Genomic DNA, 53,509 nt, shown 5'->3' on the forward strand with positions numbered 1-53,509 from the left:
TTTCGTGGAAGACATGATCCGGGTCTGCCGCACCTTTCATCGCTGCCCCCCTTTTCTCATACTATTCTCAGTCTCTCTCTAAAAAGCATCCTTCATCATCTCTGAGGAAATAACAAATTAATCCATGGAAATGGAGGAACAGTATGGAATGGCGGATCTGAGGCAGTTCATGAACGGGAGGCCCCATTTTCCGGTAACCCTACAAGCGGGAGACCACCTCTTCTCCGGTGAACGGAATCTGACACAAGCAGCAGCAGCAGCCACCCAGCAGCACTACGAGATGGTGAGGGTGGCAGCCGCTGCTGGTCAGGTTAGTGATCACATGGTATCTCTTGGGCTTCATCATGATCAGTTTGGTTCATCATGTGATTATAATAATCCTACTCCTACAACTACAACTACTACTACTAGTAGTCTTACGGCTACGTGCACTGCAAGTTTGAATGGGTTAGAGATGGAATGTGGTGGTAATGGAAGGTGGCCGAGGCAAGAGACTCTCACTCTTCTTGAGATCAGATCCAGACTTGATCCCAAGTTCAAGGAGGCTAATCATCAGAAGGGTCCTCTCTGGGATGAAATCTCTAGGTATATATATGCATATATATATATATATCCTAATTTGGCTTCAGTTCCTAGAAGATTTAAGTAATACCCATTAATTTGGCTTAATTTGTGTTAGGAAATTATCAGTTGTCAGTGGGTTTTCTTGCTGATTTTCTGGAATGTACTTGAGCCCAATTTGATGGTTGTTTTTACTGGTTTTGTGCTAGAAAAATGACACAACTTTGAAGTTCACTGGAATACTCTGGTCTCAAATTTTTCTCTACTTCCATCTTTTTGGTTTTGTGCTAGATAAATCTTTGATATATAAATTGTATAGTTACACTGCATGACTTGGTTTTAATTTATTTGAAAAATGAGTATCCAAAATATTTTAAGCAAGCTTCAAATTCTTATTGGCTAGCTAAAAGACATGGCTGTCTATTTGCATGCTTAAGTACTCATTTACTAGTTTCATGTAATTAAAGAACATAAACAACCATTCAAGAAAATTCGTGAGAACGATTATATACTAGTAGTACTAGCAAAGATCATTATCATATGAACTTTTTTGGCTTATACACATGACAAAAATTATCTTCATTTTTTAGCTCAAACTAGGATATTTTTTGTATTAATTCTCTTATTCTTTTTCTTTTTTTTTAAATCATTTTATTTCTACTTACAGGATGATGTCCGAGGAACATGGGTATCAGAGGAGTGGGAAGAAATGCAGAGAGAAGTTTGAGAACTTATACAAGTATTACAAGAAGACTAAGGAAGGGAAGGTTGGGAGACAAGATGGTAAGCACTACAGATTCTTCCGGCAGCTCGAAGCGCTCTACGGCAAAACCAGCAATCCAGCAGCCTCAGAAACCACCCATCTTGCTGGAAACAGTTTTCAATTTCATAATGGAAGCAACAACAATTCTACACAATGTAATAATCAAGAAGCCTATCAAGCTCCAAAGCTCTCAACTGAAAGCCTCAGCCTCTGTAGCTCTTCTGATTTCGACTCTTCTTCCTCTGATGATGACAATGATTCGGCGGGGAAGAGGAAGAAGAGAAATCAAGTAAGAAGGAGCTGGAAGGCGAAGATAAAGGATTTCATCGACGGGCAGATGAGGAAGCTGTTGGAGAAACAAGAGGCATGGTTGGAGAAACTAACGGAGACGCTTGAACACAGTGAACAAGAGAGGATGTCAAGAGAGGAGGAATGGAGGAAACAAGAGGCAGCTAGGGTTGAAAGAGAGTATAAGTTTTGGGCTAATGAGCGAGCGTGGATCGAAGCTCGTGACACAGCTTTAATGGAGGCCTTACAAAAAATCACGGGGAAGGAAGTGAAGGCAATTTCATCTCTAGAGGAGCTTCGAAGTCTTGGCGAAAACCAGAAAGAGATTGGGAGTGAAACAAGTAGTTTGATCAATTTGAAAGGTGAGAGCTGGCCGGAATGTGAAGTCACAAGGCTAATACAATTGAGAACCAGTATGGAATCAAGGTTTCGGAATTGTGGGTGTGACGAAGAGGTCCTGTGGGAGGAAATAGCAGGGAAGATGGGTTGTTTGGGATATGATCATAGGAATGCATTGATGTGCAAAGACAAGTGGAATAGTATCAACAACTATCTATGCAAAACGAAGGAAAGCAATAAGAAACGGAAAGAGGATTCAAGAAGCTGTTTCAACTTTCAGAACAATGAACCAGTAGACAATATTCAAGGAGGTGGCTACTCGGAGATTGCGAGACTTGCAGCGAATGCCGGTGGTTTGTCTCCGAATTCGAGTGGCAGCAATGGCATGCATGATAATAGCTGCTTTAGGTTCTTGATGGGTGATGGTGGGAACTTATGGGAGAATTATGGTGTGAAGCTCAGTAAGGGTGAGAATTAACCAACCACACTAAGTTAATTTGTTCAGTAGTTCTGATGATCAGGAGTTGGAAAGGAGAGGTGATTGACTTAATTTGTTGGGAGTTAAGAGATTTGACAGTGCTAGCTTCTGGTAATAAGAAATGGGACTAGTGTGTTTGTTTATGCAAGTAGCTAATTAACTGAAGATTTATATGAGCATATTGATGTTTGGTGAATAATTCCTAGGAGGTGGTCAATTAAGATTAAATGAAATGGGTGTTTGTTGCTGTGTTTAATGGGAAATGGTGGCAGTAGTATTCATTGCTCTTCAATGCGATTTTCATCCCATTAATTCGTTAATGAATATCCTATTTTCTTGATCTCCTCTATCCGTTTTTGTTTGGTATCTTTTTGGTTGTTTGTTATTCGATATATTCTATTTTATTTGTTGTGAATGAGATGCCTAGGTTCGGCAGTTAAGGGTGGAAATCTCATGCACTAGACTAATCATTTAGTCCTCCTTATAGGAGAAATATTAGCGATGATATATACATCCACTAAAACAACATCTCACATGGCTCATTACTTCTGCCCTGACATCAAAATGTACAAGACAATGACTGTTACTACATGTTATCAGATGTTCCCCTCTCCCTTTTCTTTTTTCTAAATCTACGGCTACGACATTGGTAATCCATTAAGAAATGTCCGTGCCAAACTCAAACTCAAACCCAACACCATTTTTCAAGGGCTGCGACATTCCTAACCTCATTGGAGGAATGTCCATCAAATGTTCCCCATTCAACGAGTGCTACAATTTGCAAATGACTATACCATACAACAACAATTTCAATGTCTTCTTCATTTTATTTTATTATTATTTTTTTTTTTTCACCTATGTATGATACTACAGCTGAGTTGAATTTGGCTACTGATAAGTCTGTAATGTAGGGTGAGAAGGGGTTTGTTGATGGAGACGTGCAATTTAATTTACACGACAAGGAGGGGATGAGGAAAATTGAGGGTTTTTATGCTATTGTACCTGCACTGTCTCTTACAAATTCTAAACATAGTATTACTTATTTATTATAACATGACAAAAGAAAGATTAAATGAATTTGTCGGAACTAACAAGTGAATTAATGCATTTACGGTTCTCTTGTATCTACCTCAACCGTCCCTATCAGCACGTTCATTTACTCATCCTTTATTCCAAAGAATGCGAGGTATATTACCCGAAAAGTATTAATTTAAGGGGCTGCATAAATAGGATTGAGGTGGGAAATGGAACCCATCTCATACCTGGCTGAATGTAGTCCAATAAACCCCAATAATGTTGTCGTCTTAGCACCACACCAGACGTTCATATCCGGCGGATGGGGGAAGGACTTAGGCATATACGGGCACCTGAAACAAAGGCAGAGCTAGGGGTGCACAAAAATTCTGTCAAATTGAAAATTCAAATCGGATCAAATTGAATCTGACAATTTGGTTTGGTTTGCTAACAATTTAGGTCGGTCACAGTTTGAAATCCTTAAATTATATATAATATAATCATACAATTCAAATCACTTAAAAGTTTGTAACAATTATTAATCATACGGTCCTAATGTACAGTGACTGAATGTTTGTTGTTCTGAATGTATTAGGTTTTTAACAATTTTAAATGTATTCACTTTAGTTCCAAAAGTGATGCTGGATGTGTTAGTCAAATTAGTTTATTGTGTGCATTTGCTATTTTAAAATATGAATACTTTTACAGCAGGTGATAAATAATAATAAAATGGAATCGTGAAACTAAATCGAATCAAACCGGTTTCTCACGGCTTGGTTTGATTTGGTTCCTTTAGTCAAATGATTCGGTTTAGTTCAAGATTTTCTGAAACCGTTAGAATCGATTAGGCTTGTCCCACTTCCAAGATAGGCATATAGGCATATATGAGTGAGATATTAATATTCAATTTATAACCTCGAAAGCTCCCAACTTGAAGTATCCTCTTCCTTAACAGAGCTACATGAATTCCATAGGCAAAATGTGTAGAGACTGTAAACTCAGTTCAAAATCTCAATGGGAACAGAAACGCCATTCGTTCTAGAGTATGGAACCCACCGTAAAAATAAATGAATATTTTTCGGAAATGCTCAAAGGTAACATTAATATTTTCTAGAAATAACAAAAACATAAAATGTTCCTCAAACTTTAGTCAACCACAAGTCTCAACCACAAGTCTACAAACTCCTATGCCTGATAGTAAACACACATTGTAGCCATACCGCAATATACTAGCAAAAACCTAAATCACTAACAAGCAAAACCTTAACTTGATTAGTACTTGTAGTCCTTCACGTGGAGGCTCTCTGATGCACCCTCGCTCAGGGCACCGCCACCCTGGTAAGTTCCAAGGGTTGCCTCCGAGTTGGCCTTGCACCTGGCCAGGAATACAGCCTGAGCCTTCTTCACATTTTCCTCCTTTCCTGCCCAAGCTTTAAGGGTGCTCTGCTGAAGAGCACGTCCAAAGGAGAAGGTTAGAGTCCAGGGCTTCTTCGTCTTGAGTTTGTTCATGGCGTTAAGATTGAGAGTAGCCTCTTCCTCACTCTGACCACCAGACAAAAACACAATAGCAGGAACTGCAGGAGGCACGGTCCTCTGCAGGGCCCGAACTGTGTGCTCAGCCACAACCTCTGGTGCAACCTTGGGAGCATCCGATCCAGGAGTCACCATGTTGGGCTTCAACAGAGTTCCTTCGAGTAGCACATGGTGGTCGTTGAGTGCCTTGTAGACTGCAGCAAGAACACGTTCTGTGACATCAGCACACTTGTCAATGCTGTGGGAGCCATCAACCAAGATCTCAGGCTCAACAATGGGGACCAGGCCATTCTCCTGGCAGATGATGGCATAACGGGCTAACCCATTGGCATTTTCATTGATAGCAAGCTGAGATGGCTCAGTGAGGCCAATTTTAAGCACAGCACGCCATTTGGCAAACCTAGCACCAGCTGCATAGTACTGCTGGCATCGCTGGGCAAGGCCATCTAGACCCTGGGTGGTGGTCTCACCATTAGTGCCTGCAAGCTCAACAGTACCCTTGTCAACCTTGATACCGGGGAGGACACCACCTTCCTTTAGTACCTCAACAAAGGGCTTGCCTGCATCAAAATAAAACCATGATCGAATCGTTGTCAGGTGGATAAATACCTAGCAGCAAAATCGAGAGAAAAAGAAAAAAAAAAATAGCACATAAAAGAAAAAATTATTTTTACCAATCTAGACAAGAAAAAATTTAAAAAGGCAATTCAATATCTTTTACACTTTTACTAATTTGCACCAAGTCACAGGTTATATACCCGTAAGGTACAAAACCGTAGTTTTGTAGTGTAAGCCTTCTTCATAAACTAATAACAATTTTATTACAATATATACCTGCAGCAGTCTTCTGATAGAGGGTTTCCTCAAAGAGAATCACTCCACTGAGGTATTGAAGAGCCCCAGGAGTGCAGAAGAGGAGCTCACGAAGTGCCTGCCTGTTTGCCTCGACATTCTCAACATTGATGCTGGATAAGCGTTTGCCAATTGTTCCAGTTGACTCATCAGCAGCAAGAATACCTTTCCCAGGGGTACCAATGTAAGCAGCATTGGCAATGAGCTCATCTGCAAAGAATATGTCGTTTACAAGGTAATTAGGTTTTGATAAATATCCAAAAAAAAATGAATTTGCAGGAAAAGAAATAATCACTCACTACTACATGAATACACCGGACCAAATAGAAGTAGAAAGTCCAATCAACAATACATCCATCATGTCTTGTGTGCATAAGGCATCTAGTGTGCATAAGGTGTAGGACTTATCAAAAAAATATTCGAAATTAAGTACAAATTTGGAAAAAAAAATTCTGAAGGACTTCATTTACAATACATACATTATTAGAGAACAATGTCAACAAAGAAAATTTAATTAAAGACAATTGGTCTTCATCACATAGACTAGGGACAACAATGTGCTAACCAAGATAGTTTATTTCACGAAAGCTGAAGCAAAAACACTAGCTGACATAATAAGCTACAACTAAGAATTTTGTCCTCCTTTGAGAAAATATACTAGCCTCTCATGAACTGTTTTACAAACTACCAAATCTACTTCAATTTTAGAACCATTTAATTGTATATAAAAAAATCAGGTATTAAAATAAGACAAAAGTAGATTAAAAAGTTTAGGATAAGAAGAATAATTATGTAATAACTAATATCCCATAATTTTTACATACAGTAAAAGTTAAAAACCATACAATGTTCAATCTCATTTGTACCACAAAAGTCTTGGAAATTTTCAAAATGCACAAACAGTATAATTTTACAAATTCCAAACAAAGAGACAAACTAATAGTCTGACAATATATTGGCACTCAAATCACTAATCACTAACAAGATAGTCTTATTCCATGCACTTGTTTCTGAAATCGTATAATTCTTTTGCTAACACTGAAAGGTTACTATGAAAAAACACGGACTTGGATACTCTCCTCTAAAGGAGAGGTCTGAACATTCATCAATGGATGAGAAGATAGCACATCACCAACTCAAAGTTGATGATGCACATTAAACTTTGACATGACATGATGCCACTATCTCATTTGTTGAAGAACGCTCAAACCGCACCTTTAGAGGAGAGGATCCAAGTATATAAAGCATAACCATTTTTTTTTTTTTATTTTACTAAAAACAAATACTATTGTAGCACACTTATTATGACATACTGGATTAGAGAAGTGAAGCGTTTCAGATTTGGAGGGCCAAGAACCCAAAATCCAATAGAGCAATATTGTATCTCAATTGTGATGACAAAGCTTATTAGACATTGGGGGCAAGTTCCCCACCACAAATCTTCTATATTTTCATTCTAGCGCCCTCAAATTTTTTATACTTTCAATTCATATGTGGAAATCAATATTATTGAGCAATATTTTTAAATTCTTATATTTATTATGTTCGAAAAACATAATCTTATTATTCTTCAATGTGCCCGTCACTCCTAATGAGTTTGATCAACAGCCACCACAACAGGAAACTTACATATTCAGTTACAGGCAAATTCACCAAATTATGTAGATTTCTTATTTAATTAAGCATATAACTATGGAAAAACCTAAATTAACTGAAGAGTATAAACAAATTTAACTAGTATAACTAATTTACTCGAGGGAAATCGATTAAAAAATTATCTCAAAAAATAGATCACAACAATATTTAAGCACTAGATCACCGGCTTCAATATACCTCATAGTAAAATTGCACATAAAACAAACTTAAATCTTATCATTTAACTTACTGTTACGATATAAGATCTCCAAAACAATATTATATCTGAACCCAAACTAAAAACTAAATATACCAAAGAAAGGAATTCAGATCTGGAAAAATCAAAACAAGGAATAACAAGAGTCACCAAGATGATAAAGATTTAGAACACCCAACAGTGCTTTGTTAACAGAAAATTTATATCAAACGAACAAACAAAATTAATTAACCAAGGAACAGGATACAAGAAAATACAAAGAATGATATATAAGACTTTACCAGAATATTTTCCTTTGTAGCAAGACATGATTAGGTAGCTAGAGACTGATAAGAATAATGCTTGAACACAGAGAGAGAATATTTGAGAGACGGGAGCGATAGAGGAGGGGAGAGGAAGGATTTTATTTTAGAAAGAGAAGCATCCAGAATATCGATCTCTGCTTGTTTTGCACGAAATTGATCTTAGGCGGTTTATTTCCCTTTTACCCTTTTGCCCCTCTCCTATTGGGCCAAAACATTAGTCTTTCCGGCCCACAATGGTTTTAAAGTCCAGTCTTCTTTCTTTCTTCTTTGGTAATGTGCCGAGTCTTAATTGCTTTGCTGCAATTTTTGTCTTTGCTTTACAATTATTTTTGGCATGGTCTTTCGGAGTTGATATTAAAAAAAAAAATTAATTTAAATTAAAACGATTTTTTCTTTAACTTTCAATTCTAAGATACTAAGATAATGTTTTGAATTATCTATTTAAGCAATCTTTCATGTACTATTTTGAACCATCAATTTAAGCAATCTTTCATGTACATTTTTTTTTTTTTTTTAAGATATTCAGCTACAACACACACTTAGAATAGTATTTCTAAAAGGGGCCGAACACTCAACTTCTTTCTAAAGTGGAAGGTTTACACTATCTAAACTAATGTTCATTAACTTTTTTTTGTACGTTTGTAATTGAGATATCAATAATTTTATGTCATTGCAATGGCTTTGTCCAGGGGCGGAGCCAGTGTGTGCCTACCTTACTCCGCTCGCTATAAAATATAGTAATTTTTATTTTAATTAGTATATTTAAAAGAAAATTTCTATAAAATGCCCCCTTAAAATTTTTAATTTCTAAAATTATCTTCTAAATTTTTCTTACTTTTTTCTTTTACTCTTAATATTCCTTTGATTTCCTTAAAAAAAAAGGTTAAATTTTCCTTCTTTACTCAAATTCTTTTCTTCTTTTTTTCCTTTCAAATTTCTCATTTTTCTTTCCTTTTTATTCTTCTTCTTTTTTTTTTCTTTTTTTTTTGCCTCATACTTCTTAACGTTCTTTTTTTTACACTTAAGAATGATGTATATAGTATGTATTTTTTTTTTTATCCTTCTTAATTAAATTATAATTTTTTTTTTTTTTTTGTTTACATTGCGTCCCGAATTAAAATCCTAGCTCTCCCTAGCTTTATCATATATTTTTTCGTTTACAACTTGAACAATATTCTTCAGATCATTGAACTAAATGTCAATGAATATGAAATTTACTTTTTAAATATATTTTACAAATTATTTATAATACTCATAAACTCTCATTAAGTCAGCCAAAGTAGATTGAGCAAATTAAAACTGTCTAAACAGTGGGCCGGTAGGGGAAATAGTTGGGCCCAACACACGGACAGTTGTCAACTGAGGAGGAGGCTACTACTGGTTATTAAAGGTTTAAAATGAAGGGAATTTTAAAAGGCTGACATCAAAACCACATGCTAATGAATTGGTGGGTGCAAGCAAATGCAATGGTCAAAACCAGGGAAAAACCAAAAGAGGCAGGTCGCTGGATTGACATTTGGACTTGTGTTAAACCCTATTGTCAACATCTGTCTTGATTTGTAAGTAATGTTAAAATTGGAAGAGCATAGTCTTGGTTTTTAAATTGGATTAGGATATTTTATGTTATTAAAAAGAAAGTTAGTGGTTGATTTATATATATATATATATATAAAATAAAAATTAAAAAAAAAAAAGGAGGAAAAAGCTAATCGGGTGGAGTGAGTTTAGCTAATTAGATAGATGGACAGGAAGTTGTTAGCAAAGTTATGTGTTAATTTTAATTAATTAAAAATATGATATTTTTTTGCATAAGTAATATAATATATTTTTTACCAATGTTATATTAAAAAAATATATATATTTCATTTCTCGACCCACGTGTGCTTTGGTTAGCATAAACGTAGTTGTACAAGTGTACAACGTATCAAAAGAAAATTGTGCATATCCGTGAATGGGAAGGGCCACCCACCCATTAAAGAAGAAGTTTGAATAAGTTCCTCATTCAAAATTTAAAAGAATCAAAATACTATGTGTAATAAAATATATGTGAGAGTGTATATATATATAGAGAGAGAGAATAATATGTATTATAGAAATGAAAAGTAATGTTCACTGAGATAGAGAGAGAACGAGAGACAGAGAGAGAATGAGTATAACAGATAGAGCGAGATAGACTTTTTTTTTTTTCTATCTCATTTCACTATACATGAAGCCTATTTATAAGCATATACTGAGGCTTCTCATGTAAGCCAACAAAAACAATCTTACTCCATACGCCAACAGGAAAGTCTGATGCCTTTAGGAATTCGTGGACCCCACTTATTGATATACATAACACTCCCCTTTGAGGTCCACAAAACTACACTAAGAATATGCCTTGTTAAAACCTTACTGAGGAAAACCCAGTAGGACAAAACCCTAGTGAAGGAAAAAGAGTACAGTATTCTTGTGTATGGTATTGCATAGATTAAAACTGCCTCATTAAAACCTTGTCAGGAAAACCCAGTGGGACAAAACCTGGACGAAGGAAAAAGAGTACAGCATGCCAATACCTCTTTGATCAACTGCTCCCCCTCATTAGATCAACCCTGAAGATCCTTTAGTTGACGCATTTTAATGTTGTGCACCAGTTTCTTGAATGTTGTAGTTGGAAGTATTTTAGTGAATACATCTGCTAGATTTTCACATGAACGTATCTTCAGAATATCAATATCACCCATTTTCTGGAATTCATGTGCATAAAAGAATTTTGGTGAGATGTGCTTGGTCCTGTCACTTTTAATATACCATTCTTTCATCTGTACAATGCATGCCACATTATCTTCATATAATACTGTTGGGCTATCTTTTATTGATGAGAGATCACATGTTGTTCGAATATGTTGAATCATTGATCTCAACCAAATGAATTCCCTGTTTGCCTCGTGAATTGCGAGTATCTCAGAATGATTTGAAAAAGTTGCAATCATTGTCTGTTTCATTGATCGCCATGATATAGCAGTACCGCCACAGGAAAACACATATCCTGTTTGTGAATAAGCTTTATGTGGATCAGAAAGATAGCCGGCATCTGCATATCCAACTAATGGAGAATTTGGTGCCTTCAGATAAAACAAGCCCATATCAGTTGTGCCACAAAGATATCGCAATATGTGTTTGATTCCATTCCAATGTCTGCGAGTTGGTGCAGAACTGTACCGTGCTAATAAATTGACTGGAAATTTTATATCGGGTCTCGTGCAATCTGCAAGATACAAAAGAGCACCAATCGCACTAAGATAGGGCACTTCAGGACCAAGGAGTTCTTCATCATCCTCTCGAGGACGAAAATGATCTTTCTTGATGTCAAGTGATCGAACAACCATTGGAAAGCTCAATGGATAGGCTTTATCCATATGAAAATGTTTCAGAATCTTTTCTGTATATGTTGATTGATGGATGAGAATACCGCTTAAAAAATATTCAACCTGCAGCCCAAGGTAGAATTTTGTCTTTCCGAGATCTTTCATTTCGAATTCTTTCTTTAAGAGAATAATATGTATTATAGAAATGAAAAGTAATGTTCACTGAGATAGAGAGAGAATGAGTATAACAAATAAAACGAGATAAACTTTTTTCTTTTCTATCTCATTTCATTATACATGAAGCCTATTTATAGGCATATACCGAGGCTTCTCATGTAAGCCAACAAAAACAATCGTACTCCATACGCCAACAGGAAAGTCTGATGCCTTTAGGAATTCGTGGACCCCACTTATTGATATACATAACACTATGCAAATAATCTTTTTCCCTCACATCCTCTATTCTATAATTCGCAAAATTTATTATTACTATAGGTTTACTTTCTATCAATATTACTCCTTATTTTGTTGCAGTTTGAACATATAGAAGGTCAATTGTCTCCCAATCTCTAATATATATGGTCGTACATTTAAACTTAATTTTGGGTAAATGAGGTGTTTTAAGTTACAATCTCTGTATAAAAGCTTATTTAGAGTTGTTGTTAGAATTAAAATAAAATAAAAAATAAAAAATAAAAATCATTTGTCAATAGAGCTATTAAAATTACTGTCTATAAATAAATAAATAAAAATAAAAATATATATATTTAAAATGTTTGGTGACACAGTATAACAAGTATTTATCACAATTAAATTATTTTTAATATTTTTGGTAGCAATATTTCTTTAGACGCTTAACAACTTTATAGAAGTAGGAAATGGTTTTATAAAAGGGAAAATTACACTTAAATAGATTTAGAAACTTTAAATAACCAATGAGTCTATTTTTAAAGTTAATTTTTTAATTTGGTCGAGTTAGGTAAAATAATTACATATGCATTAAAAACTATTATTTAGGTTTAAAATACCCTCTAAATTCTTATTTAAAAATACCAAAATATCCTTCCTAAATCAAATAATTATTTCATTCATAAAATTTAGAAAAACAAGATTTCTAAGTTGACTTTTAACTTGGCATTTTTGCATATGGTGTATATATTACTAAAATAAATAAAATAAAAAACAACCCACACACAAATATATATATATATTAGGAAAAAGCACGTGCGATGCACGGTTGAATGTTTTGTAAATAATGTGATAGAGTTTTATAGAAAATAAAACAGTCAATTTGTGATAGATTTTATAAAAAATTATTTTATTTTCTTTAAATATATTATTGCTTAATTATATTTTCTTTTATTAAAGAAAACTCATAATAAATAGATAAATAGGCAATATGTGTTATAATTTTATAGAAAATATTTTAAAAACTCTTTTTATATCAATTAATAAATATTTTTTTATATTAATAATTCTTGTCTAATTAGATTTCAATAAATAAATAAATAGGTGATTTGTGTTAGAGTTTTATAGAAACTCTTTTAAAAAATCTTTTTATATCAATTAATAAATAATTTTTTATATTAACAATATTTGTCTAATTAGATTTCCTTTTATTAAAAAACTCAAAATAAATAGATAAATAGGTAATTTGTATTAGAGTTTTTATAACAAATCTTAAAATATATCTTTGTCTAATGTATTATAATTTTATTGACGATAAAATAGGTAATTTGTGGTAGAGTTTTTCTAATCTAATTAGATTTTCTTTTATTAAAAAACTTATAATAAATAAATAAATAGGTAATTTGTGTTAGAGTTTAATAGAAACTCTTTTAAAAACTCTTTTTATATCAATTAATAAATATTTTTAAATTTTAATAATTCTTGTCAAGTTAGATTAGCTTTTATTAAAAAAAAAAAAAAAAAAAAAAAAAAAAAAAAAAACCTCGTAATAAAAGGTAGTTTGTGATAGAGTTTTAGAAAAATTATTTTATTTTTTATATCAATTAAAAAATATTTTTTCTATTAATAATTCTTGTCTAATTAAAATTTCTTTTATTAAAAAACTTATAATAAATAAATAAATAGGTAATTTGTGTTAGAGTTTAATATAAACTCTTTTAAAAATTATTTTTCTATCAATTAATAAATATTTTTATTTTAATAATTTTTGACTAGTTATATTTATTTTTATTTAAAAAATTCATAAAAAATAGATAAATTGGTAATTTGTGTTAGAGTTTTTTATAGAAACTTTTTTGAACCTCTTTTTATATCAATTAATAAATAATTTTTTATATTAGTAATACTTGTCTATAATTAGATTTCCTTTTATTAAAAAAACTCACAATAAATAGATAAATAGGTAATTTGTGTTAGAGTTTTATAGAAACTCTTTATTATGTAGATTTTAGTGTCTATATTTTTTTTTATATAAATAAATAAATACTGAAACTCTTTGCATATCTAATAATAGTATAGATAAAAACTCTTTTTAATAAATACTGTATTTTACTCTGTAATTCTAGATTTATAGAATTCTCAATTTATGTACCCCTTCCTCCATGCCTCTATTTAAGGCTTTCTGGATTAATAGGATTATGACATGTGTCCTTTTATGATAATGACATAATCATAACTGGGCGGGCTGGTTATATTTGATAATTATCCATAAAAAATAACTATTCTTTTTATATTGAATTAAAAATAAGAGTTTTAAATAGAATGTGATTGATATTATTAGGTAATTTTGTAATTAATAATTATTTTTTATTTTAATAATTCTTGTCTAATTAGATTTACTTTAACTAAAAAAAACTCTTAATAAATAGATAAATAGGTAATTTGTATTAGAGTTTTATAGAAACTCTTTTAAAACCTCTTTTTATATCAATTAATAAATAATTTTTAATGTTAATAATACTTGTCTAATTAGATTTCCTTTTATTAAAATACTCATAATAAATAGATAAATAGGTAATTTGTGTTAGAGTTTTATAGAAACTCTTTAAATATATCTTTGTCTGATATAATTTTTTTTTAAATAAAATAGGTAATTTGTGATAGAGTTTTATAGAAATTATTTTATTTTCTTTAAATATATCATTGTCTAATTAGATTTAATTTTATTAAGAAACTCATAATAAAAGATAATTTGTGGTAGAGTTTTAGAAAAAATTTTATATATATATATCAATTAACAAATATTTTTTTATATTAATAATTATTGTCTAATTAGATTTTCTTTTATTAAAAAATTCATAATAATAAATAGATAAATAGGTTTATTTAAATTTTAGTTTTTTAAATATTTTTTTTATAAAAATAAATAAATACTTAAATATTAAAACTCTTTGCACATCTAATAATAGTATAGAGTTCTTTGACAGAGTTTCTATGTTTTACTTTAGAATTATTGATTTCTATAATTTTCAATTTCTATATCCCTTCCCCCTTCCTCCTTCCTCCATGCATCTATTTATAGGCTTATTGGATTAGTAGGATGATGATATATGTCCTTTTTCGATAATTACATAATCATAACTGGCCGGGCCGGTTATATTGTGATAATTATGCATAAAAAATAATTATTCTTTTTACATTGAACTAAAAGTAAGAGTTTTATATAGAATGTGATTGATTTTATCTTACAACAATCCAAACAGAGACTCGGTACGCATGTACATACTAAATAGTTCAATAATAACTAATAATCCATATATAAATATATCCACACTACTGGACTCTCGTTAAACTATGAAGAGGGTCTCAACCTGAATAGAAGGCATCACGCAAAGCGCACCAGAGTGGGTATGAGTACCTAAGCCTAAACAGGGTATACCTCAACCCTCACAGCCAGCTATGCATCCTATTGCATATATGCACCCTAACCATCGACGCTGAGACTCAAGCTCACATCGCGGTATCAAAAATATATATCTAAACTCCGTTCCTAACCATTAACAAGAAATCCAGTAAGTCGTTCGGCGTATTCAACCGCACTGACTCATATATATAAGGAGGATTTTATTTAACAACCCGTACCCTTATTCCAAAATAGGTAGGACTTAGCAAATTGAGCTAATACAAACCTAGTATGACACCGTCCCATACCGGTGAATACAATCCCATCCATCCAACAGTTGATAAAGCATTGACAATACAAATATCAATATCAACAATTCCATACTAAGCATATTAGAGTATATTAACAAACATGCTTAAATAAAACCCACAGTTGATAAAGTATTGACAATATAAATATCAATATCAACAATTCCATACTAAGCATATTAGAGTATATTAACAAACATGCTTAAATAAAACCACTATACAAAAGCCATTACTTGAAATCACATCGCAGAAGCCAATGCTAGATCACACAAAACTGTGTCTGTAAATATAAGTCTATTCCCAGTATTCATAATTAACAGAGCCTAAATAAATATTAGGTTACTTAATTCCATAACCTGTATAATAAATTTAGGCAATTTATCATACCTTTAATCTCCTGTCCAACAAATTGATGCATTAAATTTTACAATTTGACCATCAATTAATCCTTAGCAAATTATAGATTTTTAGCATATATTTCCATTCTACAAATACGTAATTAGCAGTGGACAAGCTCTCACAGAAAATTCTAATATAATTAAGAAATATAAATGTCCGAATACAAACATGTCTGTGAGGCACATAAGAAATCCATACAATTTTAACGATTAAAACTCGGTGTTTAAATTTGTACTATTCTATCCCTTGAGACTTTAATCCTACTCTGGATAACCTTTAAAACTTCCAATACAGTATTTATTCTCCTTAGAAAACTTAAAAATTCAATAACCAAAAAGCTTCCTCACTGAAAACTGAAGAACACGTTGACAGAATAAGAAAAACTGAAAGAAGCAAAATGGAGCAGGCTCTTAAAAAACTTGGAGTCGGCTCTAATCCAAAAGGAGCTGGCTCTCTCTCCCTCCTCTTCTCCGTGTTTTATTTTTTCGGCGTCGTTTTCACCTCCGGTACTTCCCTGCCAAGGTTCCTAGAAGCTGTAACTAAATCCCAGTAAGTTCCCACCCTTATTTAAGTCCTTATTACATTTACTAACATGGATTTAAATAGAAAACAGTGCAGGAAAGTTTCAAATTTAAACAGTTTATCAAGTATAAAAGTTACGACTTAAACTTTAATCATGGAAACAGATAACATATATTGTTTTTTTTTTTAAACATGTTATCAATAAACCTGGAACTAATCTAGTATGTAAAGAACACGAGGCCTAAGGGAGAGAGTTAAGACAGAACTTGCCTTTGAGACTTTTGTTCAAAATCTCTACGTCATCTTCTAAGGTCTCTGGCGGTTCCTACTGCAAAATTCCTCCTCTGTTCTCTTTCTACCCCCACAGACGTGAATAGGTTTGTTTTTTTTTCTAAAACCTAGGTAGAACTTAATACCTGTATTTATAGGATTAAGGTTGCCCTAATCCTAGTCCTAATACTATACGAGAAAACAAAGTCGGCTAAAGAAAAAATAAATAAAACCAAAACCCTAAGTTCAATTAACATAGTACAGAAAAATTAAATACAATTAAATAATTAATTCCACCAACCTAAATTCAATTAAATAACAATTAAAATAAAAACTGAAACTTAATTAAAAGTCAATACAATTCACACAATTAAGTAATTCAAATAAACAAGTAAATAATTTAAAATTCAATTCACAATTAAATAAATAAAATGCAACTTAAACAATTAAATTAATTCTAGGTTTATCTTTTTAAATTAGGGGTATTACATCAGGTAACCGGTTAGGAATGAGATCACATAATACATATATGTGTCAACAATCTTTCTTCCAAAACGGCATGGAAGGCCACAATAATAACACAAGATAGGTAGTTTGAAAAAGTTACAAAATTTAAAGAGATGATACCATGGTCTCGTCTATATTCTTATGCCTAGTTTGGTACGCAGAAATTGGAATGAAATAAAAATAGGAATGGAATAAAATGGTCATTCTCATTCTATTATTTGGTTGTAAATATAAAATTATGTAGGAATTAAATGACAATAACCATTTTAAGTGGTGGTAGTGAAAGGTAGCGGCTGTAAAAGTGGTGGTAGTGGAAGGTCGTGGTGGCGGTTATAGCAGTGGTGCCAAAAAGTGGTGGTGGTTGTGGGGGTAGAAGGCGGTGGTGGCGGAAGGCGGTGGTTGTGGTGGTGGTCAAGAAATTCATTCCAAGTATATGGTTATTCTCAATTTAAATGTCATACTCTATAAAGTACGGACACTTCTATGAAGAAACCGTACCTGTGTCGGACACCGACACTCGTTGGACACTCCTCATACACATGTTTGTAAATAAAAATAAAAATTTATTATTTTGGACACTTTTTTAACACTTTCGGATACTTTACCGACATTTTTGCGCACTAACTTAAGCCGACACTTACAAACATTTATAACACAATTCTATTCTAGAATCTTGGAAATAATATGAAGACATTTTAAAGTGTTCAATTTTTTTCTTTAAGAAAGATTGACATTATGCACGTATGATTACAAGCAAAGCATACATTAAATGATACTTGTTCATTTAGAATAAAAACACTATTATGACAAAATAGTGAAATAAATGTATATATGATATAAAATCAGATATAAAATCATTTCAACTCTTGGTATAAAAATTAAAAATGAATTAAAGTTTTATAATACTACTATTACTCAATACATATATATAAATAAAATTTTATATTTATATATAGCGGTGTCCAAATAGTATCTGTGTCTTACTTAAGGCCTGGGACTTCTAGAGGGTTACTCATTCTGATACTACTTCAGGTTAACTACGGAACATGCAATCACACCTCTTTTGGGGCCCAACGTCTTTGTTGGCCACATTTCCGGTTAGGTTAGACTTTGATACCATTTGTAACAACTCTCGCCCTAGCTAGACATAATATTGTCCGTTTTTGGCTCTCGTGGACCAGAGACTTCCTAGGGATCACCCATCCTGGTACTACTCTAGGTTAAGCAACGCTTAACTACCGAGTTTTGATGGGTTCATAACTATCACGATTGCTCCCGGCGGGCTAGCAGTGATGGTGGGGCTTGGGACTGCCACACAGGATGCCAGGGTTCGAGTCCTCTACTAAGCCTCTAGTTTCGTCGACTTACCCGGTATTGCAGCTGTGGGGCAGGCTGCCGTATCCCCAGTTTGGTGCTTCAGGGTGGGGTCCGTAAGGGTCGTGTCTTGGGGAGTTCTAAGTTATCAAAAAAAAAAAAAAAAACTATCACGACTTTAAACGTTGTGTCATAGATGGGTGTTGAATTTATATATAACACTTGCCTCATTCATACCCAGACGATGTGGGATTTTGCACCTGTAGCTCGCCTAATGTGATAGTCTACTGGTGCCACCTGCATTAGCTCACACACACTTGCCCACAAAGTCGCCACACATACCAAATAAGATAATGATTGAAATGAAATGTTCATTCCATTCCGACATACCAAACTAGATCTGAGTAAAAGATAATATTATTTTCTCTATGTTTAATGTTAGTTTAAGAACAAAGATGAAAATAAGACTGATTAAAATAATGAAACATATAACAAACTCTGTTAATTCGTCCAACGCACTGCAATTTTGCAAGTTTACAAATGAAGGTCACCATCGAATTATTAGAAAGAACACAAAAGTTGATGCAATTTGTATTAAAATATACAGAAATGAAATCTACAAAAGCATTGTCGGTTTTGTCAACTTGTATCATTCAAAAAAAAGGACGTGGCAACATGTCCTCATGTGTTTGGTTCCTGAGAAAGATGGGAAGCTGCGATAAACTAATAATAATTACTTAATATACAATCGACTTAAAATCACCTAGCATTTAGAGTAGCCTTGCCAAAGACACCCCAACCCAAGAAAACGTCATCCCTTACGTCACCTTTCCCCAAGCTCAATTGAACTAAAGCTTGCGGACCCCAAGCCTTTATATGGTCCCACACCCAACCCACCATCATCTTCCACGTACCCACTAACACCTCTCTTTCTTCTCCATAACTTATACAAACCAAACCCAACAACCCCGCCAAATACCAAAACTGCTCCGCAAAGTAACCCTATTCCAGTTCGTAACCCAACGTCCACTTTTTCCTTCCCTGCACCTTCCCTCATCTTAAAGTAGCCCACCTTGGTCTCATCCCCAACACCCACCAACGTCTGTATGGGATAGTCTATCCTGTAGCAGAACCCAGAGGTGTTACTGTACACCACACCCCAACATGTACAGTTGATGTCACATGCACTCTCACATGCCTCTAGTGACGCCATTTCTTCGTACCTCATGAGCTCTTTGTAGGGCAACTCCACACCATTCCTTCTCAAAACCACATACTTGTTATCATCTGAACTACAAAAGTCGCCGTAACTGTCCTCCGGCGATACACACCGGCCGGAGTTGTGCTCCGTCCGGTTGTCCAGACAAGAACAGTCCCTACCCGGTTGACAGAGACCGAATGACCCGCAAGAACTCGGTAACTCACACGTGTCGGATATTGCCTGGTAGTCTAGGATCCAACTCGACCCGGTCCAGTAATACCCTTTGAGATTCCCGTCAGGTTCGATCCGGACCCGGCGGATTCCGGATCCGGTTTGTTGAAAGCTACTAAAGGCTTGCACGTCAACCAGTGCTGACTCGTTTTGGTACATACCTAGAAACCCGTCTGAGTTGAGTAGTGCGTAAATGGGTCCTTGGCCATCAATGATGTGTGCTTTGGCTTCCATTGCTTTGTGCTTCAAATAGATTTGATCCGAGTTTGACCCTTCCTTGAACTTTGCGTATAAACCGATGAAATTGGATCCTAACCGCATATAATAAAGCCCATTTGAAGAAACCAATGTCATGGTACTTGTGAAATTTTGGTTTTCCACGAGAGTATCTGTTGGAAAGTCAAAACTTTGCCAGATAACAGAGTGCGAATCGTCGAGCTTTTGTATTTGGATATTGGAGGTGTTGGAGAGCAAAACCCGGTCGCCGTCGGTGTTACTCGACCAAAACACCCTCGTGTGAGGGTCTGAAATAACGAGACTGCCATTGAAGAATAGCCGAGTGGGTTTGGACCATCGTGGCAAGCGGGTGGTGTTGGCGATCCAGAGTTGCTCCGAAGATGGAACGTGGAGGACCACAAGAGCGAGTTGGGTTCTATTGACTCGTAGAAAACCCAGAGAGTAGTTGCCAGTGGAATCACTTAGAAGTGATTGAAAAGACGAAACTGATGAGTCAGGAGTGGCTGTGAAGCCTCTCAGAAGCTCTTGGGTTGAGGAGGCTCCGACCCAGAACCCTGTATTTGTATATAGAACGAAGAAAATGGGGAGGAGTAGGAACTGAGTTCCACGAAAACGAGTCACTGACATGATGAGTAGTGTATCTACCTCATAGCAGTCATGTAAATCTTTGAGGGCTAAAGATGTGTATATATATAGTAGTTAATATATATATATATATATATATATATATAATAGTTTCTTCATTTGGTACAGTCACCGTGAAATATGAAAGCAAAAATAAGATTTTTAAACTCAAACCTCGCTTTCTTTCTCTTTATATATATATAATTATATATACATAGATATGTATGCATGTACAGTAGTACTCTTAACAAGTTTATTTAATACTGCTATGAAATATTGGATCAGTTTACCTACAGTTACTGCATTTACAAAATTAAAATCCCGTGGGATGCAAGTTGCAAGTCTAATGTCAAACTATGTCCCGCTTTCTTTATGGGCAAAAAGCTATATAAGGAATTATGCATTTATTGCATCAATAGTCAAACAGACATGTATATCTATATATAGAGTTTTCATCGATACTTCTCTTCTTTGCCAAATTAAACATGTCACAAACAAGCCTTAACCAGAATTGACAACGATCTTGGACAAACTTCAAATCAAGCCAATTTTAGCATGAAGTTCAGGAGATTGTTTTGAATACATTATCGAATGAAAAGACTTAAAAAATTAACCAATGAATAGTGTTGAGCTTAATCGGTTTTTTTTTTTCTTCGAGTTGTGCTAAAATTAGGTTTAAAATATATATATATATATATATATATATATATATTTTGGGGTGGGCTTGAGCACACCCAAGGCCCCCGCGGGGTGGGGGCGGGATCCGTCAGTGATTCTATGCATCTCTGTATATTATATGTGAATGGTATAATGAGTTGGTCGCTTATCATCTTATTCAAAAACTTACAAAAACAGAAGGTTATGTGAAAATTTTACCGATTCCCATAAAATAATACAGCAGAAAATTTCATTCAAGAAAGAGAAGCTAAGTAGGTGGTATATAACATGCAGCTGTGAGAATTATTGGTCCTAGTTCTTCCATGTAGGCATAGAACCTCAAAAGTGGTTGAGATTCTAGAAATGTTTGTTGAGGGTTAGGCAGCACCCTTGAATGATATTTACAACTATATTATATTATAAATATATATTGGGAAGTATATATACATACATATAACCCAATTTAAAGTCAAAAAAGCACGCTCTTTTACTATATCACCAATTGAAATGTTTCTAGATATGATTTCCGGTTGCTAGGTCACTTCCTTTGTCTAACTCCAATTTATTTTAATGGGCGCCAAAAAAAAAAAAATTTATGGGCTTTGAATTGTAAATTTGACTACGTATCATTTGAATGTTATTATTTAATTATTGTGAAGGCTGTTTATGAAGTTGATCACAAATCAGTTGAAATTCAAACAATATAGTATGATATTAAAGTGAAGCTTCGAAGCTTCTTCTCATCCTGTATATAGACATGGCAATGAAGTAGCCCATGCTATCGCGCAACTTTTTAAAAGTCATCTCACCAAGAATATTGTTCTTGTCTATATTCCTGTTGATATTCTTGTTCTGGCAGTTAAGAATTGCTTTTATTGATTTGTACTGCTTTTCTTTATGTTTTGCAAGGGTAAAAGAAATGATAAAAAAAATAATGCGCGCCAAAAAAACGAGTGCATATTAGATCTAGTTGTGACAATTCATTGAATTTGGAACTTAGGTTTAAAAAAACAATTACTGAAAAGTTGCTTACCAAAAATATATTTAAAAAATTGCAAATACACTTGATTCAGAATTCTCTTTCTGTTGAATTTTTATATTTGAAACAGAGAGATATTGACCTTCAGAGTACCGCATTGAAGCCAAGGTTTGACTAAGAAGATTGGACAACTCATTTGCTTTTCCAATTATTAGAGAAATTTGCAACTTGCTGACATTAAAATCCAACCAAACAAGCCCCAACTATCCTTATATTTCTTCCGTCGTCTTTAAAGATTTATAGTTTGACTTTAAATTATTAAATCTTCTATCTTTCTTGGATGCATGTTGTTGGGAAAGAAAAACAATATTCATGGAACATGTAGTGTTATCTTATTATCATCTAAGATTGTGAACAAAAAATATGATCCTGCTTAGTAGTAAAAAATTAAATATAAAATTGATATCTTCCATTTATATTCATTGATTAGATCATCAAATCTAACCATCATATATAAGATCTCATAGAAAATTCGCCTGAACTACTCAATATTCCATTTATATCCCCTTATCAAATTATAAGTAAAATTTTGTAATTGTAATTTCTACTCAAAAATTGATATCTGATTCAAGTTATACTTTTTTTTTTTTTAGCTATTATAATTAGAATTACCTAATCGAATAATTTTTAATTGAGTATTTTTACAAAATACAACTAAGGGGAAGACTCCAATTCCTTATTTGTTGCATAATTGGCCAATTAAAAAAGTAGATCTAACAATTCACTGTAACTATTCGGTGCAAGAATCAACCCTATATTAAGTAGGTTTGTAAAAATTATGTGGGGTCAGACATGACACTGGTTGATTATTATTGGGAGATATATTTTTACACAATTTGAGAAATAATAAATATAATTAGTCTATTCTAAGTATATAATATTTCAAAATTTTAACTTAAATTGATAGGAGTTGATCATTGAAAAGAAAATGTTAGATGTAACTTTAATTTATACAAAGAAAAATGTTTGATGGTTATGGTCAATTTATCTGTAAATTATTATCATTATTTTTTTTACTGTTATATACCACTAAGTTTTCTTATTTTTAATTATATACAAAGAAAAATGTTTGATGGTTATGGTCAATTTATATGATTTTTTTATTTATTTATTTTATTGTTATATACCACTAAATTTTCTTATTTTTAATTATATACTTATAAAATTTCACTTTGCCCCTCCTAAAATTACAAAAATATTGCACTAAATTCACTTTTGCCCCCCTCCCACAACTTCTTAGATCTGTCCCTACACACGTCAACAAATTTCAAGCAAGACAACAAAGAAAATAAATAAATAAAAACAACAAACCCGTTATATACCTCTAGACACTAAAATTTTAGTAGGCTTTGGTTTTGACAAATTGACCCATCAAATATGGGTCTAATATTTAATTAAGTTATTTAATTGGTCCAAGCTTGGTCTACTTAAATTATTTAATTAGTCCAGCCCAGATGATTAAATGGAAAGATAATTATTCATAATAAAATATATTTGGAATAATTATTTTTAAGAATAATTAATATAACCGGCAGGACTCAGTTATAATTTTTTTGTTATCAGGAGAAGATACGTGTCATCATCCTATTAATCCAAGAAGCCTATAAATAGAGACTTGGAGGAAGAAGAAAGGGGTACACAAATACACACAAATTCAGAGTTCAGAAATCCAGAGACTTATAAATTCAGAAGGAAGAGAGTGGGTAGTGGGAATCGAACTCGCATAATTCAGACTTGAAGACGAAGAACACCAAGCACATCCAAAGTCGTGCTATTCTTCAACAAATTCAACGGTGATCAACAAAAAACAAATCAAATTGTGCCGTTCTTCATCCAAATTTCAAGGTGATTCAAGATCAAACTCGTGCAGCTCTTGGATCTAACCAACAAAAAAGGAGATTGAATCAGATAACCTGATTCTTTGTAAAGAAAAGAAATATTATTATAAAGGATTGTACTCCAAATTTTCTAATTTAATAAAATATTATTTTTGCTCTATATTTTATTCTTATTTGCCGATTACAAAATTTGTATGTACAATACCACTAAGTTTCCTTATTTTTAATTATATACTTATAAAATTTTAATTTTGTCTCTCTTAAAATTACACTAAATTTACTTTTGCCCCCTCCAACAACTTCCTAGATCTGTCCCCACACACATCAGCAAATTTCTAGCTAGACAACAAAGAAAATAAATAAATAAGAACTACAAACCTGATTAGGAGGCTTCTCAACGTATATTAAATCTTTTATAAGAAATCAGATTGGAAAAAACAAAGAGAGAGGATAATTCAAAGTTCACGTGAAAACATTGAAATTGTCGCTTTCGTTCTAGATGTACTTCCATATTATATGGTATGGTTGTAAGAGTTATATATGGCTGATGGCTCCCAAACTGGCATGTGTGTGTGTGTGTGTGTGTGTGTGTGAGAGAGAGAGAGAGAGAGAGAGAGAGAGAGAGTAGTAGCTGCGAATTGTCTTGCTTCTTTTCTCAGAGAAAAGTCTTGATTGTTTTTTTTTTTATTTTTTTTTATTTTATTATTATTATTTTTAATAATAAATAAAACATTAGAAGCAATTTGATCCACCAATATTTAAGTGGCCTCATACCAGTCGAATGCCTATGCCAAAATTTGTGTTAACTGAAAACAAAAGGGCAAGTCCTTGTTGCATCATTATAAAAAGACCTACTGTAGTTGATTGAAAGCGAAATTATTTTTAATTAGGTATATATAGAAACTTATATATAAAAAGTTTATATGCCAACTAGTTGCTTTAAATCATGGCATTTTATCTTCCCCACTTTAAAAAAGCCCTATTTGTGAACTGGAAACCAACTAGTTGCTTTACATACCACTTTTCCGCTTTATTCATTTTTATTCAAAATCTAGAATTTATTTTTCTAAGTTAGTTTAATAAACAAACCAAGTTTTAACAATATTGAGTTTGACTTCCTTATCGGAAAAAGAAAAAATTATAATACATATATTGAGTTGGGCTTTTGAGCACATTTGTATAAATGAAGCCCAATCATACTTATATAAGTATAGCCCAAACAAATATGTTTCATAAGACTATCCTGTGCGGCTGCAGCTGGAAGGAAAAGGCTTGAGCTGGCTTCATCAATAAATATCTACTGGTCCAGGCCATTTTCAAGTAGGCTCGTCTACTAAAAAAAACTATGCACGGCCCAATAGGCCAATGTTCAGACTTTAGCCAAGCGCATATTAATCCAATTACAAATATAATTGATCAATTGGTGTGTCTGTCATCAAGTCTCCCTTTGGCTCGTTTACCAAAAAACATACTTTGCGGGCCCAAGAGACCCATGTTCAGACTTCTTCAGCCAAGCGCCATATTAATCCCAATTATAAATATAATTGATCAATTGATGTGTCTGTATTGGAGTAACTTTTCCGACTTATTATGATTAAAATAGTAGTGATATTCGCCTCAACAATTATGGATGAATAGTCTTTCAGATGCTTTATAGACATAGGCACACAATCAGACCACACAAAATTGTGTTCTTACTCTGATTTTATTCATTTATGTTTGTTTTGATCATTTCATTTTTAGAAGTATGAATATTAAGTTAAATGTTTAGGCTCTATTTGATCATTCCCTGAATTTGAACAGTCTCATTTGTATATTCATAGCTTTCAATGTAAAAATTTAACATTTTGAATAAAATTATATAAAATAATAATAATAATAATAATAAAACAATTTCACAATAGTTGTGTTTGTCTATATGGAATTGAAACATATTAGAATTTAAAGAGATCTTTTATACATATATATATATATATAATAAAAGCCTCAATCAGTGCATCCACAAAATGTAATTTAGTATTGTCGGCATATCCTATCCAAATAGAAGGGCATACTTAAAATTTTATTAATAAATCAATTTTAAATCCTTTTGTCCTAGCTGGATATGTAATTATTTTTTGTAAATAGTGGACTAAGTACTTCCTTGTTTGGACATTTGATTAGATCCAATAAAATTTATTGATTAGTATATCTTGTCATGTGTATCATATCAAATATATATATATATTTTTCTTGTTTATATTTGTGCAACTTGTGCATAAATCAATCCACACGGGAGTCAAACCGACAATTTTAAATCACAAACGGAGTGGATGATCTATCATTTTGCATGAATTGATGTTAGAGTTGTTAGTGTGTTACATTAAATTTGATGCTTCTTTAAATCATAATAGATTTTCTTTTATTTATTAAAATAGTAGTAGGAGTAGAGAAGGTACTGTATGCCAAGACCCAGAAGCCAAAAATGAGTCAAAATTCTTTTTTCCCTAGTCAAAATCAGTTTGTAACGTAATATCCCAAGATAACGGTAGTTGACAATAATTTCAGATATTTGACGTTACATATTTATCATCCCATTTAATTTTTTTTTTATTTTTTTTTTTCTTTCTTAGGTTTGTAGCATAGTGTTGTTCCAGGAATGTGGCAGAGTCCACTTACGATCAAATTTGATACCGGTATTGCATGGTGAGTTAGGAATGCATTAATCCATCAAAACCACTGCACTGGCCGTTTCATAATAGATATTTATCTTTTTTTTATTGAATTGTCCAGAATGTTTGTCCACTTATTAAGTTTAAACAATATATTTTACATTTTTTCATAAAATATTCTTAAAATTTTAAAAAATTTCAAACTTGATTATATATATATTTAAACTTGATAGAATATCTTTGTAATTTTTAAAAAGAACAATACAATAATTACATGTCCCCTTAAAAAGTTCTACGTTTTTAAAAAAGACATTTATTGTAGGACGTTGAGGGTATGAGATTTTTTTTATTTTTTTATCTTTTTATTTTTTTATTTTTTCCTACTCTTCATTGGAATGTGACCTATACTCACTTTAGTAATCGTTCATTTCAACCCTGAAAATCTACATGCTCGATAAGGCTTGTGTGGTGGAGGAAGAATAGCTGATAATGCACGTCTAATCCAATTCAAAAGCACTTCCTTTCATTTGGAAAAAAACAAACCAATATATACATCCATCTCTCTCACACACACAACACACAGTGGGTTGAATAGGTCATGCAAGAACAAAGTAAAGAATGCTACTTTTGTGGTAGCCTTTTTGACTAATTGGTTCAAACCTTCCAAAGTGGATGAGGTAATGCATGAACACTACACTATCACTATGAGTTGGGGTTTCCCTAAATCATCGCAATTATCCATACCAAAGTCCAACGTTTATTTAATTTTGGCGGCTTTAATTTGTGACCACTACCTTTTTACTCTCACATATCTCGTGCTAAATTGAGATTCAATTATCAAATCTTATAAATATATTTACTTTGACATTTAAAGCTTTGTTTGCCTAATTTATCACGTTGGAAATATGCATATATATATATATATATATCTCAATGCATTAACACTATAAAGCTTGAATGAATCCCACAAAATTATATTGTCATCCGTCCAAGGCGTAAATCAGATCAAAATGTGCAGTGGTTTGTAAAGTTATGTCGCTTTTTTCACTTCAACTTTATTGCACCAAAAGATTTACTTCACTCAAAACCAAATTATCATATATACCCCCATTAGGCATGAGAGAGAGCAATTCCCCTTGTCATAATAATAAAGTTTTCCTCCACCTTTCTTGTCACTAGGATTAGGCAGTACCCTCCTACCTTGGAAAATAAATAAATAAATAAAAAATTGTAGCTAATAAAGCTAAAATGAGGTCTTTCATGTGGGTCAAAGCTTTCGAAGCCTTTTGAGCTTAAAAAATGCTCCCACTCTTTTATAAATAGAAGTACATATCACCAAGTTAAAAATGCATCAACTTTGTAGTTAATGACTTTTTTACACTACAAATGAAAGGAGTAAATTAATCATGTATAAAAAATTAGTCACGTAACTACCAGCACTTCACATTAATTAATTACGACAAATAGGTGATCAAATATGTTGGTTCACATTAATTAATTACAATAAATGGTGATTATTCTATCATCTCTTTTAAAAATGCTCTCTTTAATTTTGAATACCGACTACATGCCTCATCACAACAATAACTCATATTGACTCGTGTGAATGCGAAAAAACTCTTTAAAATAAAATTTTCATCAAGTACACGTGTCGACTCAAAAAATAAGTAGAAATACGATTGTTCGTTCTGGAGTAGCCCTGTTCTTTTTGCAATGGTGGCAGAAACATTGACGAAAGGTCCTATATCTACACAATACCTATAGTGATGGAAGGGACAATATGTGAACATAATATCTATCACCCACCAAACCCCACATGCAATGGAAAGTCAAACCCAAAAATTAGTGTTGTACGACTCTCCTTATGTAAAACAAATCCTTGATTATGACTAAAAATAAAAATAAGTAGTCGGCACGTGTGAAAGAAACTATGGAATTAGTTCCGTGTTGATGTGGAAGACAGCTGTCAGACAGGGGCAGTCAAAGGTTGACTTGTTGACTCTTTTCCGGTTAACATCAACTAGTCTTTTGCTTTTCATCCTAATCACAAATTACGAAGACTAAGCTCCACTCTCTAAACTCCACTACTTTTTTATTTTATTTTGAAAGTATGATATATTGATACAATTTTTTTTTAAGTAAAGAATTCTATCACTTCTTTCACATAAATTAAATTCATTTCTAAATTTATATATATATTTTGGACATTAGAGTTCACAATGTTCACTGAACATGGATTGCGGATAGGAATAGCAACTTGCCTCGTTCCTGTAGATACCTACTCCGTCTCGCCTCGTTTTTGGTGATTTTGAAAAACCATTTAACTTATTTGGACGGAAATAGTTTAATGTTACAAAAACTTGCGTAATGAAAACTCGCGCGAGTTGATACGAGCCCCCCCTCCGGGCGTTTAGATTGGTAAATTACTTAAATAACTTTATTTCTTTAGTATATATATTTCACATTAGTACTCCTACTTCGTTAATATATATATTGAGACAGTTTGTTTTGTAACCAAATTTTAAAATCTAAAACAAGTAGCTTGCACAACCATTTAAAATGTTTTTAATGTTGAATTTTACGTTAAACTATTTATTGTCCATTTTTTGTTATGAATCTTTGCAATAATTATATAATTTTAATTGATAAAAAAAATTAAACAAAGAGAATTTTTGGTCTTAAATGGGGTGGGGCGAGTCCGCGTGGAGATAAAGATGTTAAACAGGGCGATGTGGGGTGAGTATTCACGGAAATAAAGATATTAAACGGTTTTAGATGGAGACGTAAGTAAAGTTTTTAAATGATTGCGGGGATCGGGGAGGATACACCCGTCCACGTTGCCATCCTAATTGCAATAAAGATGGAGGAAAAAAAAATTGGTAATAGGTGTGACCCACCCATAATTGTTTGCGAGTGCTTGCCTTTGGAATTTCACGTGACTAAAACCACCATAAAACCAACAGCAGTGGTAATTGCAATTATATATACAACACAAATCTTCAACACCCTCCTACAACCCTCCTCTCTAAGCTTGCATCTATCTCTCTCTAAAAAAATCTGAAGCCATGAAGCAAATTCAGCATGCACTTCTCATCTTCCTCTTTCTTTTCCTACTCATCTTCTCCCACTCAACAGCATCTGCTCGTCTCCTGCCACCCCATCAAGGTATTCTATTTTCTTTCTCTTGCCTTTTCTTCATCTTTGTATGTGTGTGTGTATATTATATATATATATATATATATATATATATTGGACTCTTCTATTGCCTCTTAGTTAAACTATATATGAGAGTATTAGCTAAATAACAAATATTAATTTTGCAATTTTTACAGGTGAAGAGATGATGACAGCAGATGGGATGAGTCATGATGCAGGTTTACCCATAAAGACAGAAGAAGACGATCTCTTTAATGTAATAACCTACACCTTTTTTTTTTTTTCTTCCTGTGTTTGGGCTCGATGTTAATATAAATACTCTCTTTCACACACACACACACACACACACTAAAATTTCTTTCTTCTTTTTTTGGCTTGGCTAGCTCTGATAGTTTAACTTTGTTTTTGGATAATTTTGGACAGCTAATGGGATTGGAGGAATGTGATGATGAGAAAGATGATGGATGTCTGAAGAGAAGGGTGGTTGCAGAGGCTCACCTGGACTACATTTACACCCAACGCCATAAGCCCAAGGCTTCTCCATAAAATATATATGCTCCTTGCTTAATGAACTAATTCATGTAGTCTTTTATTTATGAATTAATGGAGATCATGATATGTAATGCAACTCTATATGCAGTATTTACATAATATGTACATCAAATATTAGTTATGCAACTCTACTACTCTTTCTTATTTATTCTGGCCTTCACATCTAATGCCAATTTTCCAAATTATATATTATGAGTAGAAAAAGCTCCCTTATTTCAACCAAAAACTGCCTCACAACCCAGATCCTCTCTTGTTCATAGAAATTCGACAAAATCCATGTATTACCAACTAATTAAATCTGGACATACAATCACAAGGGCATATATGTACATGAATTTAATTTACATTTCATATAATCACATAGTATTTGTATTGGAATCAATGTACTAATTAAGTATTAAAATCATGTTGCACTTTCTCGTACACCAAACATTATTTAGACCGTTGATGGGATAAAGCAAAAGCTTTGGAGTAACAAAAATCAAAACATAAATGCGGACCTTTCGTGCTTCAGCTTTTCCATCATGTGCAATTAACTCACTTGGAAGCCAACAAGAAACAAAGGGACCCCATGGGTTGTTTTCAATTTCCATTGAGAATTGTCAGAACCCACAGTCGACTTCTTTGATTCCATACAATTTCTATTGTCTTCATCCTCTCTAACAATTCAAATGATTTACTTATAATTGATGGAAGAGTAAAAGAAATTTGTAAATGTATACTTACCATGAAAAAAAACATAAAAATAAATTGTCAATAAACCATTCAAATTATGGTTCAATGAACCAGTCTTCCTAATATATACTTTGATCATCACCCTCTGCATTCAGCAATAATAGGTCACTCTCAAACCTACCTCCAACAAACAGCAGAATCTAAAATTAGACTTGCATTTGTTAGCAAACAAGCTCAACTCAGTTCTTGAGCTCCAAAAATCATAAAACCTATCATACTGGTAATGACAACCTCCAAACTTTTTCATTGAAATTTCTTTTATCTTTTATTATTAAGCTTCTCACCAAAGAAAAAAGAAAAAGAAAAAAAACTACTAAGGACATGCTCACAACTCAAACGAGAATCTCATCATTGTACACTCGATTCATTTACAACCCTGAATAGCTTTAATTCATGTGCAAACCCTACTAGCAAAATATGTTAGTATGAGAATTGAGAATCACAATGCACCCCCAAACGAGTTAAATGAACTCAATGCATCAACCTTAATTACGCACCGCACCCCTGCTGTGACTATTGCGTCCGCCACGAGAATCACCCTGCATTGTCCTCCTTCACGGAGGACTTGATTTCCTTCTATTTATTTGAGGGCTCTCTTTCCATGGAACAACAGAGATGTCATGAAGTTTTCTGATTTCCTTTCTACCGGAAAATTGATAGAAACTGTATCACAATTTGACAAGAAATCACTTTGTCCGAGTTGCTCCCAATGTCATAACAATGAGCTTCATGGCTAGTGAAAGTATAATCCATGGAACAGATGAAAGTATTAATTCATGCTCACATCGAATTTAAACTCCAAATCCAAATGCACTCTAGTGGCTGATAAGAGAATATGATAAAACCGAGAAAACGTTCAAATCTCCCAACTACAAAAACTCCTAAGTTATTAGTCCTATGCTACAGAACCGAAACATTAAATATTTCCCAGAACCAAGTACTTCGGATAAAACAACAGCGCCTTGCAAAGAACTCAACAGAACCTCAGGCACAGAAAATCCGATGCTTCTGCACTGATTGTCATGTAAGCAACAAAAGCCTACGACCAACATGAGAGAGAGAGAACCACCAGACACTAACAAAAGCCAATAAACACTCTCTTGTGCAGGGGAAGTACAATTTAACATATATATTTTTCCAGAAACATAAACATTCAAATGACAATCAACCAACATGAAACAGATAAACAAGATGGAAAAATAAAAAATGGAAGCTCATTTACTATAGTAATAAGTTGCTTGCCTTCTACTGATTTTGAAGCTGAAAAGTGAACAGAAATGGCCGGAGCTTTCTTGTTTTGCTGCTATCAATGGATACTGAACTGGAGCAAAAAATCTTGCTTTAGCAAAATGAAAAAACAAGCATAAAGAACTACACACCAACCACACGAGAGAAGAAAAATGGTTAATATATCTCTCTTTCATTTCTGCACTGTAAAAAGGAAAAGAGATCGTACAAATAAATAAGCAGATTTTGGCAGCATTTATAAGACAGGTCAATTGACATAGGAGGACTACTTGCACATGCAAGCTATAAATAGTAAACCTGAATTTTCTCCATCAGCTTCTCTACCATTTCCTCCATAATTATGATGGTCTCTCCCTCACCTCAAATCATTACGCATCAGATTCCTGCCACCAGAGTAAGAGATACTATTAGCCATCCATTTATAAAAGGCAAAAATTCCCATCAGCAGCACAAGTACAAAATCCACAATCTGGTTCTAGAATTCCCAAGTGTTCCAGCCATGCATGTCATTTTGCAAAAGGGGCAGACTGGATCATCCAGAGGGACATAATTTTTAGATTTAATTGTTTTCTTTGCAAGTGCAAGTCCTTAATAACAACTTGCTAATAATAACATCGGATACACTTTTTCCCACTGCAAAAGATGACCCACTCAATCCCTGAAAAGTTGAATGTGAAACAGGATGCGAGTCGGTGCTAGAATCTTATTTGCTTCTAAGTCATAAAGCCATAATATAACACATTTAGCCATGAAATGACATGCACCCCTCTTTATAGTTTAGACAACCCCATTGCCCAAAAGTATGAAATAGTTGAGAAATCATTCTTTAGAAACGGAATTCAGCTGGTGGGTGGGTGTCGGATGCTAACAAGACTACCACCCTGTGTCCCCGATGATGAAGAAGATTATAATAATAACCAAGACCATCTAGAGCTACAGAAAGTACCACAACGTTTAGGACCCATCATTTGGACAGCTTTCATTCTGAAGTCCACAATTCATTTTATTATATTTTTAGTGAGTACATGCAGAAAATTTGAACCACCATATTTACCACATTCTTTGGCTAATCAGTAACAAAATATGGTCAATTTCCATAAGGTCAAACAACCAGCATAAAAAGAGCAATCATCTAATAAGATGGGGCAACACAAATGGTTGGACCAACTCCTCGATGGGGCATAGGTAATATATCATCATAAAGGTAAGACTTGCTGACATCCTCCCGAGCATCCTGTTACAAGATCATAAGACTTACCACTCAATCACCGTTGGCCACACCCAAATCATGAAATGAACTTTCTGACATACAGTTTGCATGGACTATAGGACCCTGAGCAGCACCCTCTTTTTGAGTTCCGGTCTTACCATCCGCAGATGGGATAGTCAGGTAAACAGCTCCTTTGAACATCCATTCATCCCTTTCTTGACTGTAAAAATCTTCAAAAAGCTCACCACACAAGGCACATACGCATTGGCTTTCATCTGCAGGAATCATCCGCTCACTCTTCTCCATTTCGTTGTCAGGATCTTTCAAATGACCAGTGGATTCAAATCTAGATGAAAGTTCAATCTTTCCAGCAATCCAATCACCTGAATTTGCATACCATCTCCTTGAAGCCTTGTATAAACTGTTTGATTCAGGATTTCTCAATGCATGCCACTCCAAGTGTCTATCAAGTCGCTCTTGAAGTTTAAGTCTAAGGCCACATATGCCACATTGGTGTGGGAGGTCATCAACCAGTTCACTGATCACAGATGGATGTGATTCCCGGATTACATCTGGCTTAAACTCAAAGCCAATAAGGCTTATTATGTCTGCTGTAGTGGATTGAGGTAAGGCAACAGAATTTTTTACAGCAGGTTCGGAGAAAAGATGCTCATCTTCGGTAGATGAAAGCGGTAAAACAGAAGAAACTGCTTCCGAACTAATGGTAGCAATGCTTGGGATCTGGTTTTCAGATCGGTTAGGCATCTCAGATAGCACAAAAGCAGGTGACTCTGTCTTTTCCGCATGTATCAAACCCTTTGCAACCAATGAGTTCAAAAGACTTGATAGTGGATTAGAGACAGTATTCACCGTGTTTGAAGTTTGTGCTGATACACTAATTGTAAGAGAGGAAGGTGGAGGACCACGTGGCAATGGTGGCCGTTCTACCTTTTCCTGGGTAAGAGTTGAAGAAGCTGAAGTGCTATCATGGGAAGCAGGATTTAATAGAGATGCTGATGCCGCCCTGGGCCCTGCGGATGTAAATTGGGTAGGCGGAGAGCCACTTGGTAGGGGAGGCTGTATACCTGACTTGGAAGACATTGCCCCAGCATCCTCCTGAAAACTCAATTTAGGTAGGCTGCTAGTAACAGCAATATTAGAGAGTATTCCACTCTTCATAACAGCAGCCAACAAACTGCTTGTGCTTGACTGCCCTGGAATTTCTGCAGCGAGAGAATTTGTGTGGTCTGACAAAGAGCTCCCTGTGGTTGAGGGTTTCCCAAGAACTGGGATCTGATGCAGTCGCGGTTTCTGAGTTAGACCAGAAGGTTCAAACTGTGTCATATCTGGCTTTGGCGGCTGTGAAAAGGGAATATTGTGTCTGGATTGAAGAGATGTCATCGACGAAGATGATGTATGTAAGCTTTGAGGCTGCAATTTTAGCAAGTTGCGCGGATGAGTGCTCTGTGGAGGCATTGGCAATGAATCCTGAGACAATTGATTATGAGGTCCCATGTTTGACTTTTGGGGATACTGAGATAATCTTGGATCTGCCCGACGTGGGGGTTTTGGAAGGTCTTGCTCTGCTGAATTGTGCAATAGTTGCTGGGGATTGTATTCAGAGAAAGAAGGTGAGGGAGGACGCTGGAGCATGGTTGACTGTCCAGAAGGTGAAGCAGCTCCTAAAGAGTGTTGTTGGGAAATGATTCCAGAGGAGCCAGACACTGGTTTTGTAGAAAACCCAAAGCTTAAGGCTCCAGTATGAGATGACCCCATTTGTGACTGGAGTGACATTCTGGGCAGAGAAGAACTTGTACTCGTAGACAATCCAATTAAAGAGGTAGGGTGGCCTTCTGAATGACCTGAAATAATTCTACCAGAGCCAGAATGGACGATCCCATCTGCTAAGCGGGGGTCCTGCATCCACGGAAATGAGATCCTATGCCCAAAAGTTGCTTCTTCTTTATGTTCTGTGGATTCCGAATCAGTTGAAGCTTCTCTATTGACCCTTGATCCAACATCATATGTGGTTTGTGGTTCTAGGAGGTGGTTGTCGAAGTCCTGCACATGGAAAATGTAATCTCTATCAAAGGGACAATGTCATTGGGCTGATTCTCTTTAAGGCAGATACAATTACTACAAATAATCCAACTGGTGGAATGTTAGCATAATGACTTGCGTTAAGCAACAAGAAGACACCAATTGTGGCATCACCCAAATAACTTGACTGGAAGGATCAAATACTATTTTTTCAACACTCAAACACTGAGTGAGTGCTGGACAAGAATGCACAAACAAGTACGTATTTAAGGAAAAAGATGGAAAATTACATCTGCAAATATAGCAGTTGTAAGGCAATGCCACAGGACACAAGCCTGTGTGAAGACTGAAAAGAACTAGTTCATAACAATTCCACAGAAGTATCAAATTGCAAATCAATCCTGATCACCATTTTGACCCAAAAGTTAGAGATCCAATAGTTTAAGTCAATAATGATTTTAGAAATAGGGAAAAGGAACACTCGCATACTCAGCCACTAACATATTTTAGATCCAAGTTTCCATATATCCTAAGGAAATATGCTGAGCATTTAATGTTAACAAAGATGATGATCCATGGTCATGGATCATCAAGCAACATAGTACCCATATATTCTAAAAAATTGTTATATTAGAGCAGCCTTATACACGTTGCACAGTTGGATGACTGACTTTTTACAAAGGGAGATTAATGTACACAGTATGCTTATAAGTTATAACATGCATGATTGGTAATATCAAATTTTAAATACGCGCAAAAACATAGAACTTAGCATACCCTATATGAGTCCTTTCTCTTCTTATAAGACACGCGCCTACTTCCCAACTAGAACTTAAGCCTCCACCTATTGACTTTCGGAGTAGCAGAGATACCACTCAAGCTAAAGACTTGGTGGTCGAACTTGGGATACTCTATTAAGTTATTGATATGCTATGAACTTTCCCTAATTTTTTTCCCCAAGAAATTTCATAAGCATCTTATGAGATAAAATTCACTTCTCTTAATGTCACTCTTTGTTAAGCAGAATGGAAAAGAAACAAGAAAGATTTTTTTTGAATTTTTTAGCGTTCTGAACAAAAGAAATAAATTTTTATTCAGGGAAAAAAAAGTTTTGGAACTAGTGTTCAATACAAAAAATCAATAGGTGCTAATTCCTTATGGTAACCATGGACACATTGTGTTATGTGAAACTTGACTTTGTCAAATAACTAGTAAGTGATCTGAAATAAAATAGGGCTCCAAAAATAAGAAATCCTTCTAGAAGTGAGACAGTGTTTCCCCTCAGTTGATTTCTCTAGTAGCAAGTAACGAGTGTGTTTCCAAATGGACAACTAAATCCCAACCGTTTAAAAGACCAATTACTATTTTTGAATGCTTACCAATCTTTCAGAATCATCAGATGTCCAACGATCTTTCCTCAAGCTATTGGCAGCACCATGATCTGTCGTTCTAGAGTTTATATCATCCCACATGTACTCCTCTTCCTCAGAGTTCTTCCAGCTCCTGTTCATCACACTGCTGCTTCTACTTGCAATTCTCTGTGTTGGCTTTATATTTGCATCAGATTTTGCAGATCTGGGGGCCGGGTAACCTGGAAATCCATGTTCATAATCAAAACCATTCCTTTGGCTGGATATTTTATCCGCAATATTGCCACCAGCTCCGTACCAAGGCTTGTCAAATCCTTGTTCCACAACCTTATCACTGGCTCTTCCAATCCCCAAGCCTGAGTGCCGGGGAATATCAGAACCATATTCATAATCCCCACCTGCTGCACCAATTTTTTTCTCCCGAACAGGCTCATTTAGGGCATCTCTATGAGGAAGTTGAGTATTCTGCAAAATTTTCAATACCATGAAACCACAGGAAGGGGTATATAAAAATAGAAAAATCAAAAAATCACTTTCCATACACGCATCTTAGCTGGAGGATCCGTCCACGACTTCCCTGAACTCATACTGGTGGTTCTGTCTAGCCTCTCTACATCCTCAGGTGAATCAACCATGCTCCCAATAATACCATCAGCTCCTGTTTTTGCCTTTACACACGCAAAGACAAGTGAATGAGATGGAATTTAAATGGAAAAATGATCCGTTTGAAAGTTTTGCATGAATTACCCAATGTAATTAAAAACTGAAATATTTTTGAAATTTTCAACAGGCAAGAGCATCCATTTAGATTCCTAGGGAGGAGAACCATCCATCTTTCACATGTGCTCTATTGTAAGTTCACGTGTGTGTATGGATGTGTTTGTGTGTTTCTTACATCATATGTGTTCATGTGCAGTCTGCACTGGTTAAATGTCATCACTAGAATAGCAAATGCTAATATCCATGACACAGATATGACTTGCCAGCCAGGAAAATCAACTTAAATAAGCAATCACAGAAGTTAATCCAAGACGATCGTCAAGACACTTTATTTTTTATAATAAGGACAAAAGGAGAATAATTTGTGACCAGGACAATGTGAAGATATTTTTTAAGGCTATCTTAAAGGTTTCAACATTCAAATATCCAGAGTTCTTTTTGGACATTATAGAGAGGATAACAGGATTAAAACAACTCTGAAAAGAAACCAAAAATGAGATCCTAATTTTATGCTATGAGAAACAATACCTATACATACGATCACTCTGGTAAGGCATTAAGAATCTACTAAAGAATGTCTACATAAGGACTAGAATGAAAGTAATAACTAGTCAATTAGTATTAAAAATCTGTTTAACAGGTATATTATGCAGAAACGTTTCGAAAGTTCATATAAAAGAGTAATATCAATGATTTTTCCGCATGCTAATAAGAGGAAAATTCCAAGATTGATCCCTAATCAAAAGCTTGCAAAGAAAAATAGTTTCTTGGGGCATGTTTGGCGTCCCACAATATCTAGACACACTGTCATTTACGTAATATTTATGTGCATATTGTTGATATATAACCATTTATGTTGCCATTACGCAAAGTGGATACATCAATCATAAATGAAGTTAAATTTCTTAAATCCTAGGGGTCCCAAACCATTCCAATATGTTTGATTTAATTTGCCAAAACTTAAAATTATACTTCTTAGTTAAGAATTATTTTGACAAATGGATATTAAATGTAATGTTCTAATTTCTAAATAATACTCTTAACTAATATGGTATGGTATAGGAAGCATACAGTACACAAATCAATAGGAACTTTACAAAGTCTTCCACTTAATATAAGAAATGATAGCAAGGGATTTTTTTTTTTTTTTTTTTTTTTGAAAAAAATTAAGTATAAGAAATGATAGTAAGGTTATCAGTTAAATTCGATACACATACACAAATATAATTAAAAATAATTATATTTTTTTGCCCTTACCCTGCTTGACTGCTGAAGACGCCTTGCCTCTAGATACTTGGGATTTACATGAATGCTATGTGGTTGGCGCTGAGACTGAGAATCAGCTCTAGAAGCAGTAGGTCCTGAAGACGAACCATTGGCAGCGGTAACAAAACCAAGTTCTTTCTCAATCATCTGAAGTGACTGAGGAGGGAAGACACCTTTCCAAGTTCCAAAAAGATGCCGCATACCGGAATGTATTGAAGAGTCAACTTGTCTATATGCCTTGCAGAATACCTAGAAGATGCACCAAAATGTTGGGCAACTGACAAGTGATAACTAATGTAACATCAAGCATTAAAAGCAAAAAAAGTTGAAAAACATGGCGAAGATGCATTAAAGTCACAACGTTATTCTGTAGTCGCTAGAAGTCTGGGTGCAACTCGGGCAGATCGAGGGGTGGCCTTCTTAACCCAAAGTTTAAAACAACCAGAGCCCCAAATGAAAAAGAAAGCGCTTTTGTAAAGATGTGTATCGTTTGCAGTCCCGACATTCCGACTCCAAAATGACATCTGTTCTCACGGTGCTTGCATTCCAATGATTTTGATACTCAATCTCCATACAGAACCCATGTTCAAAATTTTGAACTCGGATTGAGCTAGGGTAAGAAGGCTAAAAATATGGTTGATTTGGGATCAGCCTAGAGTTGTGTTCCTCATACACCAAAAAAAAAAAATTCAAAACTGAATATTAATATATACAAATTTATAAGCAAATTCTCAAGAGACTGTACTCCAAAGGGTTAAGATACAATACATCAAAATTTAAAGAAAAAGAAACTGAGAAAGAAGGTTAATCACAATTATAAATATATTTTTTTTGATAAGTTAATCACAATTATAAATATATAAAATATTTTAAAATTATATATATAAATATAGTTATATATATAAAGCCACGCCAAAATTCAGGTTTGAATTGTGTTCGGCTGTCTAACTCCTCAACCCAAGCCAAACCCAAATTAATTTTGGATTGACATTTTTCAGTGAACGCCCAATCCTAATTGTTAACATGGTTGCCTAAGCAGCTAAGCCCATGAAAAATTCGGTTTGGTTCGGGTTGACCTGCTCAAGTTGCACCCCTAGCTAGAAGAGAAGTAATCATTAGTGGACAGACCCCATGGGATGGGAAGAATAAAGGTAAATGGTAATCTTTATTCTTCCAGTAGTAAATTTACATGGAGTAAAAAATGGAGCATTGTTAGTGTAGCATTCTCAAGTATTCCACTAATGAGGGTGTAGCATATATACAAAATGTAGCACTTTTCAGAAAGGACAATACATAAAGCGAAACTCCGCATGGAATAATATTCTCACCTCAGGTAGCCTGGCAGCAAAGTATTTAATGTAGTCCTTGCCAATATTCTTCACAATGCTGTCTAAAAGATAAAGTGATGGCAGTTTTTGTTCACTGGGAACCTGCAAATAGTTTTTAGGATCAGATGATATGCCATAGTGAGCAACTAATATATCTTTGGGACTACAAACCAGAAGCACAGAATTCAGTAGAAATTGACTGACAACTCCCAAAAACCATTTGATGAAAATACAATAGCAATCAAATCAAGAAAATATCATCTGATTCAATAATCCATTTTTTCAAAAATTCTTTACTGACCAGAATTCCAAGCATTTGTAGTAAGAGAAGAATAATAATAACAACAGCACCAACATAAGGGCAACTAAACATAAAAAGCTTTCATTCTTGTTAAAAATAAATATCACATTCCACCCCCTTAGCACATGCCCATTTTTATAATTTATGATAAGATTGCAGTAACTCAATTTTTGGAAAGTGCTGCAAATACAGGCTTCCTGTACTCCTTTATCATATTGCATTAAGACTACTTCTATTGTTTTCACAGAAGGGACCTTTCTGTTTCTTTTTAATTTAGGACTTTATCCCATATCACTGTGTCTATCATATATTTTAAATGTTTCATAAACGCTGTTATTGAAAAGCAGCAGCTATTTTATCAACATCTTCCATTATACAAAACACTACCACCTCTCAACCAGCAGCTCACATAAAGTTAAACAGGTATCAACCATGCACCAACTCATCTGCCACTATGGCATTATGTATCTTTGAAAAGGTATCGTCATCCACTCCAGCAAACCTTAAAATTATTCTTAATACGGAGTCATCACATCATCTTCAAAGAGACAAGGACATTGATTTAATCGCTATGATATAATTAACTTATAAAAACAAAACAAACAAGTAAAATTCAGAGCTGTGAAATCTAGAGTATTCTTCTAACACATCTCCAAGAAGAAATAAACAAGAGCACTGATCAGAATGCTGTAGAATTAGTACATCTGACCGACTTAAAAAGAAGCTTAATAATTCTAAAGTTCAATCATGATTCCAGATATAGATGACAATGATGCAGAACTTCAACCTGCCACCAGTAAAATTCGGAAAGGAGTATAATATTCTCAATTTATCTTTGCAGGTTCATATCATAGAGCATATACACCAAAACGAAAAGTTGACACCAAATGCAATCATATGCTCCCCATGATACCAATAGAAGACCAATTTCTTCCAGAGTACATACATTTATAAAGCAAAAAAGGCCCAAAGCAAATCCAGATGATCTTTTTTTCCCAGAGTACATACATTTATAGTGCAAAAAAGGCACAAAGCGAATCCAGAAGATCATTTTTTTTCCAGAGTACATACATATATAATGCAAAAAAGGCCCAAAGCAAATCCATTTGCGCACCAAGCCCCATAAACAAGAAAACAAACACAAAAAAAGCAAACACCAGAGACATATAAGAACTGATGGCTCGAAATAGTAAAAACTCTGAAAAAAACAGATTCCATGGTTTCTGCTGCATATCTCATCGAAAATTCAAAAGTTCTACCCCTTTAGCAAATAAAGGACTATTCCCATAAAAAAATTAAAAGTGAAAATTGATGCAGCTTCTGTGCCAAACCAAAGCCACAATGATAAAATCATAAAACAGATTCCATCTGAATTAGTCCATATCCTTTTTAGCTTGCAAATATCATATTGTACAAAACTCAAATCCTCCTAGGAAGGCGGCTCTCTTGATATGCAACCACGGAAAAATGCTTCCATATGCTGTTAAATATTCACTTTAAATTTAATACAATAATACATACAATACATAAGTCTTCCATATCCAAAAATGAGTGCAAATGAATACAATGAAGCTATGTAGCTACAACTAGCAATTATGTACGGGATGAAGCTTACATGAGAACCGGCAGGGAACAAAAAAAAATATATGAAATAAAAAATCCCAAAATAACTTTATCAATCCAAAAGGTATAATTTTTCTCAGTAGCCAGAAGTTTCACAGCATGTGGGCAGAGGACTAAAGATGGCACCAAGGCAACATCCAGAAGTTGAAACAGTTTTAAAATGAATCAGAATGAAAATCAGTTTTATAAATTAATTCCCTATTGCTCATCATTGTCATCATAACTCTGGATGCTTGGGTCCTAAAAATCACAACAATACACTGTAGACAAAGATGAGAATTTACTGTTTGGAGAAGTCCATATCCACACCCAATCTCAAAATGCTCAATACACAACAGAGTAATTTAGAGAAACCATAAAGAATCCATTAATCCCGATATCTATTTACAATTAAACTCTCGCCATTTCACTAAATTATATGCATAAACAATAAGGCACTGATTGCATAACACCAATTCAGCTACATGTAATCTAGTTCAAGAAGGAAAAAAAATCCAATTTTTCTTACAATTCAACCAACTTATCACTAAATTTAACACACAAACAGCTACACAGTGTAAACTGGAATCACCTCAAGGATATTCGTGCAGACAGTTGAGGTGATCGCTTTCGCGGCATGCAAGTTCTCGCCGGCAATTATTGTCAAGTTAGTAATAATGGGTTTGGAATTGAATGTCAGCTCCGCAATCGCAGTCTTGTACCGACTAACAAGCTCGTGATGTTGCTGTTGTTGCTGTTGAAATGGTCCACGTACTGAACCACCACTCTCTGAATCTCTCTCTCTTTCATTCGACCGAAATTTTGACAACATTGAACCACTTGTTCCAGCAGCCGCAAAAGGCCGGCCATTCAAATTGCGATCGGCCTCTTCGGCCAATCTGGGTTTCTTGGGGCCCGGTTCTCTAGATCTATCGAATGATCTACGTGAACTCTCCATCTCCATCACCAAAGATACATACCAATAATAATTCAAAATTTAAACAATTCAAAGCCCTAGCCCTAACCCTAGATCATTCTAGGTTACATAATACAAGCAAATTTCGAAAAATAAAAATGGAAACTGTATCGAGCTTATTATAACCCAAAAAGGACCTCATAGAAATGAAGCCTTACAAATCAGAAAGCCCAATCCTAACCCCAATATAAATACAGAGAAACAAAGTACATGTATTGATACCAAAAAAAAAAATCGAATCTTTCACTATATTTATTGCGATTTGAGCTAGGATTGACTGAAAGCTCGAACTCGTCTCCTATTCGATTTGAGATATAGGGTTTTCAATTCGGCTCACGTCAATCCCTTTATCCATCTGGTATCAATTGAAACATGATGCGGCTGATATATAACCAATTAACTGTGTGTGTGTGTGTGTATTATATACATATATTGTGAGAGAGATGGTGAGAGGTGGTGGTGGACGACAAGAGTAGGAGAGAATATATGGTATAATTGGGTCTCATGCGGCCCAAGTCGATCTGGATTGGGTTTGGTTGTCCGAAGTATAAGAAAGAAAAAGTTTTCAAGTCGGTCGGGCCCAACCCAAGTTAAGGGCGGGCTTGGGCTGTAGTTCCTGTTTCTAGACCTAGAAGTCACAAGTGGGATGAAGGTATCGGATAGATAGAAGGACTACTCACTCGATAACTAGGAAGAACGCCGCTCGTCCGCGACTCTTGCTTTGGTCTCGCCGACATCGCCGATCACCTTCACCCCCATAGACGAAGGTAAAGATTCTACACCCTGCTTCTGCTTTCTCTCTCACACACAAAAACACAATTTGTGTGAGATGTCTGAGATAGACATATGTATGTTTGTGTGCGTGTACATGTGTGTGTCTGTGTGATTGGGAACGATGAATAGCATATGGGTGCGTGTCAATACCTTTTCCTCTCTTGAAAACATTAGAAATAAACCCTAATATTTTGCTCTGTATAACCTATACCGTTCTCCATTGATCCAAGATGACAGTAATATATTATTCTTCATTTATAAATTTTTTATCCCATTCAGGAAAAAATAAAAATAAAATATTACAGTAATAATAATAATTCAAACACAAACACAAACACAAACACAAACACGGTGAATAACTAGTTGCTTTACTGATATGCTTTCAATGTAAATTGGCTGTATTAGATGAAATGTGTGATTTTACATCCTTTAGTTTTAGTGCTTTTGTGTTCTAATCATTCAAACACACTTTTATGTCATGTTGCTGACAACAAAGTTGTAGACTACCCATCCTTCACTCGGGCGTAGCCAGAAATTCTAATGTGGGGGTCAGATTTTTAGATATTTAACTAAAATTTAAAAAAAAAAAAAAATTATAAATCAATTGTAATATAATTTTGTTTAAGGGTTTGTCATAGTATATATACCTTGAAAATATCTATAAAAAAATAAAAATAAAAAATGAGAAAAATACAACTTCAAACTGATATGAGAAAGAAAAATATAGAGAAGAAGAAACGATTAGTTACAATTAAAAGGAAAAGAGGTACTTCATCAATTGTTTCAGTTCGGAAAAAAATTGCGTACTTTGATTCCACTTCGGGAAAGACATATCATTATTACCTAAATGAAATATTAGAAAAAAATAATGATTTTTAACTGAACAAAACCTTTGAAGTTTAAACTAAACATGATTGTTACTTTAGTAACTTGTACAAATATACTTTAGTAACTTGTACAAATATTTACAGAGTTTGTCATTTAGCAAGTGAAATTTTTAATGAATTTTAGGAATTATTTTAATAAATTAATTATTATTTAGGGGTAGTAATAAAAATTTAAAAATCTTTTGGGGGGGACATGGCCCCCCTTGCCCATCCTTATCTCTGCCCCTGCCCTAATTGGAATGTTTAACATTTTAAGTCTTTGTTGTAATTACTGTATCTTGCCCAATTTTCTGGTTGCAGACTTGCAGTTAATAATGTTGGAAATAAGGACTCCCAAACAAGGAAGAGCCAGACGGGAGATAGAGAAACGTGCCCCTAAACTTGTGAGTTTTCTATGGTTTTCTTTGAAGTCATTGAGAACTATTCTTCTCTTTTTAAAAAAAAAAAAAATTAGGAAATAAGTATTTTGATTATAAAAATGTGTTTTGCAGGTTGAAAATGGGAAGAAGACCCTAATACTTCATGGCACAAAAACCAGCAATACCGTAAATGCTGTATTAACGGAAATCTATCACCTTAAAAAGGATAATTCTGTTAAGTATTCTCGGAGGAATGATAACATCAGGCCATTTGAGAGTGGTGGTGAAACTTCTTTAGAGTTTTTCTCGCTCAAAACTGATTGCAGTCTTTTTGTGGTAAGCTGAAAACTATGTAGCATCAGTATTTTCTTAGTCATTTTACTTTCTCTACTTCTTTTTTAGCCTTCTTTAATATATTCAGAAAATGTTTACTTTCCTGAGTTAATTGAACAGATTCTAAGTGAAAGTTTTTTCGAAGTGGTAAGGTTGACTGTGTAATTGTCTTCTAACAAGTCATAGCCACTCCACCATATGTGTAGTACTATTTTTTAAATATGTTTGAAGCTCCACATCATCTCCTTAATTTATATGTTTTGATGTACATTATTTGATTGTTGTTCTTCTTCTTCCTCTTGTTCTTTTTGTGTCTCATCTCTTCAGTGTATGTTCTGCTTGATGTTTTCTTTTTAGTGATTGCCATTTTAAAGTTCAAGTTGGATCATTTGGAAATCTGTTTTGCAGTTAAATTGTGCTATATATCCAATCCACCTTAGCTTGATAGTTGATACCTGTGATCTATCCCCAGTTAAGACTCTGCAATAAAAGTTCCACTTGAACATGGCAAACAACCAAATGCCATCCTTTGCTTGGCGGTCAACAGTGACTAGACTATATCTCAGGTGCTGAGACAACATATTAATAGGCTTCAAGTGGTCACTTAGTTATATTTTATGATAATATTAGTCCTTAAGTTCCTTGATGGGACAACATTTGAAGTAGTTAGAGTTGCTAGTCTGAAGTGGTACCAATATGTGTAAACAACAATGTGATAGTTATGATGAAACCATTTTAAAACAAATTGAACTCACTGATGATTAGGAAAATGGATGTCCAAAGTAGTTTAATGATTCTGAGACTTGTACCATTATACCATGTAAATTTTTTTAGCTCCTCATCAACTTCTTGGCCCTAATACTTTTTGTTTACTAATCACCACTTACAAGAAACAACTATTTTATATGTTAGGGAGTTTGAGTAGGCTCTTTCCTGGTGCGGATCTTTTAGTGAAGGAAATGTGATCTAAATCATTTGCTTAAATTTTACATTTCATCTCGTTAATGACACTTACAATTTGGATGTTCTTTTATATTATTTGTTTCTTAGGTAATATATTATAAAGCTGTTTCAACCCTTCAATTAAGAATTATAGTTATATATTTTCATTTTGCTCATATCTACTTATGGATGATGAATGTCCCTTTTCCTGGTTTTTAGCATAATCTTTGTTGCCAATATGATTGTTTTGTATGCACAACCTTTCCCCCTTATTCCCTGTTTATATTACCTGAAGAACAGAATTGAATGTCTTAAATACCAATATTAATACTTTTATTTATAGGATCAGGAGATGGTTGCACACGTTATTCCTGCACATTATACATTTATCTTTCACCCTTGAATTCTGTCACACCTATACAGGATAAATGGGAGTGTGTAAATAAGCTATTATAAGGGTGTTTCTTTCCTACTGCTAATTTTGTTAGTGTGACATCTATCCCAATGTATTCTGTGGCTATATTTGCAGTATGGTTCTCACTCAAAGAAGCGGCCTGACAATCTTGTTATAGGGCGAACTTATGATCACCATATTTATGATCTTGTAGAGGTTGGAATTGAAAATTTCAAAAGCATGGAGTCATTCTCATATGATAAGAAATGGGCTCCCCAAATTGGTTCAAAACCTTTCTTTGCTTTTATCGGTGAAGGATTTGAGAGTGTGGAAGAGCTGAAACATTTGAAGGAAGTGTTGCTTGATTTGTTCCGAGGAGTGGTATATCTCTGCTGTTTTTCCCCTCCTTTTCCATTGTCTTTATTTATTTTTTTGTTTTCTTTTTTCTTCTTTGAATTTGGAGATTATTATAAGAAGCATGGATTTGATTGATGTGCAGGTTGTTTCAAATTTAAACCTTTCTGGGTTGGACCGTGTTTATGTGTGCACTGCTGTCTCTTCAAATAAGGTGTTCTTTACTCATTGTGGTCTGCGCCTTAAAAAATCTGGTACCATAGTCCCAAGGATGGAGCTTGTTGAAGTTGGCCCGTCCATGGATTTGGTAGTTCGGCGGCATCGTCTTCCTGATGACAATTTGAAGAAAGAGGCTATGAAGGCAGCTCCTATACTGGCTAAGAAGGTTTGACTAATTAAATCTCTCTCTCCCCCTCTTTTTCTTTCTCTCTTAAAGTGTTCTAAATGACAGTCCTGTTTTCATTTCCAGGAGAAAAATGTTAGCCGAGATGCAATACAGGGGAAAATTGGGAAGATATATATTCCAGACCAACAGGTAAGAATGATAACAGTTATATTTAGCGGTGGTTGCATCGACCGGAAATACCCAAGTACTTTAGTTGCGGAATATGATTGGTTACCAAACGTAGACGAAACACTGCATGTGTAGTAATGCTTCCCCTAAAAGTCCGATCTGTCATTCTGCTGACTGTATCTTACCAGCAGTCGTGTCTTTTCCACAACTTTTAATGATTTTCCTTGTGTCCAGGTTGGTGAGACGGCACTACCTAACAAATCGAAGGGGCTAAAGAGGGAGCGTCGGGAAGCTAAGATGAAAGGTGACCCAAACAAGCATGTTGTGAAGAAGCAGAAGCAAGATTCTTAACAATCCTATTTGACCCTTGATCGGCTGTAGATGCTGTTGTTGAGGCAATGCAATTTTGTTCAGAACTGAAGGGTTTTAACAGATATCCAGATAGGTTTCTTTACTTTCTATTTATATGTTTCACTTCCTTTTGCAATCAATTGTGAGTGGGTATGTATCGAATTAGCATATCACTGCATTCAATTTAATCAGAGTTTTGATACTGATAATTTGTTATGTCACAGCTGAACAAAAACAATGTGTACTTAATTATGCACATGCACATGCTTTGTTTATGCAGACCATACCTATTTTATCACTACCAACTGGTTAATGTGTTCATGATCACATGTGGCACGCCAATTCGGGGCGTCTAAATTCATTACAAATTGGTGTTTTTTTCAATAGATAACTAGGCAAACATTTTTTTTTGTATACAAAATAAAATAAAAGAATTAATTCTGTTTTTCAAGGGATATGTTAAGAATTTAAATTCCTGTAAAATACAATTGTAGAAAGGTAAATTATATTCACCTCTCCTCAAACATAGCATGATTAAATGGGTGGGCTTGTTCGTGGTGTTAGTGTAAATTTGTTTTCTTAAGGTTAAATGTAATCGTATTATTTTAGTGGAAAGTGGAGCTAAACACCAATTATGATAAATAAAAGGCTAAAAGGAGATATCACTTAACTAAATGCAGGTTAAAAGGAAATATCACTTAACTAAAGCCAATAATGAACTTTGATTTTGCTGAATCAAGTAGATTTTGGTCTTGTAATTTTCTAAACTATTAAAGTAGAAAAAGTCTTTCTTGAGAATAGTCTTTTAACTTTTATTATGCGGTTAGTTTAAATTTTTGAAAAAAAATGCCATAGGAAAAATTGATACATCCTATTAATGTAACTTACCTATTAGAGGGGCCAGATTTTGGCGACCCAGTCTGCTCCACTGGGCTCTCCAAAATCTAGCCCAGAAAAATAACAATCCAAATTCTGGTCCATATGGCAATCCACGGGCCCGCATGCATAAAATTGTGCTTTTTAAATATTCTCAGAAGTACTGTAGCAGTGCTTCCAAGAGCACCTGCACCGGGCTCTTCAAAGCCCATTTTCAGTGAGCCAATGGACTGTTGGGGCGTGCAGTGAACTAGCCAAAATTGTAGGGCCCAAATTTGCTCGCGGTATTCAGTGAGCCAACCCGTGATCGTTGGAATTTTTTTTTTTGTTTATTCCTAATGCAAAACGGCGCCGTTTTGCATTAGGCAGTTTTTGTTTTATTCTGCAACAGCTCCGTACATTACCATCGTTTTGCATTAGGCAGTTTTTGTTTTGTTCTGCAACGGCTCTGTATAGTACCAAACAGTGTCTTAAGGCACTGTTTGGTAGAATTTTTTTTTTCGAAAAAACCTAAAAATAGGTTATTTAGAGCTCTTTTTAAATGTGTAGACTAAATAGTGTATTTGGCCGTTAAGGCACTGTTTGGCCAAACAGTGCCTTAATGGCTATAATTTAAAAAAAAAGTTCAAAAAATCAAAATTTTTAACTTTATTCAAAAAAAAAAAAAAATTAAAAATAAAAATTTTAAACTCTCTATAAATACCCCAACTCCTACCATCGCTCATCACATCTAACACATTTCTATTATCTACCATTCAACTTATTTCTTCTTCTATTTTCTCAATCTTAGCTATTATTTTCAAAGTCATTTCGATTCCATGGATCCTCGTCATCTATTTTATTATAACACCCAATTCAACCCATCAAACGATGAGTTTTTGCCATTTCCCGAAGACAATATCAATTTTTATGGAGGAAATTCTCAATTTTCTTCTCATCAACCATCCCAACCTTCTTATCAATCATCCCAAACTTCTCATAATGATTGTGGTACTAGTGTTCCACAATCAAGTAACTCAAAAGCTTCGCCAAAACAATCGGTTATCCGACCTACTAATTGGACCAAGGCTGAAGATGAGGCTTTATGTTGAGCGTGGATGTTGATTACCTCTGATGCGATTACAGGGGCAGACCAAAGTAAGAAGAAGTTATGGGAGCGAATTCTGGAATAATATAAACAACATATTGGTGTTCCAACTGAGTGAAATGATAGAGGTTTGATGAATCGTTGGTCGGTGATCCAACGAAAAATCAGTAAATTTTTCGAATTTTTCGACTACATGACTACCATAGAAATGAATTGTCCCAGTGACTTCAGCAGTGATGATATGGTGAGTTATTTATTATTTAAATATAACTCGAAAATATTTTAAATAGATGGCATTTATTTTTTTTGTTAATTTTTTCGTGTAGATGATACCAGCTAAAGACCTGTTTCGTAGTCAAATAGGTGGTGAATTTAAATTAGAAAGTTGCCGAGAGATCTTAAAGCATAACAATAAATGGAATTCACATTGTGCCGAACAAGTAGGAAAAGGAAAAAAGAAAAAAGAGCTAAAGAAGAGGAGTGTATTTGACTTTGACATTAATGAGTCTGTTGGGCACTTATTACCATTTACTTTGCCAAGTCATGCAGGCACAACAGATGGAGTTTTAACTAAAGAATCACCACACAAAGGGGAAAATGATTCACCTGGTGTAGAAGTATATCAACTACAAAGACCAGCAGGAAGAAAAGCAGCGAAGTAGCGTCGAACAAAAATTAATTCAGTGAATGAATTGTAAACTTCATTCGTTTCGAAATTTAATAATATCACCACCCGTTTTGAGAGTCGTCAGGAGAAAATACAGGATGCCCAAGTGGCACGAGAGGTAAGAAAAATGGAGAAAGAGAAGACAAGGCAGTTAGAGATTCTAGAGAATAGAGACGTGAAGAGAAGGAGCTCATGTTAACAGATCCAAATTCGACACCAACAGAAGCGAGGAAAGCTTGGATTATTGTACGACAAAATGAGATATTGGCATCTTTGAACTCACGGTCCTCCTCAAAGTTTCCATAGAATTTTGTAATCCTTGGTCTATTTATTTTCTTATTTCAATTTAAGATATTGTATTATTTAAGTTATTTTTAATTGTTTTGTTTAATTTGTTTTTTTTAATCCATAATGGATAATGTATTATTTCAAGTTCTAATATTAATCGTAGTTTTTTTAATAATTTGCAAAAATATTGTTTGATTGAAAAATATTACCGTTGAGAAAATATAGCCGTTGCAAATATAGTCATTAAAAATATACCCATTACGAATATAGCCGTTTAGGAAAAGTTAAAAAAAAAAAAAATTAATTTTAATTTATTATTATTATTATTTTTTAGAGAGCGAAAATTCGGAGAGCCTGATAGAGTGTATGTTTTTTGAGAGCGAAAACTGCTGACGTGGCTTTTGAAATTGCTGATATAACTCTTGAAAAAGTTGATGTGGCGTTTTTAGAGAGCCAAAATTCGGAGAGGCTTGTGCAGATGGCCTAAGGGCATCTCCAATGAACTCTCCGAATTTAGGCTCTCCGAATTTGCCACATCAGCATTTTTTCATAGCCATGTCAGCATTTCTCATAGTCACGTTAGCGTTTTAGAATCTCCAAATTTTAGCTATCAGATGTACTCCAATGGTACATTTTCGCTTTCCAAAAATATTAATATTTTAATATTTTTAAAATTTAAAATAAAATTTATTTTTTAACTTTTTCCTAGCGGCTATATTTGAACTAAACAATGAAAGATTTCTAATATCATTTGAAATAAACAATGAAAGGTTTTTTTTAAAAAAAATAAAAATAATAATAATAAAAATGTATATAATTATTTTTTTTTATAAAAAAAATAGGTTTTGAAAATGAAACTATATGTGCGTGAGACTCACTATGTACAAATGAAACTATCCTTCCCACCTCGGCCTAACTCGGATATTGATTGGTTGCAGAGAGTCCATGTGTGCCGCAGCAAATAGTGGAACGTGTGGAACTGCTCCCTTTCCGGCGTTCTGTCCTCGACCTTGAAAGTAACATCTTTAGTGAATGTTGTGACTATGTATATAAGATAAGAGAGAACTCGACCTCTTCCCCGGTTCAAAATTGGCTTTTTCTTGCTTGGGTGCCCCCTATCTATAAACTAGATAATTGATAGCGGGTTTTAGTCCGAAGGAAGTTAGCTGGAATATTTTGAAAAGTAAATTTTTTTTTAAAAAAACACTTTTATCTATTTTTTTTTAAAAAATTTTACCCAAAAAAGCCTTTAAGGCACTATTTGTGTCAGCCAAACAGTGCCTTAACAGATCTTTGGTTCAATTATTTTGAGGGAAAAAAAGAAAAAAAGAAAAAAAGAGACCAAAATCAGCAAAAAAACTAATTTTTTTTTTTTTTTTTTTTTCAGCCAAACATGCCTTACCAAACAGTGTTCTAAAACACTATTTGGGCCAAAATTAAAAAAGAAAAAAAAAACTGATGCGGGCCCTAATGTCAGGCCCGCAAATCGCCAACCCAATTTTGGTATTTGGCAACCTGGATCAAGAGCCTCAAAATGGGATCCACTTTTTAAAGAGTCCATTGAAACAACCCACTCTTCAAATTTGGCCCCAAATCGCGGGAATCTACCCCCATTGGACCTGCTTAAGGGGCTAAAAAATATTTCAAAATCATTTTTTTTTTTTCCAGCAAAACTAAAGTAAAGAGGCTTAAGGCACTACACACACACACACACACACACACTTACTTTTTCTGCACAAGTGCTGCTCTTATGACCATTAAGGCACTGACAGAAACATTATCTTAATCTTAATGACTATATTGGCCCCAAAAAAATTACTATTATTTTTTGTCTTTCCTTTTAAATAATGGATATTATATTGTTTAATTTCTCTTTATAATATAGTATTTTTAAATATAGTGATTAGAAATATAGCGATTGTAAAAAGTTTTTTAAAAAATTATTAAAATTTTTAAAAATACTAAAAATTAAAATTTTTGAAGAGAAAAAATGCACAACAGAAAATATATGTAATAGCTAAAATTTAATTTAAAGACACTCAGGTAACTTTTAAAAATATTGACATAATTTTTAAAAAATATAATTTGAAATTGTTGGAGATTTTAGAGTTGCCCACTACACACAAGAACACGACAGAGTCTTTCTTTTTCCAAAGCAAATTTATTAAAGTACAGCCGCGTGGCATAACAAAGAAGGCATTTGGTTCCCTTGAGAGAAGGCAAAATCAGATACTCCTACTC

The 53,509-nt window shown here is 34.1% G+C and overlaps 6 protein-coding genes across 10 annotated transcripts in view; 3 read left to right on the top strand and 3 right to left on the bottom strand.

The window, feature by feature from the left end:
• Positions 1 to 2,764, top strand: part of LOC132312934 (trihelix transcription factor PTL) — a 2,782-nt gene extending 18 nt beyond the window's left edge. The window contains exons 1-2 of the mRNA XM_059811504.1: positions 1 to 585; positions 1,229 to 2,764. The exon at positions 1 to 585 is cut by the window's left edge and continues 18 nt beyond it. Coding sequence (XP_059667487.1) covers positions 125 to 585; positions 1,229 to 2,429 — 1,662 coding nt within the window. The 5' untranslated portion in view covers positions 1 to 124 and the 3' untranslated portion in view covers positions 2,430 to 2,764. The remainder of the gene's footprint in view (positions 586 to 1,228) is intronic.
• A 1,753-nt stretch (positions 2,765 to 4,517) lies between these two features.
• On the bottom strand, positions 4,518 to 8,120 carry LOC132312935 (fructose-bisphosphate aldolase 6, cytosolic). The gene is made up of 3 exons (XM_059811505.1): positions 7,962 to 8,120; positions 5,811 to 6,038; positions 4,518 to 5,536 (listed from the first exon to the last, which is right to left on the bottom strand). The coding sequence occupies exons 1-3, from the start codon at positions 7,987 to 7,989 to the stop codon at positions 4,716 to 4,718; spliced, it is 1,077 nt and encodes a 358-aa protein (XP_059667488.1). The 5' UTR covers positions 7,990 to 8,120; the 3' UTR covers positions 4,518 to 4,715.
• Positions 8,121 to 19,095: 10,975 nt separating this feature from the next.
• On the bottom strand, positions 19,096 to 20,774 carry LOC132315030 (PAN domain-containing protein At5g03700). The gene has a single exon (XM_059813792.1). It carries the CDS (start codon positions 20,754 to 20,756, stop codon positions 19,284 to 19,286), a length of 1,473 nt encoding a protein of 490 aa, XP_059669775.1. The 5' UTR covers positions 20,757 to 20,774; the 3' UTR covers positions 19,096 to 19,283.
• Positions 20,775 to 29,914: 9,140 nt separating this feature from the next.
• Positions 29,915 to 30,794, top strand: LOC132312938 (putative phytosulfokines 6). Its single transcript, XM_059811508.1, has 3 exons — positions 29,915 to 30,103; positions 30,271 to 30,350; positions 30,518 to 30,794. The coding sequence occupies exons 1-3, from the start codon at positions 30,004 to 30,006 to the stop codon at positions 30,638 to 30,640; spliced, it is 303 nt and encodes a 100-aa protein (XP_059667491.1). The 5' UTR covers positions 29,915 to 30,003; the 3' UTR covers positions 30,641 to 30,794.
• A 1,403-nt stretch (positions 30,795 to 32,197) lies between these two features.
• On the bottom strand, positions 32,198 to 43,894 carry LOC132312936 (polyadenylation and cleavage factor homolog 4-like). Of its 5 annotated transcripts, none has more exons than XR_009483353.1 (8): positions 43,059 to 43,894; positions 40,564 to 40,665; positions 39,227 to 39,484; positions 37,792 to 37,917; positions 37,259 to 37,714; positions 33,888 to 35,900; positions 32,927 to 33,012; positions 32,198 to 32,697 (listed from the first exon to the last, which is right to left on the bottom strand). XR_009483353.1 is itself a non-coding variant. In XM_059811506.1 (7 exons), the coding sequence occupies exons 1-6, from the start codon at positions 43,428 to 43,430 to the stop codon at positions 33,891 to 33,893; spliced, it is 3,324 nt and encodes a 1,107-aa protein (XP_059667489.1). In that variant the 5' UTR covers positions 43,431 to 43,894; the 3' UTR covers positions 32,781 to 33,012; positions 33,888 to 33,890. The 5 variants fall into 5 exon arrangements, 1 of the variants encoding a protein (XP_059667489.1); XR_009483352.1 differs by having other exon boundaries at positions 32,198 to 32,702; XR_009483351.1 differs by having other exon boundaries at positions 32,838 to 33,012.
• Positions 43,895 to 44,081: 187 nt separating this feature from the next.
• On the top strand, positions 44,082 to 48,648 carry LOC132312937 (ribosome production factor 2 homolog). The gene is made up of 7 exons (XM_059811507.1): positions 44,082 to 44,209; positions 45,404 to 45,486; positions 45,595 to 45,798; positions 47,267 to 47,512; positions 47,631 to 47,870; positions 47,955 to 48,020; positions 48,234 to 48,648. The coding sequence occupies exons 2-7, from the start codon at positions 45,418 to 45,420 to the stop codon at positions 48,348 to 48,350; spliced, it is 942 nt and encodes a 313-aa protein (XP_059667490.1). The 5' UTR covers positions 44,082 to 44,209; positions 45,404 to 45,417; the 3' UTR covers positions 48,351 to 48,648.
• The last annotated feature ends 4,861 nt before the right edge of the window (positions 48,649 to 53,509 follow it).

The sequence above is a fragment of the Cornus florida genome, unplaced genomic scaffold (assembly GCF_030987335.1).
Source record: "Cornus florida cultivar Cherokee Brave unplaced genomic scaffold, ASM3098733v1 CherokeeBrave_3.0.0_Hap2_Chr06, whole genome shotgun sequence".
Taxonomy (NCBI): Eukaryota; Viridiplantae; Streptophyta; class Magnoliopsida; order Cornales; family Cornaceae; genus Cornus; species Cornus florida.

What these genes read in the sequence shown, in the direction of transcription:
- LOC132312935 (XM_059811505.1), bottom strand. Translation starts at nt 7,989, where the DNA reads ATGTCTTGCTACAAAGGAAAATATTCTG. An exon ending in CTACAAAGGAAAATATTCTG is followed by an intron (nt 6,039 to 7,961) that starts GTAAAGTCTTAT and finishes TATTCTTTGCAG; the next exon opens with ATGAGCTCATTGCCAATGCT. An exon ending in CTATCAGAAGACTGCTGCAG is followed by an intron (nt 5,537 to 5,810) that starts GTATATATTGTA and finishes ATTTTGATGCAG; the next exon opens with GCAAGCCCTTTGTTGAGGTA.
- LOC132315030 (XM_059813792.1), bottom strand. Translation starts at nt 20,756, where the DNA reads ATGTCAGTGACTCGTTTTCGTGGAACTCAGTTCCTACTCCTCCCCATT.
- LOC132312938 (XM_059811508.1), top strand. Translation starts at nt 30,004, where the DNA reads ATGAAGCAAATTCAGCATGCACTTCTCATCTTCCTCTTTCTTTTCCTA. An exon ending in TCTCCTGCCACCCCATCAAG is followed by an intron (nt 30,104 to 30,270) that starts GTATTCTATTTT and finishes CAATTTTTACAG; the next exon opens with GTGAAGAGATGATGACAGCA. An exon ending in AAGAAGACGATCTCTTTAAT is followed by an intron (nt 30,351 to 30,517) that starts GTAATAACCTAC and finishes AATTTTGGACAG; the next exon opens with CTAATGGGATTGGAGGAATG.
- LOC132312936 (XM_059811506.1), bottom strand. Translation starts at nt 43,430, where the DNA reads ATGGAGATGGAGAGTTCACGTAGATCATTCGATAGATCTAGAGAACCG. An exon ending in GTCTTCAGCAGTCAAGCAGG is followed by an intron (nt 37,918 to 39,226) that starts GTAAGGGCAAAA and finishes GCGTGTGTAAAG; the next exon opens with GCAAAAACAGGAGCTGATGG. An exon ending in CTGATGATTCTGAAAGATTG is followed by an intron (nt 35,901 to 37,258) that starts GTAAGCATTCAA and finishes TTCCATGTGCAG; the next exon opens with GACTTCGACAACCACCTCCT.
- LOC132312937 (XM_059811507.1), top strand. Translation starts at nt 45,418, where the DNA reads ATGTTGGAAATAAGGACTCCCAAACAAGGAAGAGCCAGACGGGAGATA. An exon ending in AGAAACGTGCCCCTAAACTT is followed by an intron (nt 45,487 to 45,594) that starts GTGAGTTTTCTA and finishes TGTGTTTTGCAG; the next exon opens with GTTGAAAATGGGAAGAAGAC. An exon ending in TATATATTCCAGACCAACAG is followed by an intron (nt 48,021 to 48,233) that starts GTAAGAATGATA and finishes CCTTGTGTCCAG; the next exon opens with GTTGGTGAGACGGCACTACC.